Genomic DNA, 72,089 nt, shown 5'->3' with positions numbered 1-72,089 from the left:
TTTTGATCAATCTTGAAAAGTACACATAGTACAAGAGTTGGCTACTGGGACCTAACTGAATTCACAGAGAAACAGTGTTTCAGTTCGTTAAAACGTTGCTCTATCTTGAATAACAAGCTTATTACATGCGAATCCTATTGGGAACCTACTGAATTCACCATGATACTTAGATTCCGTTCCACAAAATGTTGCTCTATATTGAAAAGCAAACTCATACAAGCATGTCCCATTGGGAACTCACTGAATTCGCCTAGAAATTTTGATTCCATTCGTGAAAATTTTTCTATATCCCGAACAGTCCACTTATTACTACTGCGGCCTACTGGGAACTAACCGAATTCACCATTTTACTCAGATTCGACTCACCAAATTTTGATAAATCTTGAAAAGTACACATAGTACAAGAGCAGGCTACTGGGAACTAACTGAATTCACAGAGAAACAGTGTTTCAGTTCGTTAAAACGTTGCTCTATCTTGAATAACAAGCTTATTACATGAGAATCCTATTGGGAACCTACTGAATTCACCATGATACTTAGATTCCGTTCCACAAAATGTTGCTCTATATTGAAAAGCAAACTCATACAAGCATGTCCCATTGGGAACTCACTGAATTCGCCTAGAAATTTTGATTCCATTCGTGAAAATTTTTCTATATCCCGAACAGTCCACTTATTACTACTGCGGCCTACTGGGAACCAACCGAATTCACCATGTCACTCAGATTCGGCTCACCAAATTTTGATAAATCTTGAAAAGTACACATAGTACAAGAGCAGGCGACTGGGAACTAACTGAATTCACAGAGAAACAGTGTTTCAGTTCGTTAAAACGTTGCTCTATCTTGAATAACAAGCTTATTACATGCGAATCCTATTGGGAACCTACTGAATTCACCATGATACTTAGATTCCGTTCCACAAAATGTTGCTCTATATTGAAAAGCAAACTCATACAAGCATGTCTCATTGGGAACTCACTGAATTCGCCTAGAAATTTTAATTCCATTCGTGAAAATTTTTCTATATCCCGAACAGTCCACTTATTACTACTGCGGCCTACTGGGAACCAACCGAATTCACCATGTTACTCAGATTCGGCTCACCAAATTTTGATAAATCTTGAAAAGTACACATAGTACAAGAGCAGGCTACTGGGAACTAACTGAATTCACAGAGAAACAGTGTTTCAGTTCGTTAAAACGTTGCTCTATCTTGAATAACAAGCTTATTACATGCGAATCCTATTGGGAACCTACTGAATTCACCATGATACTTAGATTCCGTTCCACAAAATGTTGCTCTATATTGAAAAGCAAACTCATACAAGCATGTCCCATTGGGAACTCACTGAATTCGCCTAGAAATTTTGATTCCATTCGTGAAAATTTTTCTATATCCCGAACAGTCCACTTATTACTACTGCGGCCTACTGGGAACTAACCGAATTCACCATGTTACTCAGATTCGGCTCAACAAATTTTGATAAATCTTGAAAAGTACACATAGTACAAGAGCAGGCTACTGGGAACTAACTGAATTCACAGAGAAACAGTGTTTCAGTTCGTTAAAACGTTGCTCTATCTTGAATAACAAGCTTATTACATGCGAATCCTATTGGGAACCTACTGAATTCACCATGATACTTAGATTCCGTTCCACAAAATATTGCTCTATATTGAAAAGCAAACTCATACAAGCATGTCCCATTGGGAACTCACTGAATTCGCCTAAAATTTTGATTCCATTCGTGAAAATTTTTCTATATCCCGAACAGTCCACTTATTACTACTGCGGCCTACTGGGAACTAACCGAATTCACCATGTTACTCAGATTCGGCTCAACAAATTTTGATCAATCTTGAAAAGTACACATAGTACAAGAGTTGGCTACTGGGACCTAACTGAATTCACAGAGAAACAGTGTTTCAGTTCGTTAAAACGTTGCTCTATCTTGAATAACAAGCTTATTACATGCGAATCCTATTGGGAACCTACTGAATTCACCATGATATTTAGATTCCGTTCCACAAAATGTTGCTCTATATTGAAAAGCAAACTCATACAAGCATGTCCCATTGGGAACTCACTGAATTCGCCTAGAAATTTTGATTCCATTCGTGAAAATTTTTCTATATCCCGAACAGTCCACTTATTACTACTGCGGCCTACTGGGAACTAACCGAATTCACCATTTTACTCAGATTCGACTCACCAAATTTTGATAAATCTTGAAAAGTACACATAGTACAAGAGCAGGCTACTGGGAACTAACTGAATTCACAGAGAAACAGTGTTTCAGTTCGTTAAAACGTTGCTCTATCTTGAATAACAAGCTTATTACATGAGAATCCTATTGGGAACCTACTGAATTCACCATGATACTTAGATTCCGTTCCACAAAATGTTGCTCTATATTGAAAAGCAAACTCATACAAGCATGTCCCATTGGGAACTCACTGAATTCGCCTAGAAATTTTGATTCCATTCGTGAAAATTTTTCTATATCCCGAACAGTCCACTTATTACTACTGCGGCCTACTGGGAACCAACCGAATTCACGATGTCACTCAGATTCGGCTCACCAAATTTTGATAAATCTTGAAAAGTACACATAGTACAAGAGCAGGCGACTGGGAACTAACTGAATTCACAGAGAAACAGTGTTTCAGTTCGTTAAAACGTTGCTCTATCTTGAATAACAAGCTTATTACATGCGAATCCTATTGGGAACCTACTGAATTCACCATGATACTTAGATTCCGTTCCACAAAATGTTGCTCTATATTGAAAAGCAAACTCATACAAGCATGTCCTATTGGGAACTCACTGAATTCGCCTAGAAATTTTGATTCCATTCGTGAAAATTTTTCTATATCCCGAACAGTCCACTTATTACTACTGCGGCCTACTGGGAACCAACCGAATTCACCATGTTACTCAGATTCGGCTCACCAAATTTTGATAAAACTTGAAAAGTACACATAGTACAAGAGCAGGCTACTGGGAACTAACTGAATTCACAGAGAAACAGTGTTTCAGTTCGTTAAAACGTTGCTCTATCTTGAATAACAAGCTTATTACATGCGAATCCTATTGGGAACCTACTGAATTCACCATGATACTTAGATTCCGTTCCACAAAATATTGCTCTATATTGAAAAGCAAACTCATACAAGCATGTCCCATTGGGAACTCACTGAATTCGCCTAAAATTTTGATTCCATTCGTGAAAATTTTTCTATATCCCGAACAGTCCACTTATTACTACTGCGGCCTACTGGGAACTAACCGAATTCACCATGTTACTCAGATTCGGCTCACCAAATTTTGATAAATCTTGAAAAGTACACATAGTACAAGAGCAGGCTACTGGGAACTAACTGAATTCACAGAGAAACAGTGTTTCAGTTCGTTAAAACGTTGCTCTATCTTGAATAACAAGCTTATTACATGCGAATCCTATTGGGAACCTACTGAATTCACCATGATACTTAGATTCCGTTCCACAAAATGTTGCTCTATATTGAAAAGCAAACTCATACAAGCATGTCCCATTGGGAACTCACTGAATTCGCCTAGAAATTTTGATTCCATTCGTGAAAATTTTTCTATATCCCGAACAGTCCACTTATTACTACTGCGGCCTACTGGGAACTAACCGAATTCACCATGTTACTCAGATTCGGCTCACCAAATTTTGATAAATCTTGAAAAGTACACATAGTACAAGAGCAGGCGACTGGGAACTAACTGAATTCACAGAGAAACAGTGTTTCAGTTCGTTAAAACGTTGCTCTATCTTGAATAACAAGCTTATTACATGCGAATCCTATTGGGAACCTACTGAATTCACCATGATACTTAGATTCCGTTCCACAAAATGTTGCTCTATATTGAAAAGCAAACTCATACAAGCATGTCCCATTGGGAACTCACTGAATTCGCCTAGAAATTTTGATTCCATTCGTGAAAATTTTTCTATATCCCGAACAGTCCACTTATTACTACTGCGGCCTACTGGGAACCAACCGAATTCACCATGTTACTCAGATTCGGCTCACCAAATTTTGATAAATCTTGAAAAGTACACATAGTACAAGAGCAGGCGACTGGGAACTAACTGAATTCACAGAGAAACAGTGTTTCAGTTCGTTAAAACGTTGCTCTATCTTGAATAACAAGCTTATTACATGCGAATCCTATTGGGAACCTACTGAATTCACCATGATACTTAGATTCCGTTCCACAAAATGTTGCTCTATATTGAAAAGCAAACTCATACAAGCATGTCCCATTGGGAACTCACTGAATTCGCCTAGAAATTTTGATTCCATTCGTGAAAATTTTTCTATATCCCGAACAGTCCACTTATTACTACTGCGGCCTACTGGGAACCAACCGAATTCACCATGTTACTCAGATTCGGCTCACCAAATTTTGATCAATCTTGAAAAGTACACATAGTACAAGAGCAGGCTACTGGGACCTAACTGAATTCACAGAGAAACAGTGTTTCAGTTCGTTAAAACGTTGCTCTATCTTGAATAACAAGCTTATTACATGCGAATCCTATTGGGAACCTACTGAATTCACCATGATACTTAGATTCCGTTCCACAAAATGTTGCTCTATATTGAAAAGCAAACTCATACAAGCATGTCCCATTGGGAACTCACTGAATTCGCCTAGAAATTTTGATTCCATTCGTGAAAATTTTTCTATATCCCGAATAGTCCACTTATTACTACTGCGGCCTACTGGGAACCAACCGAATTCACCATGTTACTCAGATTCGGCTCACCAAATTTTGATAAATCTTGAAAAGTACACATAGTACAAGAGCAGGCTACTGGGAACTAACTGAATTCACAGAGAAACAGTGTTTCAGTTCGTTAAAACGTTGCTCTATCTTGAATAACAAGCTTATTACATGCGAATCCTATTGGGAACCTACTGAATTCACCATGATACTTAGATTCCGTTCCACAAAATGTTGCTCTATATTGAAAAGCAAACTCATACAAGCATGTCCTATTGGGAACTCACTGAATTCGCCTAGAAATTTTGATTCCATTCGTGAAAATTTTTCTATATCCCGAACAGTCCACTTATTACTACTGCGGCCTACTGGGAACCAACCGAATTCACCATGTTACTCAGATTCGGCTCACCAAATTTTGATAAAACTTGAAAAGTACACATAGTACAAGAGCAGGCTACTGGGAACTAACTGAATTCACAGAGAAACAGTGTTTCAGTTCGTTAAAACGTTGCTCTATCTTGAATAACAAGCTTATTACATGCGAATCCTATTGGGAACCTACTGAATTCACCATGATACTTAGATTCCGTTCCACAAAATGTTGCTCTATATTGAAAAGCAAACTCATACAAGCATGTCCCATTGGGAACTCACTGAATTCGCCTAGAAATTTTGAATCCATTCGTGAAAATTTTTCTATATCCCGAACAGTCCACTTATTACTACTGCGGCCTACTGGGAACTAACCGAATTCACCATGTTACTCAGATTCGGCTCACCAAATTTTGATCAATCTTGAAAAGTACACATAGTACAAGAGTTGGCTACTGGGACCTAACTGAATTCACAGAGAAACAGTGTTTCAGTTCGTTAAAACGTTGCTCTATCTTGAATAACAAGCTTATTACATGCGAATCCTATTGGGAACCTACTGAATTCACCATGATACTTAGATTCCGTTCCACAAAATGTTGCTCTATATTGAAAAGCAAACTCATACAAGCATGTCCCATTGGGAACTCACTGAATTCGCCTAGAAATTTTGATTCCATTCGTGAAAATTTTTCTATATCCCGAACAGTCCACTTATTACTACTGCGGCCTACTGGGAACTAACCGAATTCACCATTTTACTCAGATTCGACTCACCAAATTTTGATAAATCTTGAAAAGTACACATAGTACAAGAGCAGGCTACTGGGAACTAACTGAATTCACAGAGAAACAGTGTTTCAGTTCGTTAAAACGTTGCTCTATCTTGAATAACAAGCTTATTACATGCGAATCCTATTGGGAACCTACTGAATTCACCATGATACTTAGATTCCGTTCCACAAAATGTTGCTCTATATTGAAAAGCAAACTCATACAAGCATGTCCCATTGGGAACTCACTGAATTCGCCTAGAAATTTTGATTCCATTCGTGAAAATTTTTCTATATCCCGAACAGTCCACTTATTACTACTGCGGCCTACTGGGAACCAACCGAATTCACCATGTCACTCAGATTCGGCTCACCAAATTTTGATAAATCTTGAAAAGTACACATAGTACAAGAGCAGGCGACTGGGAACTAACTGAATTCACAGAGAAACAGTGTTTCAGTTCGTTAAAACGTTGCTCTATCTTGAATAACAAGCTTATTACATGCGAATCCTATTGGGAACCTACTGAATTCACCATGATACTTAGATTCCGTTCCACAAAATGTTGCTCTATATTGAAAAGCAAACTCATACAAGCATGTCTCATTGGGAACTCACTGAATTCGCCTAGAAATTTTAATTCCATTCGTGAAAATTTTTCTATATCCCGAACAGTCCACTTATTACTACTGCGGCCTACTGGGAACCAACCGAATTCACCATGTTACTCAGATTCGGCTCACCAAATTTTGATAAATCTTGAAAAGTACACATAGTACAAGAGCAGGCTACTGGGAACTAACTGAATTCACAGAGAAACAGTGTTTCAGTTCGTTAAAACGTTGCTCTATCTTGAATAACAAGCTTATTACATGCGAATCCTATTGGGAACCTACTGAATTCACCATGATACTTAGATTCCGTTCCACAAAATGTTGCTCTATATTGAAAAGCAAACTCATACAAGCATGTCCCATTGGGAACTCACTGAATTCGCCTAGAAATTTTGATTCCATTCGTGAAAATTTTTCTATATCCCGAACAGTCCACTTATTACTACTGCGGCCTACTGGGAACTAACCGAATTCACCATGTTACTCAGATTCGGCTCAACAAATTTTGATAAATCTTGAAAAGTACACATAGTACAAGAGCAGGCTACTGGGAACTAACTGAATTCACAGAGAAACAGTGTTTCAGTTCGTTAAAACGTTGCTCTATCTTGAATAACAAGCTTATTACATGCGAATCCTATTGGGAACCTACTGAATTCACCATGATACTTAGATTCCGTTCCACAAAATGTTGCTCTATATTGAAAAGCAAACTCATACAAGCATGTCCCATTGGGAACTCACTGAATTCGCCTAGAAATTTTGATTCCATTCGTGAAAATTTTTCTATATCCCGAACAGTCCACTTATTACTACTGCGGCCTACTGGGAACCAACCGAATTCACCATGTCACTCAGATTCGGCTCACCAAATTTTGATAAATCTTGAAAAGTACACATAGTACAAGAGCAGGCGACTGGGAACTAACTGAATTCACAGAGAAACAGTGTTTCAGTTCGTTAAAACGTTGCTCTATCTTGAATAACAAGCTTATTACATGCGAATCCTATTGGGAACCTACTGAATTCACCATGATACTTAGATTCCGTTCCACAAAATGTTGCTCTATATTGAAAAGCAAACTCATACAAGCATGTCCTATTGGGAACTCACTGAATTCGCCTAGAAATTTTGATTCCATTCGTGAAAATTTTTCTATATCCCGAACAGTCCACTTATTACTACTGCGGCCTACTGGGAACCAACCGAATTCACCATGTTACTCAGATTCGGCTCACCAAATTTTGATAAAACTTGAAAAGTACACATAGTACAAGAGCAGGCTACTGGGAACTAACTGAATTCACAGAGAAACAGTGTTTCAGTTCGTTAAAACGTTGCTCTATCTTGAATAACAAGCTTATTACATGCGAATCCTATTGGGAACCTACTGAATTCACCATGATACTTAGATTCCGTTCCACAAAATATTGCTCTATATTGAAAAGCAAACTCATACAAGCATGTCCCATTGGGAACTCACTGAATTCGCCTAAAATTTTGATTCCATTCGTGAAAATTTTTCTATATCCCGAACAGTCCACTTATTACTACTGCGGCCTACTGGGAACTAACCGAATTCACCATGTTACTCAGATTCGGCTCACCAAATTTTGATAAATCTTGAAAAGTACACATAGTACAAGAGCAGGCTACTGGGAACTAACTGAATTCACAGAGAAACAGTGTTTCAGTTCGTTAAAACGTTGCTCTATCTTGAATAACAAGCTTATTACATGCGAATCCTATTGGGAACCTACTGAATTCACCATGATACTTAGATTCCGTTCCACAAAATGTTGCTCTATATTGAAAAGCAAACTCATACAAGCATGTCCCATTGGGAACTCACTGAATTCGCCTAGAAATTTTGATTCCATTCGTGAAAATTTTTCTATATCCCGAACAGTCCACTTATTACTACTGCGGCCTACTGGGAACTAACCGAATTCACCATGTTACTCAGATTCGGCTCACCAAATTTTGATAAATCTTGAAAAGTACACATAGTACAAGAGCAGGCGACTGGGAACTAACTGAATTCACAGAGAAACAGTGTTTCAGTTCGTTAAAACGTTGCTCTATCTTGAATAACAAGCTTATTACATGCGAATCCTATTGGGAACCTACTGAATTCACCATGATACTTAGATTCCGTTCCACAAAATGTTGCTCTATATTGAAAAGCAAACTCATACAAGCATGTCCCATTGGGAACTCACTGAATTCGCCTAGAAATTTTGATTCCATTCGTGAAAATTTTTCTATATCCCGAACAGTCCACTTATTACTACTGCGGCCTACTGGGAACCAACCGAATTCACCATGTTACTCAGATTCGGCTCACCAAATTTTGATAAATCTTGAAAAGTACACATAGTACAAGAGCAGGCGACTGGGAACTAACTGAATTCACAGAGAAACAGTGTTTCAGTTCGTTAAAACGTTGCTCTATCTTGAATAACAAGCTTATTACATGCGAATCCTATTGGGAACCTACTGAATTCACCATGATACTTAGATTCCGTTCCACAAAATGTTGCTCTATATTGAAAAGCAAACTCATACAAGCATGTCCCATTGGGAACTCACTGAATTCGCCTAGAAATTTTGATTCCATTCGTGAAAATTTTTCTATATCCCGAACAGTCCACTTATTACTACTGCGGCCTACTGGGAACCAACCGAATTCACCATGTTACTCAGATTCGGCTCACCAAATTTTGATCAATCTTGAAAAGTACACATAGTACAAGAGCAGGCTACTGGGACCTAACTGAATTCACAGAGAAACAGTGTTTCAGTTCGTTAAAACGTTGCTCTATCTTGAATAACAAGCTTATTACATGCGAATCCTATTGGGAACCTACTGAATTCACCATGATACTTAGATTCCGTTCCACAAAATGTTGCTCTATATTGAAAAGCAAACTCATACAAGCATGTCCCATTGGGAACTCACTGAATTCGCCTAGAAATTTTGATTCCATTCGTGAAAATTTTTCTATATCCCGAATAGTCCACTTATTACTACTGCGGCCTACTGGGAACCAACCGAATTCACCATGTTACTCAGATTCGGCTCACCAAATTTTGATAAATCTTGAAAAGTACACATAGTACAAGAGCAGGCTACTGGGAACTAACTGAATTCACAGAGAAACAGTGTTTCAGTTCGTTAAAACGTTGCTCTATCTTGAATAACAAGCTTATTACATGCGAATCCTATTGGGAACCTACTGAATTCACCATGATACTTAGATTCCGTTCCACAAAATGTTGCTCTATATTGAAAAGCAAACTCATACAAGCATGTCCTATTGGGAACTCACTGAATTCGCCTAGAAATTTTGATTCCATTCGTGAAAATTTTTCTATATCCCGAACAGTCCACTTATTACTACTGCGGCCTACTGGGAACCAACCGAATTCACCATGTTACTCAGATTCGGCTCACCAAATTTTGATAAAACTTGAAAAGTACACATAGTACAAGAGCAGGCTACTGGGAACTAACTGAATTCACAGAGAAACAGTGTTTCAGTTCGTTAAAACGTTGCTCTATCTTGAATAACAAGCTTATTACATGCGAATCCTATTGGGAACCTACTGAATTCACCATGATACTTAGATTCCGTTCCACAAAATGTTGCTCTATATTGAAAAGCAAACTCATACAAGCATGTCCCATTGGGAACTCACTGAATTCGCCTAGAAATTTTGAATCCATTCGTGAAAATTTTTCTATATCCCGAACAGTCCACTTATTACTACTGCGGCCTACTGGGAACTAACCGAATTCACCATGTTACTCAGATTCGGCTCACCAAATTTTGATCAATCTTGAAAAGTACACATAGTACAAGAGTTGGCTACTGGGACCTAACTGAATTCACAGAGAAACAGTGTTTCAGTTCGTTAAAACGTTGCTCTATCTTGAATAACAAGCTTATTACATGCGAATCCTATTGGGAACCTACTGAATTCACCATGATACTTAGATTCCGTTCCACAAAATGTTGCTCTATATTGAAAAGCAAACTCATACAAGCATGTCCCATTGGGAACTCACTGAATTCGCCTAGAAATTTTGATTCCATTCGTGAAAATTTTTCTATATCCCGAACAGTCCACTTATTACTACTGCGGCCTACTGGGAACTAACCGAATTCACCATTTTACTCAGATTCGACTCACCAAATTTTGATAAATCTTGAAAAGTACACATAGTACAAGAGCAGGCTACTGGGAACTAACTGAATTCACAGAGAAACAGTGTTTCAGTTCGTTAAAACGTTGCTCTATCTTGAATAACAAGCTTATTACATGAGAATCCTATTGGGAACCTACTGAATTCACCATGATACTTAGATTCCGTTCCACAAAATGTTGCTCTATATTGAAAAGCAAACTCATACAAGCATGTCCCATTGGGAACTCACTGAATTCGCCTAGAAATTTTGATTCCATTCGTGAAAATTTTTCTATATCCCGAACAGTCCACTTATTACTACTGCGGCCTACTGGGAACCAACCGAATTCACCATGTCACTCAGATTCGGCTCACCAAATTTTGATAAATCTTGAAAAGTACACATAGTACAAGAGCAGGCGACTGGGAACTAACTGAATTCACAGAGAAACAGTGTTTCAGTTCGTTAAAACGTTGCTCTATCTTGAATAACAAGCTTATTACATGCGAATCCTATTGGGAACCTACTGAATTCACCATGATACTTAGATTCCGTTCCACAAAATGTTGCTCTATATTGAAAAGCAAACTCATACAAGCATGTCTCATTGGGAACTCACTGAATTCGCCTAGAAATTTTAATTCCATTCGTGAAAATTTTTCTATATCCCGAACAGTCCACTTATTACTACTGCGGCCTACTGGGAACCAACCGAATTCACCATGTTACTCAGATTCGGCTCACCAAATTTTGATAAATCTTGAAAAGTACACATAGTACAAGAGCAGGCTACTGGGAACTAACTGAATTCACAGAGAAACAGTGTTTCAGTTCGTTAAAACGTTGCTCTATCTTGAATAACAAGCTTATTACATGCGAATCCTATTGGGAACCTACTGAATTCACCATGATACTTAGATTCCGTTCCACAAAATGTTGCTCTATATTGAAAAGCAAACTCATACAAGCATGTCCCATTGGGAACTCACTGAATTCGCCTAGAAATTTTGATTCCATTCGTGAAAATTTTTCTATATCCCAAACAGTCCACTTATTACTACTGCGGCCTACTGGGAACTAACCGAATTCACCATGTTACTCAGATTCGGCTCAACAAATTTTGATAAATCTTGAAAAGTACACATAGTACAAGAGCAGGCTACTGGGAACTAACTGAATTCACAGAGAAACAGTGTTTCAGTTCGTTAAAACGTTGCTCTATCTTGAATAACAAGCTTATTACATGCGAATCCTATTGGGAACCTACTGAATTCACCATGATACTTAGATTCCGTTCCACAAAATATTGCTCTATATTGAAAAGCAAACTCATACAAGCATGTCCCATTGGGAACTCACTGAATTCGCCTAAAATTTTGATTCCATTCGTGAAAATTTTTCTATATCCCGAACAGTCCACTTATTACTACTGCGGCCTACTGGGAACTAACCGAATTCACCATGTTACTCAGATTCGGCTCAACAAATTTTGATCAATCTTGAAAAGTACACATAGTACAAGAGTTGGCTACTGGGACCTAACTGAATTCACAGAGAAACAGTGTTTCAGTTCGTTAAAACGTTGCTCTATCTTGAATAACAAGCTTATTACATGCGAATCCTATTGGGAACCTACTGAATTCACCATGATACTTAGATTCCGTTCCACAAAATGTTGCTCTATATTGAAAAGCAAACTCATACAAGCATGTCCCATTGGGAACTCACTGAATTCGCCTAGAAATTTTGATTCCATTCGTGAAAATTTTTCTATATCCCGAACAGTCCACTTATTACTACTGCGGCCTACTGGGAACTAACCGAATTCACCATTTTACTCAGATTCGACTCACCAAATTTTGATAAATCTTGAAAAGTACACATAGTACAAGAGCAGGCTACTGGGAACTAACTGAATTCACAGAGAAACAGTGTTTCAGTTCGTTAAAACGTTGCTCTATCTTGAATAACAAGCTTATTACATGAGAATCCTATTGGGAACCTACTGAATTCACCATGATACTTAGATTCCGTTCCACAAAATGTTGCTCTATATTGAAAAGCAAACTCATACAAGCATGTCCCATTGGGAACTCACTGAATTCGCCTAGAAATTTTGATTCCATTCGTGAAAATTTTTCTATATCCCGAACAGTCCACTTATTACTACTGCGGCCTACTGGGAACCAACCGAATTCACGATGTCACTCAGATTCGGCTCACCAAATTTTGATAAATCTTGAAAAGTACACATAGTACAAGAGCAGGCGACTGGGAACTAACTGAATTCACAGAGAAACAGTGTTTCAGTTCGTTAAAACGTTGCTCTATCTTGAATAACAAGCTTATTACATGCGAATCCTATTGGGAACCTACTGAATTCACCATGATACTTAGATTCCGTTCCACAAAATGTTGCTCTATATTGAAAAGCAAACTCATACAAGCATGTCTCATTGGGAACTCACTGAATTCGCCTAGAAATTTTAATTCCATTCGTGAAAATTTTTCTATATCCCGAACAGTCCACTTATTACTACTGCGGCCTACTGGGAACCAACCGAATTCACCATGTTACTCAGATTCGGCTCACCAAATTTTGATAAATCTTGAAAAGTACACATAGTACAAGAGCAGGCTACTGGGAACTAACTGAATTCACAGAGAAACAGTGTTTCAGTTCGTTAAAACGTTGCTCTATCTTGAATAACAAGCTTATTACATGCGAATCCTATTGGGAACCTACTGAATTCACCATGATACTTAGATTCCGTTCCACAAAATGTTGCTCTATATTGAAAAGCAAACTCATACAAGCATGTCCCATTGGGAACTCACTGAATTCGCCTAGAAATTTTGATTCCATTCGTGAAAATTTTTCTATATCCCGAACAGTCCACTTATTACTACTGCGGCCTACTGGGAACTAACCGAATTCACCATGTTACTCAGATTCGGCTCAACAAATTTTGATAAATCTTGAAAAGTACACATAGTACAAGAGCAGGCTACTGGGAACTAACTGAATTCACAGAGAAACAGTGTTTCAGTTCGTTAAAACGTTGCTCTATCTTGAATAACAAGCTTATTACATGCGAATCCTATTGGGAACCTACTGAATTCACCATGATACTTAGATTCCGTTCCACAAAATATTGCTCTATATTGAAAAGCAAACTCATACAAGCATGTCCCATTGGGAACTCACTGAATTCGCCTAAAATTTTGATTCCATTCGTGAAAATTTTTCTATATCCCGAACAGTCCACTTATTACTACTGCGGCCTACTGGGAACTAACCGAATTCACCATGTTACTCAGATTCGGCTCACCAAATTTTGATAAATCTTGAAAAGTACACATAGTACAAGAGCAGGCTACTGGGAACTAACTGAATTCACAGAGAAACAGTGTTTCAGTTCGTTAAAACGTTGCTCTATCTTGAATAACAAGCTTATTACATGCGAATCCTATTGGGAACCTACTGAATTCACCATGATACTTAGATTCCGTTCCACAAAATGTTGCTCTATATTGAAAAGCAAACTCATACAAGCATGTCCCATTGGGAACTCACTGAATTCGCCTAGAAATTTTGATTCCATTCGTGAAAATTTTTCTATATCCCGAACAGTCCACTTATTACTACTGCGGCCTACTGGGAACCAACCGAATTCACCATGTTACTCAGATTCGGCTCACCAAATTTTGATAAATCTTGAAAAGTACACATAGTACAAGAGCAGGCGACTGGGAACTAACTGAATTCACAGAGAAACAGTGTTTCAGTTCGTTAAAACGTTGCTCTATCTTGAATAACAAGCTTATTACATGCGAATCCTATTGGGAACCTACTGAATTCACCATGATACTTAGATTCCGTTCCACAAAATGTTGCTCTATATTGAAAAGCAAACTCATACAAGCATGTCCCATTGGGAACTCACTGAATTCGCCTAGAAATTTTGATTCCATTCGTGAAAATTTTTCTATATCCCGAACAGTCCACTTATTACTACTGCGGCCTACTGGGAAAAAACCGAATTCACCATGTTACTCAGATTCGGCTCACCAAATTTTGATCAATCTTGAAAAGTACACATAGTACAAGAGCAGGCTACTGGGACCTAACTGAATTCACAGAGAAACAGTGTTTCAGTTCGTTAAAACGTTGCTCTATCTTGAATAACAAGCTTATTACATGCGAATCCTATTGGGAACCTACTGAATTCACCATGATACTTAGATTCCGTTCCACAAAATGTTGCTCTATATTGAAAAGCAAACTCATACAAGCATGTCCCATTGGGAACTCACTGAATTCGCCTAGAAATTTTGATTCCATTCGTGAAAATTTTTCTATATCCCGAATAGTCCACTTATTACTACTGCGGCCTACTGGGAACCAACCGAATTCACCATGTTACTCAGATTCGGCTCACCAAATTTTGATAAATCTTGAAAAGTACACATAGTACAAGAGCAGGCTACTGGGAACTAACTGAATTCACAGAGAAACAGTGTTTCAGTTCGTTAAAACGTTGCTCTATCTTGAATAACAAGCTTATTACATGCGAATCCTATTGGGAACCTACTGAATTCACCATGATACTTAGATTCCGTTCCACAAAATGTTGCTCTATATTGAAAAGCAAACTCATACAAGCATGTCCCATTGGGAACTCACTGAATTCGCCTAGAAATTTTGATTCCATTCGTGAAAATTTTTCTATATCCCGAACAGTCCACTTATTACTACTGCGGCCTACTGGGAACCAACCGAATTCACCATGTTACTCAGATTCGGCTCACCAAATTTTGATAAATCTTGAAAAGTACACATAGTACAAGAGCAGGCTACTGGGAACTAACTGAATTCACAGAGAAACAGTGTTTCAGTTCGTTAAAACGTTGCTCTATCTTGAATAACAAGCTTATTACATGCGAATCCTATTGGGAACCTACTGAATTCACCATGATACTTAGATTCCGTTCCACAAAATGTTGCTCTATATTGAAAAGCAAACTCATACAAGCATGTCCTATTGGGAACTCAGTGAATTCGCCTAGAAATTTTGATTCCATTCGTGAAAATTTTTCTATATCCCGAACAGTCCACTTATTACTACTGCGGCCTACTGGGAACCAACCGAATTCACCATGTTACTCAGATTCGGCTCACCAAATTTTGATAAATCTTGAAAAGTACACATAGTACAAGAGCAGGCTACTGGGAACTAACTGAATTCACAGAGAAACAGTGTTTCAGTTCGTTAAAACGTTGCTCTATCTTGAATAACAAGCTTATTACATGCGAATCCTATTGGGAACCTACTGAATTCACCATGATACTTAGATTCCGTTCCACAAAATGTTGCTCTATATTGAAAAGCAAACTCATACAAGCATGTCCCATTGGGAACTCACTGAATTCGCCTAGAAATTTTGATTCCATTCGTGAAAATTTTTCTATATCCCGAACAGTCCACTTATTACTACTGCGGCCTACTGGGAACTAACCGAATTCACCATGTTACTCAGATTCGGCTCACCAAATTTTGATCAATCTTGAAAAGTACACATAGTACAAGAGTTGGCTACTGGGACCTAACTGAATTCACAGAGAAACAGTGTTTCAGTTCGTTAAAACGTTGCTCTATCTTGAATAACAAGCTTATTACATGCGAATCCTATTGGGAACCTACTGAATTCACCATGATACTTAGATTCCGTTCCACAAAATGTTGCTCTATATTGAAAAGCAAACTCATACAAGCATGTCCCATTGGGAACTCACTGAATTCGCCTAGAAATTTTGATTCCATTCGTGAAAATTTTTCTATATCCCGAACAGTCCACTTATTACTACTGCGGCCTACTGGGAACTAACTGAATTCACCATGTTACTCAGATTCGGCTCACCAAATTTTGATAAATCTTGAAAAGTACACATAGTACAAGAGCAGGCGACTGGGAACTAACTGAATTCACAGAGAAACAGTGTTTCAGTTCGTTAAAACGTTGCTCTATCTTGAATAACAAGCTTATTACATGCGAATCCTATTGGGAACCTACTGAATTCACCATGATACTTAGATTCCGTTCCACAAAATGTTGCTCTATATTGAAAAGCAAACTCATACAAGCATGTCCCATTGGGAACTCACTGAATTCGCCTAGAAATTTTGATTCCATTCGTGAAAATTTTTCTATATCCCGAACAGTCCACTTATTACTACTGCGGCCTACTGGGAACTAACCGAATTCACCATTTTACTCAGATTCGGCTCACCAAATTTTGATAAATCTTGAAAAGTACACATAGTACAAGAGCAGGCTACTGGGAACTAACTGAATTCACAGAGAAACAGTGTTTCAGTTCGTTAAAACGTTGCTCTATCTTGAATAACAAGCTTATTACATGCGAATCCTATTGGGAACCTACTGAATTCACCATGATACTTAGATTCCGTTCCACAAAATGTTGCTCTATATTGAAAAGCAAACTCATACAAGCATGTCCCATTGGGAACTCACTGAATTCGCCTAGAAATTTTGATTCCATTCGTGAAAATTTTTCTATATCCCGAACAGTCCACTTATTACTACTGCGGCCTACTGGGAACCAACCGAATTCACCATGTCACTCAGATTCGGCTCACCAAATTTTGATAAATCTTGAAAAGTACACATAGTACAAGAGCAGGCGACTGGGAACTAACTGAATTCACAGAGAAACAGTGTTTCAGTTCGTTAAAACGTTGCTCTATCTTGAATAACAAGCTTATTACATGCGAATCCTATTGGGAACCTACTGAATTCACCATGATACTTAGATTCCGTTCCACAAAATGTTGCTCTATATTGAAAAGCAAACTCATACAAGCATGTCCCATTGGGAACTCACTGAATTCGCCTAGAAATTTTGATTCCATTCGTGAAAATTTTTCTATATCCCGATCAGTCCACTTATTACTACTGCGGCCTACTGGGAACCAACCGAATTCACCATGTTACTCAGATTCGGCTCACCAAATTTTGATCAATCTTGAAAAGTACACATAGTACAAGAGCAGGCTACTGGGAACTAACTGAATTCACAGAGAAACAGTGTTTCAGTTCGTTAAAACGTTGCTCTATCTTGAATAACAAGCTTATTACATGCGAATCCTATTGGGAATCTACTGAATTCACCATGATACTTAGATTCCGTTCCACAAAATGTTGCTCTATATTGAAAAGCAAACTCATACAAGCATGTCCCATTGGGAACTCACTGAATTCGCCTAGAAATTTTAATTCCATTCGTGAAAATTTTTCTATATCCCGAACAGTCCACTTATTACTACTGCGGCCTACTGGGAACTAACCGAATTCACCATGTTACTCAGATTCGGCTCACCAAATTTTGATCAATCTTGAAAAGTACACATAGTACAAGAGTTGGCTACTGGGACCTAACTGAATTCACAGAGAAACAGTGTTTCAGTTCGTTAAAACGTTGCTCTATCTTGAATAACAAGCTTATTACATGCGAATCCTATTGGGAACCTACTGAATTCACCATGATACTTAGATTCCGTTCCACAAAATGTTGCTCTATATTGAAAAGCAAACTCATACAAGCATGTCCCATTGGGAACTCACTGAATTCGCCTAGAAATTTTGATTCCATTCGTGAAAAGTTTTCTATATCCCGAACAGTCCACTTATTACTACTGCGGCCTACTGGGAACTAACTGAATTCACCATGTTACTCAGATTCGGCTCACCAAATTTTGATAAATCTTGAAAAGTACACATAGTACAAGAGCAGGCGACTGGGAACTAACTGAATTCACAGAGAAACAGTGTTTCAGTTCGTTAAAACGTTGCTCTATCTTGAATAACAAGCTTATTACATGCGAATCCTATTGGGAACCTACTGAATTCACCATGATACTTAGATTCCGTTCCACAAAATGTTGCTCTATATTGAAAAGCAAACTCATACAAGCATGTCCCATTGGGAACTCACTGAATTCGCCTAGAAATTTTGATTCCATTCGTGAAAATTTTTCTATATCCCGAACAGTCCACTTATTACTACTGCGGCCTACTGGGAACTAACCGAATTCACCATATTACTCAGATTCGGCTCACCAAATTTTGATAAATCTTGAAAAGTACACATAGTACAAGAGCAGGCTACTGGGACCTAACTGAATTCACAGAGAAACAGTGTTTCAGTTCGTTAAAACGTTGCTCTATCTTGAATAACAAGCTTATTACATGCGAATCCTATTGGGAACCTACTGAATTCACCATGATACTTAGATTCCGTTCCACAAAATGTTGCTCTATATTGAAAAGCAAACTCATACAAGCATGTCCCATTGGGAACTCACTGAATTCGCCTAGAAATTTTGATTCCATTCGTGAAAATTTTTCTATATCCCGAACAGTCCACTTATTACTACTGCGGCCTACTGGGAACTAACCGAATTCACCATTTTACTCAGATACGGCTCACCAAATTTTGATAAATCTTGAAAAGTACACATAGTACAAGAGCAGGCTACTGGGAACTAACTGAATTCACAGAGAAACAGTGTTTCAGTTCGTTAAAACGTTGGTCTATCTTGAATAACAAGCTTATTACATGCGAATCCTATTGGGAACCTACTGAATTCACCATGATACTTAGATTCCGTTCCACAAAATGTTGCTCTATATTGAAAAGCAAACTCATACAAGCATGTCCCATTGGGAACTCACTGAATTCGCCTAGAAATTTTGATTCCATTCGTGAAAATTTTTCTATATCCCGAACAGTCCACTTATTACTACTGCGGCCTACTGGGAACCAACCGAATTCACCATGTCACTCAGATTCGGCTCACCAAATTTTGATAAATCTTGAAAAGTACACATAGTACAAGAGCAGGCGACTGGGAACTAACTGAATTCACAGAGAAACAGTGTTTCAGTTCGTTAAAACGTTGCTCTATCTTGAATAACAAGCTTATTACATGCGAATCCTATTGGGAACCTACTGAATTCACCATGATACTTAGATTCCGTTCCACAAAATGTTGCTCTATATTGAAAAGCAAACTCATACAAGCATGTCCCATTGGGAACTCACTGAATTCGCCTAGAAATTTTGATTCCATTCGTGAAAATTTTTCTATATCCCGATCAGTCCACTTATTACTACTGCGGCCTACTGGGAACCAACCGAATTCACCATGTTACTCAGATTCGGCTCACCAAATTTTGATCAATCTTGAAAAGTACACATAGTACAAGAGCAGGCTACTGGGAACTAACTGAATTCACAGAGAAACAGTGTTTCAGTTCGTTAAAACGGTGCTCTATCTTGAATAACAAGCTTATTACATGCGATTCCTATTGGGAACCTACTGAATTCACCATGATACTTAGATTCCGTTCCACAAAATGTTGCTCTATATTGAAAAGCAAACTCATACAAGCATGTCCCATTGGGAACTCACTGAATTCGCCTAGAAATTTTAATTCCATTCGTGAAAATTTTTCTATATCCCGAACAGTCCATTTATTACTACTGCGGCCTACTGGGAACTAACCGAATTCACCATGTTACTCAGATTCGGCTCACCAAATTTTGATAAATCTTGAAAAGTACACATAGTACAAGAGCAGGCTACTGGGAACTAACTGAATTCACAGAGAAACAGTGTTTCAGTTCGTTAAAACGTTGCTCTATCTTGAATAACAAGCTTATTACATGCGAATCCTATTGGGAACCTACTGAATTCACCATGATACTTAGATTCCGTTCCACAAAATGTTGCTCTATATTGAAAAGCAAACTCATACAAGCATGTCCCATTGGGAACTCACTGAATTCGCCTAGAAATTTTGATTCCATTCGTGAAAATTTTTCTATATCCCGAACAGTCCACTTATTACTACTGCGGCCTACTGGGAACTAACCGAATTCACCATGTTACTCAGATTCGGCTCAACAAATTTTGATAAATCTTGAAAAGTACACATAGTACAAGAGCAGGCTACTGGGAACTAACTGAATTCACAGAGAAACAGTGTTTCAGTTCGTTAAAACGTTGCTCTATCTTGAATAACAAGCTTCTTACATGCGAATCCTATTGGGAACCTACTGAATTCACCATGATACTTAGATTCCGTTCCACAAAATATTGCTCTATATTGAAAAGCAAACTCATACAAGCATGTCCCATTGGGAACTCACTGAATTCGCCTAGAAATTTTGATTCCATTCGTGAAAATTTTTCTATATCCCGAACAGTCCACTTATTACTACTGCGGCCTACTGGGAACTAACCGAATTCACCATGTTACTCAGATTCGGCTCACCAAATTTTGATAAATCTTGAAAAGTACACATAGTACAAGAGCAGGCTACTGGGAACTAACTGAATTCACAGAGAAACAGTGTTTCAGTTCGTTAAAACGTTGCTCTATCTTGAATAACAAGCTTATTACATGCGAATCCTATTGGGAACCTACTGAATTCACCATGATACTTAGATTCCGTTCCACAAAATGTTGCTCTATATTGAAAAGCAAACTCATACAAGCATGTCCCATTGGGAACTCACTGAATTCGCCTAGAAATTTTGATTCCATTCGTGAAAATTTTTCTATATCCCGAACAGTCCACTTATTACTACTGCGGCCTACTGGGAACCAACCGAATTCACCATGTTACTCAGATTCGGCTCACCAAATTTTGATAAATCTTGAAAAGTACACATAGTACAAGAGCAGGCTACTGGGAACTAACTGAATTCACAGAGAAACAGTGTTTCAGTTCGTTAAAACGTTGCTCTATCTTGAATAACAAGCTTATTACATGCGAATCCTATTGGGAACCTACTGAATTCACCATGATACTTAGATTCCGTTCCACAAAATGTTGCTCTATATTGAAAAGCAAACTCATACAAGCATGTCCCATTGGGAACTCACTGAATTCGCCTAGAAATTTTGATTCCATTCGTGAAAATTTTTCTATATCCCGAACAGTCCACTTATTACTACTGCGGCCTACTGGGAACTAACCGAATTCACCATGTTACTCAGATTCGGCTCACCAAATTTTGATCAATCTTGAAAAGTACACATAGTACAAGAGCAGGCTACTGGCAACTAACTGAATTCACAGAGAAACAGTGTTTCAGTTCGTTAAAACGTTGCTCTATCTTGAATAACAAGCTTATTACATGCGAATCCTATTGGGAACCTACTGAATTCACCATGATACTTAGATTCCGTTCCACAAAATGTTGCTCTATATTGAAAAGCAAACTCATACAAGCATGTCCCATTGGGAACTCACTGAATTCGCCTAGAAATTTTGATTCCATTCGTGAAAATTTTTCTATATCCCGAACAGTCCACTTATTACTACTGCGGCCTACTGGGAACTAACCGAATTCACCATGTTACTCAGATTCGGCTCACCAAATTTTGATCAATCTTGAAAAGTACACATAGTACAAGAGCAGGCTACTGGCAACTAACTGAATTCACAGAGAAACAGTGTTTCAGTTCGTTAAAACGTTGCTCTATCTTGAATAACAAGCTTATTACATGCGAATCCTACTGGGAACCTACTGAATTCACCATGATACTTAGATTCCGTTCCACAAAATGTTGCTCTATATTGAAAAGCAAACTCATACAAGCATGTCCCATTGGGAACTCACTGAATTCGCCTAGAAATTTTGATTCCATTCGTGAAAATTTTTCTATATCCCGAACAGTCCACTTATTACTACTGCGGCCTACTGGGAACCAACCGAATTCACCATGTTACTCAGATTCGGCTCACCAAATTTTGATAAATCTTGAAAAGTACACATAGTACAAGAGCAGGCTACTGGGAACTAACTGAATTCACAGAGAAACAGTGTTTCAGTTCGTTAAAACGTTGCTCTATCTTGAATAACAAGCTTATTACATGCGAATCCTATTGGGAACCTACTGAATTCACCATGATACTTAGATTCCGTTCCACAAAATGTTGCTCTATATTGAAAAGCAAACTCATACAAGCATGTCCCATTGGGAACTCACTGAATTCGCCAAGAAATTTTGATTCCATTCGTGAAAATTTTTCTATATCCCGAACAGTCCACTTATTACTACTGCGGCCTACTGGGAACCAACCGAATTCACCATGTTACTCAGATTCGGCTCACCAAATTTTGATAAATCTTGAAAAGTACACATAGTACAAGAGCAGGCTACTGGGAACTAACTGAATTCACAGAGAAACAGTGTTTCAGTTCGTTAAAACGTTGCTCTATCTTGAATAACAAGCTTATTACATGCGAATCCTATTGGGAACCTACTGAATTCACCATGATACTTAGATTCCGTTCCACAAAATGTTGCTCTATATTGAAAAGCAAACTCATACAAGCATGTCCCATTGGGAACTCACTGAATTCGCCTAGAAATTTTGATTCCATTCGTGAAAATTTTTCTATATCCCGAACAGTCCACTTATTACTACTGCGGCCTACTGGGAACCAACCGAATTCACATTGTTACTCAGATTCGGCTCACCAAATTTTGATAAATCTTGAAAAGTACACATAGTACAAGAGAAGGCGACTGGGAACTAACTGAATTCACAGAGAAACAGTGTTTCAGTTCGTTAAAACGTTGCTCTATCTTGAATAACAAGCTTATTACATGCGAATCCTATTGGGAACCTACTGCATTCACCATGATACTTAGATTCCGTTCCACAAAATGTTGCTCTATATTGAAAAGCAAACTCATACAAGCATGTCCCATTGGGAACTCACTGAATTCGCCTAGAAATTTTGATTCCATTCGTGAAAATTTTTCTATATCCCGAACAGTCCACTTATTACTACTGCGGCCTACTGGGAACCAACCGAATTCACCATGTTACTCAGATTCGGCTCACCAAATTTTGATAAATCTTGAAAAGTACACATAGTACAAGAGCAGGCTACTGGGAACTAACTGAATTCACAGAGAAACAGTGTTTCAGTTCGTTAAAACGTTGCTCTATCTTGAATAACAAGCTTATTACATGCGAATCCTATTGGGAACCTACTGAATTCACCATGATACTTAGATTCCGTTCCACAAAATGTTGCTCTATATTGAAAAGCAAACTCATACAAGCATGTCCCATTGGGAACTCACTGAATTCGCCTAGAAATTTTGATTCCATTCGTGAAAATTTTTCTATATCCCGAACAGTCCACTTATTACTACTGCGGTCTGCTGGGAACCAACCGAATTCACCATGTTACTCAGATTCGGCTCACCAAATTTTGATCAATCTTGAAAAGTACACATAGTACAAGAGCAGGCTACTGGGACCTAACTGAATTCACAGAGAAACAGTGTTTCAGTTCGTTAAAACGTTGCTCTATCTTGAGTAACAAGCTTATTACATGCGAATCCTATTGGGAACCTACTGAATTCACCATGATACTTAGATTCCGTTCCACAAAATGTTGCTCTATATTGAAAAGCAAACTCATACAAGCATGTCCCATTGGGAACTCACTGAATTCGCCTAGAAATTTTGATTCCATTCGTGAAAAATTTTCTATATCCCAAACTGTCCACTTATTACTACTGCGGCCTACTGGGAACCAACCGAATTCACAATGTTACTCAGATTCGGCTCACCAAATTTTGATAAATCTTGAAAAGTACACATAGTACAAGAGCAGGCGACTGGGAACTAACTGAATTCACAGAGAAACAGTGTTTCAGTTCGTTAAAACGTTGCTCTATCTTGAATAACAAGCTTATTACATGCGAATCCTATTGGGAACCTACTGAATTCACCATGATACTTAGATTCCGTTCCACAAAATGTTGCTCTATATTGAAAAGCAAACTCATACAAGCATGTCCCATTGGGAACTCACTGAATTCGCCTAGAAATTTTGATTCCATTCGTGAAAATTTTTCTATATCCCGAACAGTCCACTTATTACTACTGCGGCCTACTGGGAACTAACCGAATTCACCATGTTACTCAGATTCGGCTCACCAAATTTTGATCAATCTTGAAAAGTACACATAGTACAAGAGCAGGCTACTGGCAACTAACTGAATTCACAGAGAAACAGTGTTTCAGTTCGTTAAAACGTTGCTCTATCTTGAATAACAAGCTTATTACATGCGAATCCTATTGGGAACCTACTGAATTCACCATGATACTTAGATTCCGATCCACAAAATGTTGCTCTATATTGAAAAGCAAACTCATACAAGCATGTCCCATTGGGAACTCACTGAATTCGCCTAGAAATTTTGATTCCATTCGTGAAAATTTTTCTATATCCCGAACAGTCCACTTATTACTACTGCGGCCTACTGGGAACTAACCGAATTCACCATGTTACTCAGATTCGGCTCACCAAATTTTGATAAATCTTGAAAAGTACACATAGTACAAGAGCAGGCGACTGGGAACTAACTGAATTCACAGAGAAACAGTGTTTCAGTTCGTTAAAACGTTGCTCTATCTTGAATAACAAGCTTATTACATGCGAATCCTATTGGGAACCTACTGAATTCACCATGATACTTAGATTCCGTTCCACAAAATGTTGCTCTATATTGAAAAGCAAACTCATACAAGCATGTCCCATTGGGAACTCACTGAATTCGCCTAGAAATTTTGATTCCATTCGTGAAAATTTTTCTATATCCCGAACAGTCCACTTATTACTACTGCGGCCTACTGGGAACCAACCGAATTCACCATGTTACTCAGATTCGGCTCAACAAATTTTGATCAATCTTGAAAAGTACACATAGTACAAGAGCAGGCGACTGGGAACTAACTGAATTCACAGAGAAACAGTGTTTCAGTTCGTTAAAACGTTGCTCTATCTTGAATAACAAGCTTATTACATGCGAATCCTATTAGGAACCTACTGAATTCACCATGATACTTAGATTCCGTTCCACAAAATGTTGCTCTATATTGAAAAGCAAACTCATACAAGCATGTCCCATTGGGAACTCACTGAATTCGCCTAGAAATTTTGATTCCATTCGTGAAAATTTTTCTATATCCCGAACAGTCCACTTATTACTACTGCGGCCTACTGGGAACTAACCGAATTCACCATGTTACTCAGATTCGGCTCACCAAATTTTGATAAATCTTGAAAAGTACACATAGTACAAGAGCAGGCGACTGGGAACTAACTGAATTCACAGAGAAACAGTGTTTCAGTTCGTTAAAACGTTGCTCTATCTTGAATAACAAGCTTATTACATGCGAATCCTATTGGGAACCTACTGAATTCACCATGATACTTAGATTCCGTTCCACAAAATGTTGCTCTATATTGAAAAGCAAACTCATACAAGCATGTCCCATTGGGAACTCACTGAATTCGCCTAGAAATTTTGATTCCATTCGTGAAAATTTTTCTATATCCCGAACAGTCCACTTATTACTACTGCGGACTACTGGGAACCAACCGAATTCACCATGTTACTCAGATTCGGCTCACCAAATTTTGATCAATCTTGAAAAGTACACATAGTACAAGAGCAGGCGACTGGGAACTAACTGAATTCACAGAGAAACAGTGTTTCAGTTCGTTAAAACGTTGCTCTATCTTGAATAACAAGCTTATTACATGCGAATCCTATTGGGAACCTACTGAATTCACCATGATACTTAGATTCCGTTCCACAAAATGTTGCTCTATATTGAAAAGCAAACTCATACAAGCATGTCCCATTGGGAACTCACTGAATTCGCCTAGAAATTTTGATTCCATTCGTGAAAATTTTTCTATATCCCGAACAGTCCACTTATTACTACTGCGGACTACTGGGAACCAACCGAATTCACCATGTTACTCAGATTCGGCTCACCAAATTTTGATCAATCTTGAAAAGTACACATAGTACAAGAGCAGGCGACTGGGAACTAACTGAATTCACAGAGAAACAGTGTTTCAGTTCGTTAAAACGTTGCTCTATCTTGAATAACAAGCTTATTACATGCGAATCCTATTGGGAACCTAGTGAATTCACCATGATACTTAGATTCCGTTCCACAAAATGTTGCTCTATATTGAAAAGCAAACTCATACAAGCATGTCCCATTGGGAACTCACTGAATTCGCCTAGAAATTTTGATTCCATTCGTGAAAATTTTTCTATATCCCGAACAGTCCACTTATTACTACTGCGGCCTACTGGGAACTAACCGAATTCACCATGTTACTCAGATTCGGCTCACCAAATTTTGATCAATCTTGAAAAGTACACATAGTACAAGAGCAGGCGACTGGGAACTAACTGAATTCACAGAGAAACAGTGTTTCAGTTCGTTAAAACGTTGCTCTATCTTGAATAACAAGCTTATTACATGCGAATCCTATTGGGAACCTACTGAATTCACCATGATACTTAGATTCCGTTCCACAAAATGTTGCTCTATATTGAAAAGCAAACTCATACAAGCATGTCCCATTGGGAACTCACTGAATTCGCCTAGAAATTTTGATTCCATTCGTGAAAATTTTTCTATATCCCGAACAGTCCACTTATTACTACTGCGGCCTACTGGGAACTAACCGAATTCACCATGTTACTCAGATTCGGCTCACCAAATTTTGATCAATCTTGAAAAGTACACATAGTACAAGAGCAGGCGACTGGGAACTAACTGAATTCACAGAGAAACAGTGTTTCAGTTCGTTAAAACGTTGCTCTATCTTGAATAACAAGCTTATTACATGCGAATCCTATTGGGAACCTACTGAATTCACCATGATACTTAGATTCCGTTCCACAAAATGTTGCTCTATATTGAAAAGCAAACTCATACAAGCATGTCCCATTGGGAACTCACTGAATTCGCCTAGAAATTTTGATTCCATTCGTGAAAATTTTTCTATATCCCGAACAGTCCACTTATTACTACTGCGGCCTACTGGGAACTAACCGAATTCACCATGTTACTCAGATTCGGCTCACCAAATTTTGATAAATCTTGAAAAGTACACATAGTACAAGAGCAGGCTACTGGGAACTAACTGAATTCACAGAGAAACAGTGTTTCAGTTCGTTAAAACGTTGCTCTATCTTGAATAACAAGCTTATTACATGCGAATCCTATTGGGAACCTACTGAATTCACCATGATACTTAGATTCCGTTCCACAAAATGTTGCTCTATATTGAAAAGCAAACTCATACAAGCATGTCCCTTTGGGAACTCACTGAATTCGCCTAGAAATTTTGATTCCATTCGTGAAAATTTTTCTATATCCCGAACAGTCCACTTATTACTACTGCGGCCTACTGGGAACCAACCGAATTCACCATGTTACTCAGATTCGGCTCACCAAATTTTGATAAATCTTGAAAAGTACACATAGTACAAGAGCAGGCGACTGGGAACTAACTGAATTCACAGAGAAACAGTGTTTCAGTTCGTTAAAACGTTGCTCTATCTTGAATAACAAGCTTATTACATGCGAATCCTATTGGGAACCTACTGAATTCACCATGATACTTAGATTCCGTTCCACAAAATGTTGCTCTATATTGAAAAGCAAACTCATACAAGCATGTCCCATTGGGAACTCACTGAATTCGCCTAGAAATTTTGATTCCATTCGTGAAAATTTTTCTATATCCCGAACAGTCCACTTATTACTACTGCGGCCTACTGGGAACCAACCGAATTCACCATGTTACTCAGATTCGGCTCACCAAATTTTGATAAATCTTGAAAAGTACACATAGTACAAGAGCAGGCGACTGGGAACTAACTGAATTCACAGAGAAACAGTGTTTCAGTTCGTTAAAACGTTGCTCTATCTTGAATAACAAGCTTATTACATGCGAATCCTATTGGGAACCTACTGAATTCACCATGATACTTAGATTCCGTTCCACAAAATGTTGCTCTATATTGAAAAGCAAACTCATACAAGCATGTCCCATTGGGAACTCACTGAATTCGCCTAGAAATTTTGATTCCATTCGTGAAAATTTTTCTATATCCCGAACAGTCCACTTATTACTACTGCGGACTACTGGGAACCAACCGAATTCACCATGTTACTCAGATTCGGCTCACCAAATTTTGATCAATCTTGAAAAGTACACATAGTACAAGAGCAGGCGACTGGGAACTAACTGAATTCACAGAGAAACAGTGTTTCAGTTCGTTAAAACGTTGCTCTATCTTGAATAACAAGCTTATTACATGCGAATCCTATTGGGAACCTACTGAATTCACCATGATACTTAGATTCCGTTCCACAAAATGTTGCTCTATATTGAAAAGCAAACTCATACAAGCATGTCCCATTGGGAACTCACTGAATTCGCCTAGAAATTTTGATTCCATTCGTGAAAATTTTTCTATATCCCGAACAGTCCACTTATTACTACTGCGGACTACTGGGAACCAACCGAATTCACCATGTTACTCAGATTCGGCTCACCAAATTTTGATCAATCTTGAAAAGTACACATAGTACAAGAGCAGGCGACTGGGAACTAACTGAATTCACAGAGAAACAGTGTTTCAGTTCGTTAAAACGTTGCTCTATCTTGAATAACAAGCTTATTACATGCGAATCCTATTGGGAACCTAGTGAATTCACCATGATACTTAGATTCCGTTCCACAAAATGTTGCTCTATATTGAAAAGCAAACTCATACAAGCATGTCCCATTGGGAACTCACTGAATTCGCCTAGAAATTTTGATTCCATTCGTGAAAATTTTTCTATATCCCGAACAGTCCACTTATTACTACTGCGGCCTACTGGGAACTAACCGAATTCACCATGTTACTCAGATTCGGCCCACCAAATTTTGATAAATCTTGAAAAGTACACATAGTACAAGAGCAGGCGACTGGGAACTAACTGAATTCACAGAGAAACAGTGTTTCAGTTCGTTAAAACGTTGCTCTATCTTGAATAACAAGCTTATTACATGCGAATCCTATTGGGAACCTACTGAATTCACCATGATACTTAGATTCCGTTCCACAAAATGTTGCTCTATATTGAAAAGCAAACTCATACAAGCATGTCCCATTGGGAACTCACTGAATTCGCCTAGAAATTTTGATTCCATTCGTGAAAATTTTTCTATATCCCGAACAGTCCACTTATTACTACTGCGGCCTACTGGGAACTAACCGAATTCACCATGTTACTCAGATTCGGCTCACCAAATTTTGATAAATCTTGAAAAGTACACATAGTACAAGAGCAGGCTACTGGGAACTAACTGAATTCACAGAGAAACAGTGTTTCAGTTCGTTAAAACGTTGCTCTATCTTGAATAACAAGCTTATTACATGCGAATCCTATTGGGAACCTACTGAATTCACCATGATACTTAGATTCCGTTCCACAAAATGTTGCTCTATATTGAAAAGCAAACTCATACAAGCATGTCCCATTGGGAACTCACTGAATTCGCCTAGAAATTTTGATTCCATTCGTGAAAATTTTTCTATATCCCGAACAGTCCACTTATTACTACTGCGGCCTACTGGGAACCAACCGAATTCACCATGTTACTCAGATTCGGCTCACCAAATTTTGATAAATCTTGAAAAGTACACATAGTACAAGAGCAGGCGACTGGGAACTAACTGAATTCACAGAGAAACAGTGTTTCAGTTCGTTAAAACGTTGCTCTATCTTGAATAACAAGCTTATTACATGCGAATCCTATTGGGAACCTACTGAATTCACCATGATACTTAGATTCCGTTCCACAAAATGTTGCTCTATATTGAAAAGCAAACTCATACAAGCATGTCCCATTGGGAACTCACTGAATTCGCCTAGAAATTTTGATTCCATTCGTGAAAATTTTTCTATATCCCGAACAGTCCACTTATTACTACTGCGGCCTACTGGGAACCAACCGAATTCACCATGTTACTCAGATTCGGCTCACCAAATTTTGATAAATCTTGAAAAGTACACATAGTACAAGAGCAGGCGACTGGGAACTAACTGAATTCACAGAGAAACAGTGTTTCAGTTCGTTAAAACGTTGCTCTATCTTGAATAACAAGCTTATTACATGCGAATCCTATTGGGAACCTACTGAATTCACCATGATACTTAGATTCCGTTCCACAAAATGTTGCTCTATATTGAAAAGCAAACTCATACAAGCATGTCCCATTGGGAACTCACTGAATTCGCCTAGAAATTTTGATTCCATTCGTGAAAATTTTTCTATATCCCGAACAGTCCACTTATTACTACTGCGGCCTACTGGGAACCAACCGAATTCACCATGTTTCTCAGATTCGGCTCACCAAATTTTGATAAATCTTGAAAAGTACACATAGTACAAGAGCAGGCGACTGGGAACTAACTGAATTCACAGAGAAACAGTGTTTCAGTTCGTTAAAACGTTGCTCTATCTTGAATAACAAGCTTATTACATGCGAATCCTATTGGGAACCTACTGAATTCACCATGATACTTAGATTCCGTTCCACAAAATGTTGCTCTATATTGAAAAGCAAACTCATACAAGCATGTCCCATTGGGAACTCACTGAATTCGCCTAGAAATTTTGATTCCATTCGTGAAAATTTTTCTATATCCCGAACAGTCCACTTATTACTACTGCGGCCTACTGGGAACTAACCGAATTCACCATGTTACTCAGATTCGGCTCACCAAATTTTGATAAATCTTGAAAAGTACACATAGTACAAGAGCAGGCGACTGGGAACTAACTGAATTCACCGAGAAACAGTGTTTCAGTTCGTTAAAACGTTGCTCTATCTTGAATAACAAGCTTATTACATGCGAATCCTATTGGGAACCTACTGAATTCACCATGATACTTAGATTCCGTTCCACAAAATGTTGCTCTATATTGAAAAGCAAACTCATACAAGCATGTCCCATTGGGAACTCACTGAATTCGCCTAGAAATTTTGATTCCATTCGTGAAAATTTTTCTATATCCCGAACAGTCCACTTATTACTACTGCGGCCTACTGGGAACCAACCGAATTCACCATGTTACTCAGATTCGGCTCACCAAATTTTGATAAATCTTGAAAAGTACACATAGTACAAGAGCAGGCGACTGGGAACTAACTGAATTCACAGAGAAACAGTGTTTCAGTTCGTTAAAACGTTGCTCTATCTTGAATAACAAGCTTATTACATGCGAATCCTATTGGGAACCTACTGAATTCACCATGATACTTAGATTCCGTTCCACAAAATGTTGCTCTATATTGAAAAGCAAACTCATACAAGCATGTCCCATTGGGAACTCACTGAATTCGCCTAGAAATTTTGATTCCATTCGTGAAAATTTTTCTATATCCCGAACAGTCCACTTATTACTACTGCGGCCTACTGGGAACCAACCGAATTCACCATGTTACTCAGATTCGGCTCACCAAATTTTGATAAATCTTGAAAAGTACACATAGTACAAGAGCAGGCGACTGGGAACTAACTGAATTCACAGAGAAACAGTGTTTCAGTTCGTTAAAACGTTGCTCTATCTTGAATAACAAGCTTATTACATGCGAATCCTATTGGGAACCTACTGAATTCACCATGATACTTAGATTCCGTTCCACAAAATGTTGCTCTATATTGAAAAGCAAACTCATACAAGCATGTCCCATTGGGAACTCACTGAATTCGCCTAGAAATTTTGATTCCATTCGTGAAAATTTTTCTATATCCCGAACAGTCCACTTATTACTACTGCGGCCTACTGGGAACTAACCGAATTCACCATGTTACTCAGATTCGGCTCACCAAATTTTGATAAATCTTGAAAAGTACACATAGTACAAGAGCAGGCGACTGGGAACTAACTGAATTCACCGAGAAACAGTGTTTCAGTTCGTTAAAACGTTGCTCTATCTTGAATAACAAGCTTATTACATGCGAATCCTATTGGGAACCTACTGAATTCACCATGATACTTAGATTCCGTTCCACAAAATGTTGCTCTATATTGAAAAGCAAACTCATACAAGCATGTCCCATTGGGAACTCACTGAATTCGCCTAGAAATTTTGATTCCATTCGTGAAAATTTTTCTATATCCCGAACAGTCCACTTATTACTACTGCGGCCTACTGGGAACCAACCGAATTCACCATGTTACTCAGATTCGGCTCACCAAATTTTGATAAATCTTGAAAAGTACACATAGTACAAGAGCAGGCGACTGGGAACTAACTGAATTCACAGAGAAACAGTGTTTCAGTTCGTTAAAACGTTGCTCTATCTTGAATAACAAGCTTCTTACATGCGAATCCTATTGGGAACCTACTGAATTCACCATGATACTTAGATTCCGTTCCACAAAATGTTGCTCTATATTGAAAAGCAAACTCATACAAGCATGTCCCATTGGGAACTCACTGAATTCGCCTAGAAATTTTGATTCCATTCGTGAAAATTTTTCTATATCCCGAACAGTCCACTTATTACTACTGCGGCCTACTGGGAACTAACCGAATTCACCATGTTACTCAGATTCGGCTCACCAAATTTTGATAAATCTTGAAAAGTACACATAGTACAAGAGCAGGCTACTGGGAACTAACTGAATTCACAGAGAAACAGTGTTTCAGTTCGTTAAAACGTTGCTCAGTCTTGAATAACAAGCTTATTACATGCGAATCCTTTTGGGAACCTACTGAATTCACCATGATACTTAGATTCCGTTCCACAAAATGTTGCTCTATATTGAAAAGCAAACTCATACAAGCATGTCCCATTGGGAACTCACTGAATTCGCCTAGAAATTTTGATTCCATTCGTGAAAATTTTTCTATATCCCGAACAGTCCACTTATTACTCCTGCGGCCTACTGGGAACCAACCGAATTCACCATGTTACTCAGATTCGGCTCACCAAATTTTGATAAATCTTGAAAAGTACACATAGTACAAGAGCAGGCTACTGGGAACTAACTGAATTCACAGAGAAACAGTGTTTCAGTTCGTTAAAACGTTGCTCTATCTTGAATAACAAGCTTCTTACATGCGAATCCTATTGGGAACCTACTGAATTCACCATGATACTTAGATTCCGTTCCACAAAATGTTGCTCTATATTGAAAAGCAAACTCATACAAGCATGTCCCATTGGGAACTCACTGAATTCGCCTAGAAATTTTGATTCCATTCGTGAAAATTTTTCTATATCCCGAACAGTCCACTTATTACTACTGCGGCCTACTGGGAACTAACCGAATTCACCATGTTACTCAGATTCGGCTCACCAAATTTTGATCAATCTTGAAAAGTACACATAGTACAAGAGCAGGCGACTGGGAACTAACTGAATTCACAGAGAAACAGTGTTTCAGTTCGTTAAAACGTTGCTCTATCTTGAATAACAAGCTTATTACATGCGAATCCTATTGGGAACCTACTGAATTCACCATGATACTTAGATTCCGTTCCACAAAATGTTGCTCTATATTGAAAAGCAAACTCATACAAGCATGTCCCATTGGGAACTCACTGAATTCGCCTAGAAATTTTGATTCCATTCGTGAAAATTTTTCTATATCCCGAACAGTCCACTTATTACTACTGCGGCCTACTGGGAGCTAACCGAATTCACCATGTTACTCAGATTCGGCTCACCAAATTTTGATAAATCTTGAAAAGTACACATAGTACAAGAGCAGGCTACTGGGAACTAACTGAATTCACAGAGAAACAGTGTTTCAGTTCGTTAGAACGTTGCTCTATCTTGAATAACAAGCTTCTTACATGCGAATCCTATTGGGAACCTACTGAATTCACCATGATACTTAGATTCCGTTCCACAAAATGTTGCTCTATATTGAAAAGCAAACTCATACAAGCATGTCCCATTGGGAACTCACTGAATTCGCCTAGAAATTTTGATTCCATTCGTGAAAATTTTTCTATATCCCGAACAGTCCACTTATTACTACTGCGGCCTACTGGGAACTAACCGAATTCACCATGTTACTCAGATTCGGCTCACCAAATTTTGATAAATCTTGAAAAGTACACATCGTACAAGAGCAGGCGACTGGGAACTAACTGAATTCACAGAGAAACAGTGTTTCAGTTCGTTAAAACGTTGCTCTATCTTGAATAACAAGCTTATTACATGCGAATCCTATTGGGAACCTACTGAATTCACCATGATACTTAGATTCCGTTCCACAAAATGTTGCTCTATATTGAAAAGCAAACTCATACAAGCATGTCCCATTGGGAACTCACTGAATTCGCCTAGAAATTTTGATTCCATTCGTGAAAATTTTTCTATATCCCGAACAGTCCACTTATTACTACTGCGGCCTACTGGGAACCAACCGAATTCACCATGTTACTCAGATTCGGCTCACCAAATTTTGATAAATCTTGAAAAGTACACATAGTACAAGAGCAGGCGACTGGGAACTAACTGAATTCACAGAGAAACAGTGTTTCAGATCGTTAAAACGTTGCTCTATCTTGAATAACAAGCTTATTACATGCGAATCCTATTGGGAACCTACTGAATTCACCATGATACTTAGATTCCGTTCCACAAAATGTTGCTCTATATTGAAAAGCAAACTCATACAAGCATGTCCCATTGGGAACTCACTGAATTCGCCTAGAAATTTTGATTCCATTCGTGAAAATTTTTCTATATCCCGAACAGTCCACTTATTACTACTTCGGCCTACTGGGAACTAACCGAATTCACCATGTTACTCAGATTCGGCTCACCAAATTTTGATAAATCTTGAAAAGTACACATAGTACAAAGCAGGCGACTGGGAACTAACTGAATTCACAGAGAAACAGTGTTTCAGTTCTTTAAAACGTTTCTCTATCTTGAATAACAAGCTTCTTACATGCGAATCCTATTGGGAACCTACTGAATTCACCATGATACTTAGATTCCGTTCCACAAAATGTTGCTCTATATTGAAAAGCAAACTCATACAAGCATGTCCCATTGGGAACTCACTGAATTCGCCTAGAAATTTTGATTCCATTCGTGAAAATTTTTCTATATCCCGAACAGTCCACTTATTACTACTGCGGCCTACTGGGAACCAACCGAATTCACCATGTTACTCAGATTCGGCTCACCAAATTTTGATAAATCTTGAAAAGTACACATAGTACAAGAGCAGGCGACTGGGAACTAACTGAATTCACAGAGAAACAGTGTTTCAGTTCGTTAAAACGTTGCTCTATCTTGAATAACAAGCTTATTACATGCGAATCCTATTGGGAACCTACTGAATTCACCATGATACTTAGATTCCGTTCCACAAAATGTTGCTCTATATTGAAAAGCAAACTCATACAAGCATGTCCCATTGGGAACTCACTGAATTCGCCTAGAAATTTTGATTCCATTCGTGAAAATTTTTCTATATCCCGAACAGTCCACTTATTACTACTGCGGCCTACTGGGAACTAACCGAATTCACCATGTTACTCAGATTCGGCTCACCAAATTTTGATAAATCTTGAAAAGTACACATAGTACAAGAGCAGGCGACTGGGAACTAACTGAATTCACAGAGAAACAGTGTTTCAGTTCGTTAGAACGTTGCTCTATCTTGAATAACAAGCTTATTACATGCGAATCCTATTGGGAACCTACTGAATTCACCATGATACTTAGATTCCGTTCCACAAAATGTTGCTCTATATTGAAAAGCAAACTCATACAAGCATGTCCCATTGGGAAGTCACTGAATTCGCCTAGAAATTTTGATTCCATTCGTGAAAATTTTTCTATATCCCGAACAGTCCACTTATTAGTACTGCGGCCTACTGGGAGCTAACCGAATTCACCATGTTACTCAGATTCGGCTCACCAAATTTTGATAAATCTTGAAAAGTACACATAGTACAAGAGCAGGCGACTGGGAACTAACTGAATTCACAGAGAAACAGTGTTTCAGTTCGTTAAAACGTTGCTCTATCTTGAATAACAAGCTTATTACATGCGAATCCTATTGGGAACCTACTGAATTCACCATGATACTTAGATTCCGTTCCACAAAATGTTGCTCTATATTGAAAAGCAAACTCATACAAGCATGTCCCATTGGGAACTCACTGAATTCGCCTAGAAATTTTGATTCCATTCGTGAAAATTTTTCTATATCCCGAACAGTCCACTTATTACTACTGCGGCCGACTGGGAACTAACCGAATTCACCATGTTACTCAGATTCGGCTCACCAAATTTTGATAAATCTTGAAAAGTACACATAGTACAAGAGCAGGCTACTGGGAACTAACTGAATTCACAGAGAAACAGTGTTTCAGTTCGTTAGAACGTTGCTCTATCTTGAATAACAAGCTTCTTACATGCGAATCCTATTGGGAACCTACTGAATTCACCATGATACTTAGATTCCGTTCCACAAAATGTTGCTCTATATTGAAAAGCAAACTCATACAAGCATGTCCCATTGGGAACTCACTGAATTCGCCTAGAAATTTTGATTCCATTCGTGAAAATTTTTCTATATCCCGAACAGTCCACTTATTACTACTGCGGCCTACTGGGAACTAACCGAATTCACCATGTTACTCAGATTCGGCTCACCAAATTTTGATAAATCTTGAAAAGTACACATAGTACAAGAGCAGGCGACTGGGAACTAACTGAATTCACAGAGAAACAGTGTTTCAGTTCGTTAAAACGTTGCTCTATCTTGAATAACAAGCTTATTACATGCGAATCCTATTGGGAACCTACTGAATTCACCATGATACTTAGATTCCGTTCCACAAAATGTTGCTCTATATTGAAAAGCAAACTCATACAAGCATGTCCCATTGGGAACTCACTGAATTCGCCTAGAAATTTTGATTCCATTCGTGAAAATTTTTCTATATCCCGAAGAGTCCACTTATTACTACTGCGGCCTACTGGGAACCAACCGAATTCACCATGTTACTCAGATTCGGCTCACCAAATTTTGATAAATCTTGAAAAGTACACATAGTACAAGAGCAGGCGACTGGGAACTAACTGAATTCACAGAGAAACAGTGTTTCAGTTCGTTAAAACGTTGCTCTATCTTGAATAACAAGCTTATTACATGCGAATCCTATTGGGAACCTACTGAATTCACCATGATACTTAGATTCCGTTCCACAAAATGTTGCTCTATATTGAAAAGCAAACTCATACAAGCATGTCCCATTGGGAACTCACTGAATTCGCCTAGAAATTTTGATTCCATTCGTGAAAATTTTTCTATATCCCGAACAGTCCACTTATTACTACTGCGGCCTACTGGGAACTAACCGAATTCACCATGTTACTCAGATTCGGCTCACCAAATTTTGATAAATCTTGAAAAGTACACATAGTACAAGAGCAGGCGACTGGGAACTAACTGAATTCACAGAGAAACAGTGTTTCAGTTCGTTAGAACGTTGCTCTATCTTGAATAACAAGCTTATTACATGCGAATCCTATTGGGAACCTACTGATATCACCATGATACTTAGATTCCGTTCCACAAAATGTTGTTCTATATTGAAAAGCAAACTCATACAAGCATGTCCCATTGGGAACTCACTGAATTCGCCTAGAAATTTTGATTCCATTCGTGAAAATTTTTCTATATCCCGAACAGTCCACTTATTACTACTGCGGCCTACTGGGAACTAACCGAATTCACCATGTTACTCAGATTCGGCTCACCAAATTTTGATAAATCTTGAAAAGTACACATAGTACAAGAGCAGGCGACTGGGAACTAACTGAATTCACAGAGAAACAGTGTTTCAGTTCGTTAAAACGTTGCTCTATCTTGAATAACAAGCTTATTACATGCGAATCCTATTGGGAACCTACTGAATTCACCATGATACTTAGATTCCGTTCCACAAAATGTTGCTCTATATTGAAAAGCAAACTCATACAAGCATGTCCCATTGGGAACTCACTGAAGTCGCCTAGAAATTTTGATTCCATTCGTGAAAATTTTTCTATATCCCGAACAGTCCACTTATTACTACTGCGGCCTACTGGGAACTAACCGAATTCACCATGTTACTAAGATTCGGCTCACCAAATTTTGATAAATCTTGAAAAGTACACATAGTACAAGAGCAGGCGACTGGGAACTAACTGAATTCACAGAGAAACAGTGTTTCAGTTCGTTAAAACGTTGCTCTATCTTGAATAACAAGCTTATTACATGCGAATCCTATTGGGAACCTACTGAATTCAACATGATACTTAAATTCCGTTCCACAAAATGTTGCTCTATATTGAAAAGCAAACTCATACAAGCATGTCCCATTGGGAACTCACTGAATTCGCCTAGAAATTTTGATTCCATTCGTGAAAATTTTTCTATATCCCGAACAGTCCACTTATTACTACTGCGGCCTACAGGGAACTAACCGAATTCACCATGTTACTCAGATTCGGCTCATCAAATTTTGATTAATCTTGAAAAGTACACATAGTACAAGAGCAGGCTACTGGGAACTAACTGAATTCACAGAGAAACAGTGTTTCAGTTCGTTAAAACGTTGCTCTATCTTGAATAACAAGCTTATTACATGCGAATCCTATTGGGAACCTACTGAATTCACCATGATACTTAGACTCCGTTCCACAAAATGTTGCTCTATATTGAAAAGCAAACTCATACAAGCATGTCCCATTGGGAACTCACTGAATTCGCCTAGAAATTTTGATTCCATTCGTGAAAATTTTTCTATATCCCGAACAGTCCACTTATTACTACTGCGGCCTACTGGGAACTAACCGAATTCACCATGTTACTCAGATTCGGCTCACCAAATTTTGATAAATCTTGAAAAGTACACATAGTACAAGAGCAGGCGACTGGGAACTAACTGAATTCACAGAGAAACAGTGTTTCAGTTCGTTAAAACGTTGCTCTATCTTGAATAACAAGCTTATTACATGCGAATCCTATTGGGAACCTACTGAATTCACCATGATACTTAGATTCCGTTCCACAAAATGTTGCTCTATATTGAAAAGCAAACTCATACAAGCATGTCCCATTGGGAACTCACTGAATTCGCCTAGAAATTTTGATTCCATTCGTGAAAATTTTTCTATATCCCGAACAGTCCACTTATTACTACTGCGGCCTACTGGGAACCAACCGAATTCACCATGTTACTCAGATTCGGCTCACCAAATTTTGATAAATCTTGAAAAGTACACATCGTACAAGAGCAGGCTACTGGGAACTAACTGAATTCACAGAGAAACAGTGTTTCAGTTCGTTAAAACGTTGCTCTATCTTGAATAACAAGCTTATTACATGCGAATCCTATTGGGAACCTACTGAATTCACCATGATACTTAGATTCCGTTCCACAAAATGTTGCTCTATATTGAAAAGCAAACTCATACAAGCATGTCCCATTGGGAACTCACTGAATTCGCCTAGAAATTTTGATTCCATTCGTGAAAATTTTTCTATATCCCGAACAGTCCACTTATTACTACTGCGGCCTACTGGGAACCAACCGAATTCACCATGTTACTCAGATTCGGCTCACCAAATTTTGATAAATCTTGAAAAGTACACATAGTACAAGAGCAGGCTACTGGGAACTAACTGAATTCACAGAGAAACAGTGTTTCAGTTCGTTAAAACGTTGCTCTATCTTGAATAACCAGCTTATTACATGCCAATCCTATTGGGAACCTACTGAATTCACCATGATACTTAGATTCCGTTCCACAAAATGTTGCTCTATATTGAAAAGCAAACTCATACAAGCATGTCCCATTGGGAACTCACTGAATTCGCCTAGAAATTTTGATTCCATTCGTGAAAATTTTTCTATATCCCGAACAGTCCACTTATTACTACTGCGGCCTACTGGGAACTAACCGAATTCACCATGTTACTCAGATTCGGCTCACCAAATTTTGATAAATCTTGAAAAGTACACATAGTACAAGAGCAGGCTACTGGGAACTAACTGAATTCACAGAGAAACAGTGTTTCAGTTCGTTAAAACGTTGCTCTATCTTGAATAACAAGCTTATTACATGCGAATCCTATTGGGAACCTACTGAATTCACCATGATACTTAGATTCCGTTCCACAAAATGTTGCTCTATATTGAAAAGCAAACTCATACAAGCATGTCCCATTGGGAACTCACTGAATTCGCCTAGAAATTTTGATTCCATTCGTGAAAATTTTTCTATATCCCGAACAGTCCACTTATTACTACTGCGGCCTACTGGGAACTAAACGAATTCACCATGTTACTCAGATTCGACTCACTAAATTTTGATAAATCTTGAAAAGTACACATAGTACAAGAGCAGGCTACTGGGAACTAACTGAATTCACAGAGAAACAGTGTTTCAGTTCGTTAAAACGTTGCTCTATCTTGAATAACAAGCTTATTACATGCGAATCCTATTGGGAACCTACTGAATTCACCACGATACTTAGATTCCGTTCCACAAAATGTTGCTCTATATTGAAAAGCAAACTCATACAAGCATGTCCCATTGGGAACTCACTGAATTCGCCTAGAAATTTTGATTCCATTCGTGAAAATTTTTCTATATCCCGAACAGTCCACTTATTACTACTGCGGCCTACTGGGAACCAACCGAATTCACCTTGTTACTCAGATTCGGCTCACCAAATTTTTATAAATCTTGAAAAGTACACATAGTACAAGAGCAGGCTACTGGGAACTAACTGAATTCACAGAGAAACAGTGTTTCAGTTCGTTAAAACGTTGCTCTATCTTGAATAACAAGCTTATTACATGCGAATCCTATTGGGAACCTAATGAATTCACCATGATACTTAGATTCCGTTCCACAAAATGTTGCTCTATATTGAAAAGCAAACTCATACAAGCATGTCCCATTGGGAACTCACTGAATTCGCCTAGAAATTTTGATTCCATTCGTGAAAATTTTTCTATATCCCGAACAGTCCACTTATTACTACTGCGGCCTACTGGGAACCAACCGAATTCACCATGTTACTCAGATTCGACTCACTAAATTTTGATAAATCTTGAAAAGTACACATAGTACAAGAGCAGGCTACTGGGAACTAACTGAATTCACAGAGAAACAGTGTTTCAGTTCGTTAAAACGTTGCTCTATCTTGAATAACAAGCTTATTACATGCGAATCCTATTGGGAACCTACTGAATTCACCACGATACTTAGATTCCGTTCCACAAAATGTTGCTCTATATTGAAAAGCAAACTCATACAAGCATGTCCCATTGGGAACTCACTGAATTCGCCTAGAAATTTTGATTCCATTCGTGAAAATTTTTCTATATCCCGAACAGTCCACTTATTACTACTGCGGCCTACTGGGAACCAACCGAATTCACCATGTTACTCAGATTCGGCTCACCAAATTTTGATAAATCTTGAAAAGTACACATAGTACAAGAGCAGGCTACTGGGAACTAACTGAATTCACAGAGAAACAGTGTTTCAGTTCGTTAAAACGTTGCTCTATCTTGAATAACAAGCTTATTACATGCGAATCCTATTGGGAACCTAATGAATTCACCATGATACTTAGATTCCGTTCCACAAAATGTTGCTCTATATTGAAAAGCAAATTCATACAAGCATGTCCCATTGGGAACTCACTGAATTCGCCTAGAAATTTTGATTCCATTCGTGAAAATTTTTCTATATCCCGAACAGTCCACTTATTACTACTGCGGCCTACTGGGAACTAACCGAATTCACCATGTTACTCAGATTTGGCTCACCAAATTTTGATAAATCTTGAAAAGTACACATAGTACAAGAGCAGGCTACTGGGAACTAACTGAATTCACAGAGAAACAGTGTTTCAGTTCGTTAAAACGTTGCTCTATCTTGAATAACAAGCTTATTACATGCGAATCCTATTGGGAACCTACTGAATTCACCATGATACTTAGATTCCGTTCCACAAAATGTTGCTCTATATTGAAAAGCAAACTCATACAAGCATGTCCCATTGGGAACTCACTGAATTCGCCTAGAAATTTTGATTCCATTCGTGAAAATTTTTATATATCCCGAACAGTCCACTTATTACTACTGCGGCCTACTGGGAACTAACCGAATTCACCATGTTACTCAGATTCGGCTCACCAAATTTTGATAAATCTTGAAAAGTACACATAGTACAAGAGCAGGCTACTGGGAACTAACTGAATTCACAGAGAAACAGTGTTTCAGTTCGTTAAAACGTTGCTCTATCTTGAATAACAAGCTTATTACATGCGAATCCTATTGGGAACCTACTGAATTCACCATGATACTTAGATTCCGTTCCACAAAATGTTGCTCTATATTGAAAAGCAAACTCATACAAGCATGTCCCATTGGGAACTCACTGAATTCGCCTAGAAATTTTGATTCCATTCGTGAAAATTTTTCTATATCCCGAACAGTCCACTTATTACTACTGCGGCCTACTGGGAACCAACCGAATTCACCATGTTACTCAGATTCGGCTCACCAAATTTTGATAAATCTTGAAAAGTACACATAGTACAAGAGCAGGCTACTGGGAACTAACTGAATTCACAGAGAAACAGTGTTTCAGTTCGTTAAAACGTTGCTCTATCTTGAATAACAAGCTTATTACATGCCAATCCTATTGGGAACCTACTGAATTCACCATGATACTTTGATTCCGTTCCACAAAATGTTGCTCTATTTTGAAAAGCAAACTCATACAAGCATGTCCCATTGGGAACTCACTGAATTCGCCTAGAAATTTTGATTCCATTCGTGAAAATTTTTCTATATCCCGAACAGTCCACTTATTACTACTGCGGCCTACTGGGAACTAACCGAATTCACCATGTTACTCAGATTCGGCTCACCAAATTTTGATAAATCTTGAAAAGTACACATAGTACAAGAGCAGGCTACTGGGAACTAACTGAATTCACAGAGAAACAGTGTTTCAGTTCGTTAAAACGTTGCTCTATCTTGAATAACAAGCTTATTACATGCGAATCCTATTGAGAACCTACTGAATTCACCATGATACTTAGATTCCGTTCCACAAAATGTTGCTCTATATTGAAAAGCAAACTCATACAAGCATGTCCCATTGGGAACTCACTGAATTCGCCTAGAAATTTTGATTCCATTCGTGAAAATTTTTCTATATCCCGAACAGTCCACTTATTACTACTGCGGCCTACTGGGAACTAACCGAATTCACTATGTTACTCAGATTCGGCTCACCAAATTTTGATAAATCTTGAAAAGTACACATAGTACAAGAGCAGGCTACTGGGAACTAACTGAATTCACAGAGAAACAGTGTTTCAGTTCGTTAAAACGTTGCTCTATCTTGAATAACAAGCTTATTACATGCGAATCCTTTTGGGAACCTACTGAATTCACCATGATACTTAGATTCCGTTCCGACAAAATGTTGCTTTATATTGAAAAGCAAACTCATACAAGCATGTCCCATTGGGAACTCACTGAATTCGCCTAGAAATTTTGATTCCATTCGTGAAAATTTTTCTATATCCCGAACAGTCCACTTATTACTACTGCGGCCTACTGGGAACTAACCGAATTCACCATGTTACTCAGATTCGGCTCACCAAATTTTGATAAATCTTGAAAAGTACACATAGTACGAGAGCAGGCTACTGGGAACTAACTGAATTCACAGAGAAACAGTGTTTCAGTTCGTTAAAACGTTGCTCTATCTTGAATAACAAGCTTATTACATGCGAATCCTATTGGGAACCTACTGAATTCACCACGATACTTAGATTCCGTTCCACAAAATGTTGCTCTATATTGAAAAGCAAACTCATACAAGCATGTCCCATTGGGAACTCACTGAATTCGCCTAGAAATTTTGATTCCATTCGTGAAAATTTTTCTATATCCCGAACAGTCCACTTATTACTACTGCGGCCTACTGGGAACCAACCGAATTCACCATGTTACTCAGATTCGACTCACTAAATTTTGATAAATCTTGAAAAGTACACATAGTACAAGAGCAGGCTACTGGGAACTAACTGAATTCACAGAGAAACAGTGTTTCAGTTCGTTAAAACGTTGCTCTATCTTGAATAACAAGCTTATTACATGCGAATCCTATTGGGAACCTACTGAATTCACCATGATACTTAGATTCCGTTCCACAAAATGTTGCTCTATATTGAAAAGCAAACTCATACAAGCATGTCCCATTGGGAACTCACTGAATTCGCCTAGAAATTTTGATTCCATTCGTGAAAATTTTTCTATATCCCGAACAGTCCACTTATTACTACTGCGGCCTACTGGGAACTAACCGAATTCACCATGTTACTCAGATTCGGCTCACCAAATTTTGATAAATCTTGAAAAGTACACATAGTACAAGAGCAGGCTACTGGGAACTAACTGAATTCACAGAGAAACAGTGTTTCAGTTCGTTAAAACGTTGCTCTATCTTGAATAACAAGCTTATTACATGCGAATCCTATTGGGAACCTACTGAATTCACCATGATACTTAGATTCCGTTCCACAAAATGTTGCTCTATATTGAAAAGCAAACTCATACAAGCATGTCCCATTGGGAACTCACTGAATTCGCCTAGAAATTTTGATTCCATTCGTGAAAATTTTTCTATATCCCGAACAGTCCACTTATTACTACTGCGGCCTACTGGGAACTAACCGAATTCACCATGTTACTCAGATTCGACTCACCAAATTTTGATAAATCTTGAAAAGTACACATAGTACAAGAGCAGGCTACTGGGAACTAACTGAATTCACAGAGAAACAGTGTTTCAGTTCGTTAAAACGTTGCTCTATCTTGAATAACAAGCTTATTACATGCGAATCCTATTGGGAACCTACTGAATTCACCATGATACTTAGATTCCGTTCCACAAAATGTTGCTCTATATTGAAAAGCAAACTCATACAAGCATGTCCCATTGGGAACTCACTGAATTCGCCTAGAAATTTTGATTCCATTCGTGAAAATTTTTCTATATCCCGAACAGTCCACTTATTACTACTGCGGCCTACTGGGAACTAACCGAATTCACCATGTTACTCAGATTCGGCTCACCAAATTTTGATAAATCTTGAAAAGTACACATAGTACAATAGCAGGCGACTGGGAACTAACTGAATTCACAGAGAAACAGTGTTTCAGTTCGTTAAAACGTTGCTCTATCTTGAATAACAAGCTTATTACATGCGAATCCTATTGGGAACCTACTGAATTCACCATGATACTTAGATTCCGTTCCACAAAATGTTGCTCTATATTGAAAAGCAAACTCATACAAGCATGTCCCATTGGGAACTCACTGAATTCGCCTAGAAATTTTGATTCCATTCGTGAAAATTTTTCTATATCCCGAACAGTCCACTTATTACTACTGCGGCCTACTGGGAACTAACCGAATTCACCATGTTACTCAGATTCGGCTCACCAAATTTTGATAAATCTTGAAAAGTACACATAGTACAAGAGCAGGCTACTGGGAACTAACTGAATTCACAGAGAAACAGTGTTTCAGTTCGTTAAAACGTTGCTCTATCTTGAATAACAAGCTTATTACATGCGAATCCTATTGGGAACCTACTGAATTCACCATGATACTTAGATTCCGTTCCACAAAATGTTGCTCTATATTGAAAAGCAAACTCATACAAGCATGTCCCATTGGGAACTCACTGAATTCGCCTAGAAATTTTGATTCCATTCGTGAAAATTTTTCTATATCCCGAACAGTCCACTTATTACTACTACTGCGGCCTACTGGGAACTAACCGAATTCACCATGTTACTCAGATTCGACTCACCAAATTTTGATAAATCTTGAAAAGTACATATAGTACAAGAGCAGGCTACTGGGAACTAACTGAATTCACAGAGAAACAGTGTTTCAGTTCGTTAAAACGTTGCTCTATCTTGAATAACAAGCTTATTACATGCGAATCCTATTGGGAACCTACTGAATTCACCATGATACTTAGATTCCGTTCCACAAAATGTTGCTCTATATTGAAAAGCAAACTCATACAAGCATGTCCCATTGGGAACTCACTGAATTCGCCTAGAAATTTTGATTCCATTCGTGAAAATTTTTCTATATCCCGAACAGTCCACTTATTACTACTGCGGCCTACTGGGAACTAACCGAATTCACCATGTTACTCAGATTCGGCTCACCAAATTTTGATAAATCTTGAAAAGTACACATAGTACAATAGCAGGCGACTGGGAACTAACTGAATTCACAGAGAAACAGTGTTTCAGTTCGTTAAAACGTTGCTCTATCTTGAATAACAAGCTTATTACATGCGAATCCTATTGGGAACCTACTGAATTCACCATGATACTTAGATTCCGTTCCACAAAATGTTGCTCTATATTGAAAAGCAAACTCATACAAGCATGTCCCATTGGGAACTCACTGAATTCGCCTAGAAATTTTGATTCCATTCGTGAAAATTTTTCTATATCCCGAACAGTCCACTTATTACTACTGCGGCCTACTGGGAACTAACCGAATTCACCATGTTACTCAGATTCGGCTCACCAAATTTTGATAAATCTTGAAAAGTACACATAGTACAAGAGCAGGCTACTGGGAACTAACTGAATTCACAGAGAAACAGTGTTTCAGTTCGTTAAAACGTTGCTCTATCTTGAATAACAAGCTTATTACATGCGAATCCTATTGGGAACCTACTGAATTCACCATGATACTTAGATTCCGTTCCACAAAATGTTGCTCTATATTGAAAAGCAAACTCATACAAGCATGTCCCATTGGGAACTCACTGAATTCGCCTAGAAATTTTGAATCCATTCGTGAAAATTTTTCTATATCCCGAACAGTCCACTTATTACTACTGCGGCCTACTGGGAACTAACCGAATTCACCATGTTACTCAGATTCGGCTCACCAAATTTTGATAAATCTTGAAAAGTACACATAGTACAAGAGCAGGCTACTGGGAACTAACTGATTTCACAGAGAAACAGTGTTTCAGTTCGTTAAAACGTTGCTCTATCTTGAATAACAAGCTTATTACATGCGAATCCTATTGGGAACCTACTGAATTCACCATGATACTTAGATTCCGTTCCACAAAATGTTGCTCTATATTGAAAAGCAAACTCATACAAGCATGTCCCATTGGGAACTCACTGAATTCGCCTAGAAATTTTGATTCCATTCGTGAAAATTTTTCTATATCCCGAACAGTCCACTTATTACTACTGCGGCCTACTGGGAACCAACCGAATTCACCATGTTACTCAGATTCGGCTCACCAAATTTTGATAAATCTTGAAAAGTACACATAGTACAAGAGCAGGCGACTGGGAACTAACTGAATTCACAGAGAAACAGTGTTTCAGTTCGTTAAAACGTTGCTCTATCTTGAATAACAAGCTTATTACATGCGAATCCTATTGGGAACCTACTGAATTCACCATGATACTTAGATTCCGTTCCACAAAATGTTGCTCTATATTGAAAAGCAAACTCATACAAGCATGTCCCATTGGGAACTCACTGAATTCGCCTAGAAATTTTGATTCCATTCGTGAAAATTTTTCTATATCCCGAACAGTCCACTTATTACTACTGCGACCTACTGGGAACTAACCGAATTCACCATGTTACTCAGATTCGGCTCACCAAATTTTGATAAATCTTGAAAAGTACACATAGTACAAGAGCAGGCGACTGGGAACTAACTGAATTCACAGAGAAACAGTGTTTCAGTTCGTTAAAACGTTGCTCTATCTTGAATAACAAGCTTATTACATGCGAATCCTATTGGGAACCTACTGAATTCACCATGATACTTAGATTCTGTTCCACAAAATGTTGCTCTATATTGAAAAGCAAACTCATACAAGCATGTCCCATTGGGAACTCACTGAATTCGCCTAGAAATTTTGATTCCATTCGTGAAAATTTTTCTATATCCCGAACAGTCCACTTATTACTACTGCGGCCTACTGGGAACTAACCGAATTCACCATGTTACTCAGATTCGGCTCACCAAATTTTGATAAATCTTGAAAAGTACACATAGTACAAGAGCAGGCTACTGGGAACTAACTGAATTCACAGAGAAACAGTGTTTCAGTTCGTTAAAACGTTGCTCTATCTTGAATAACAAGCTTCTTACATGCGAATCCTATTGGGAACCTACTGAATTCACCATGATACTTAGATTCCGTTCCACAAAATGTTGCTCTATATTGAAAAGCAAACTCATACAAGCATGTCCCATTGGGAACTCACTGAATTCGCCTAGAAATTATGATTCCATTCGTGAAAATTTTTCTATATCCCGAACAGTCCACTTACTACTACTGCGGCCTACTGGGAAACAACCGAATTCACCATGTTACTCAGATTCGACTCACCAAATTTTGATAAATCTTGAAAAGTACACATAGTACAAGAGCAGGCTACTGGGAACTAACTGAATTCACAGAGAAACAGTGTTTCAGTTCGTTAAAACGTTGCTCTATCTTGAATAACAAGCTTATTACATGCGAATCCTATTGGGAACCTACTGAATTCACCATGATACTTAGATTCCGTTCCACAAAATGTTGCTCTATATTGAAAAGCAAACTCATACAAGCATGTCCCATTGGGAACTCACTGAATTCGCCTAGAAATTTTGATTCCATTCGTGAAAATTTTTCTATATCCCGAAAGTCCACTTATTACTACTGCGGCCTACTGGGAACTAACCGAATTCACCATGTTACTCAGATTCGGCTCACCAAATTTTGATAAATCTTGAAAAGTACACATAGTACAAGAGCAGGCTACTGGGAACTAACTGAATTCACAGAGAAACAGTGTTTCAGTTCGTTAAAACGTTGCTCTATCTTGAATAACAAGCTTATTACATGCGAATCCTATTGGGAACCTACTGAATTCACCATGATACTTAGATTCCGTTCCACAAAATGTTGCTCTATATTGAAAAGCAAACTCATACAAGCATGTCCCATTGGGAACTCACTGAATTCGCCTAGAAATTTTGATTCCATTCGTGAAAATTTTTCTATATCCCGAACAGTCCACTTATTACTACTGCGGCCTACTGGGAACTAACCGAATTCACCATGTTACTCAGATTCGACTCACCAAATTTTGATAAATCTTGAAAAGTACACATAGTACAAGAGCAGGCTACTGGGAACTAACTGAATTCACAGAGAAACAGTGTTTCAGTTCGTTAAAACGTTGCTCTATCTTGAATAACAAGCTTATTACATGCGAATCCTATTGGGAACCTACTGAATTCACCATGATACTTAGATTCCGTTCCACAAAATGTTGCTCTATATTGAAAAGCAAACTCATACAAGCATGTCCCATTGGGAACTCACTGAATTCGCCTAGAAATTTTGATTCCATTCGTGAAAATTTTTCTATATCCCGAACAGTCCACTTATTACTACTGCGGCCTACTGGGAACTAACCGAATTCACCATGTTACTCAGATTCGGCTCACCAAATTTTGATAAATCTTGAAAAGTACACATAGTACAATAGCAGGCGACTGGGAACTAACTGAATTCACAGAGAAACAGTGTTTCAGTTCGTTAAAACGTTGCTCTATCTTGAATAACAAGCTTATTACATGCGAATCCTATTGGGAACCTACTGAATTCACCATGATACTTAGATTCCGTTCCACAAAATGTTGCTCTATATTGAAAAGCAAACTCATACAAGCATGTCCCATTGGGAACTCACTGAATTCGCCTAGAAATTTTGATTCCATTCGTGAAAATTTTTCTATATCCCGAACAGTCCACTTATTACTACTGCGGCCTACTGGGAACTAACCGAATTCACCATGTTACTCAGATTCGGCTCACCAAATTTTGATAAATCTTGAAAAGTACACATAGTACAAGAGCAGGCTACTGGGAACTAACTGAATTCACAGAGAAACAGTGTTTCAGTTCGTTAAAACGTTGCTCTATCTTGAATAACAAGCTTATTACATGCGAATCCTATTGGGAACCTACTGAATTCACCATGATACTTAGATTCCGTTCCACAAAATGTTGCTCTATATTGAAAAGCAAACTCATACAAGCATGTCCCATTGGGAACTCACTGAATTCGCCTAGAAATTTTGATTCCATTCGTGAAAATTTTTCTATATCCCGAACAGTCCACTTATTACTACTACTGCGGCCTACTGGGAACTAACCGAATTCACCATGTTACTCAGATTCGACTCACCAAATTTTGATAAATCTTGAAAAGTACACATAGTACAAGAGCAGGCTACTGGGAACTAACTGAATTCACAGAGAAACAGTGTTTCAGTTCGTTAAAACGTTGCTCTATCTTGAATAACAAGCTTATTACATGCGAATCCTATTGGGAACCTACTGAATTCACCATGATACTTAGATTCCGTTCCACAAAATGTTGCTCTATATTGAAAAGCAAACTCATACAAGCATGTCCCATTGGGAACTCACTGAATTCGCCTAGAAATTTTGATTCCATTCGTGAAAATTTTTCTATATCCCGAACAGTCCACTTATTACTACTGCGGCCTACTGGGAACTAACCGAATTCACCATGTTACTCAGATTCGGCTCACCAAATTTTGATAAATCTTGAAAAGTACACATAGTACAATAGCAGGCGACTGGGAACTAACTGAATTCACAGAGAAACAGTGTTTCAGTTCGTTAAAACGTTGCTCTATCTTGAATAACAAGCTTATTACATGCGAATCCTATTGGGAACCTACTGAATTCACCATGATACTTAGATTCCGTTCCACAAAATGTTGCTCTATATTGAAAAGCAAACTCATACAAGCATGTCCCATTGGGAACTCACTGAATTCGCCTAGAAATTTTGATTCCATTCGTGAAAATTTTTCTATATCCCGAACTGTCCACTTATTACTACTGCGGCCTACTGGGAACTAACCGAATTCACCATGTTACTCAGATTCGGCTCACCAAATTTTGATAAATCTTGAAAAGTACACATAGTACAAGAGCAGGCTACTGGGAACTAACTGAATTCACAGAGAAACAGTGTTTCAGTTCGTTAAAACGTTGCTCTATCTTGAATAACAAGCTTATTACATGCGAATCCTATTGGGAACCTACTGAATTCACCATGATACTTAGATTCCGTTCCACAAAATGTTGCTCTATATTGAAAAGCAAACTCATACAAGCATGTCCCATTGGGAACTCACTGAATTCGCCTAGAAATTTTGAATCCATTCGTGAAAATTTTTCTATATCCCGAACAGTCCACTTATTACTACTGCGGCCTACTGGGAACTAACCGAATTCACCATGTTACTCAGATTCGGCTCACCAAATTTTGATAAATCTTGAAAAGTACACATAGTACAAGAGCAGGCTACTGGGAACTAACTGATTTCACAGAGAAACAGTGTTTCAGTTCGTTAAAACGTTGCTCTATCTTGAATAACAAGCTTATTACATGCGAATCCTATTGGGAACCTACTGAATTCACCATGATACTTAGATTCCGTTCCACAAAATGTTGCTCTATATTGAAAAGCAAACTCATACAAGCATGTCCCATTGGGAACTCACTGAATTCGCCTAGAAATTTTGATTCCATTCGTGAAAATTTTTCTATATCCCGAACAGTCCACTTATTACTACTACTGCGGCCTACTGGGAACTAACCGAATTCACCATGTTACTCAGATTCGACTCACCAAATTTTGATAAATCTTGAAAAGTACACATAGTACAAGAGCAGGCTACTGGGAACTAACTGAATTCACAGAGAAACAGTGTTTCAGTTCGTTAAAACGTTGCTCTATCTTGAATAACAAGCTTATTACATGCGAATCCTATTGGGAACCTACTGAATTCACCATGATACTTAGATTCCGTTCCACAAAATGTTGCTCTATATTGAAAAGCAAACTCATACAAGCATGTCCCATTGGGAACTCACTGAATTCGCCTAGAAATTTTGATTCCATTCGTGAAAATTTTTCTATATCCCGAACAGTCCACTTATTACTACTGCGGCCTACTGGGAACTAACCGAATTCACCATGTTACTCAGATTCGGCTCACCAAATTTTGATAAATCTTGAAAAGTACACATAGTACAATAGCAGGCGACTGGGAACTAACTGAATTCACAGAGAAACAGTGTTTCAGTTCGTTAAAACGTTGCTCTATCTTGAATAACAAGCTTATTACATGCGAATCCTATTGGGAACCTACTGAATTCACCATGATACTTAGATTCCGTTCCACAAAATGTTGCTCTATATTGAAAAGCAAACTCATACAAGCATGTCCCATTGGGAACTCACTGAATTCGCCTAGAAATTTTGATTCCATTCGTGAAAATTTTTCTATATCCCGAACAGTCCACTTATTACTACTGCGGCCTACTGGGAACTAACCGAATTCACCATGTTACTCAGATTCGGCTCACCAAATTTTGATAAATCTTGAAAAGTACACATAGTACAAGAGCAGGCTACTGGGAACTAACTGATTTCACAGAGAAACAGTGTTTCAGTTCGTTAAAACGTTGCTCTATCTTGAATAACAAGCTTATTACATGCGAATCCTATTGGGAACCTACTGAATTCACCATGATACTTAGATTCCGTTCCACAAAATGTTGCTCTATATTGAAAAGCAAACTCATACAAGCATGTCCCATTGGGAACTCACTGAATTCGCCTAGAAATTTTGAATCCATTCGTGAAAATTTTTCTATATCCCGAACAGTCCACTTATTACTACTGCGGCCTACTGGGAACTAACCGAATTCACCATGTTACTCAGATTCGGCTCACCAAATTTTGATAAATCTTGAAAAGTACACATAGTACAAGAGCAGGCTACTGGGAACTAACTGATTTCACAGAGAAACAGTGTTTCAGTTCGTTAAAACGTTGCTCTATCTTGAATAACAAGCTTATTACATGCGAATCCTATTGGGAACCTACTGAATTCACCATGATACTTAGATTCCGTTCCACAAAATGTTGCTCTATATTGAAAAGCAAACTCATACAAGCATGTCCCATTGGGAACTCACTGAATTCGCCTAGAAATTTTGATTCCATTCGTGAAAATTTTTCTATATCCCGAACAGTCCACTTATTACTACTGCGGCCTACTGGGAACTAACCGAATTCACCATGTTACTCAGATTCGGCTCACCAAATTTTGATAAATCTTGAAAAGTACACATAGTACAAGAGCAGGCGACTGGGAACTAACTGAATTCACAGAGAAACAGTGTTTCAGTTCGTTAAAACGTTGCTCTATCTTGAATAACAAGCTTATTACATGCGAATCCTATTGGGAACCTACTGAATTCACCATGATACTTAGATTCCGTTCCACAAAATGTTGCTCTATATTGAAAAGCAAACTCATACAAGCATGTCCCTTTGGGAACTCACTGAATTCGCCTAGAAATTTTGATTCCATTCGTGAAAATTTTTCTATATCCCGAACAGTCCACTTATTACTACTGCGGCCTACTGGGAACTAACCGAATTCACCATGTTACTCAGATTCGGCTCACCAAATTTTGATAAATCTTGAAAAGTACACATAGTACAAGAGCAGGCGACTGGGAACTAACTGATTTCACAGAGAAACAGTGTTTCAGTTCGTTAAAACGTTGCTCTATCTTGAATAACAAGCTTATTACATGCGAATCCTATTGGGAACCTACTGAATTCACCATGATACTTAGATTCCGTTCCACAAAATGTTGCTCTATATTGAAAAGCAAACTCATACAAGCATGTCCCATTGGGAACTCACTGAATTCGCCTAGAAATTTTGATTCCATTCGTGAAAATTTTTCTATATCCCGAACAGTCCACTTATTACTACTGCGGCCTACTGGGAACCAACCGAATTCACCATGTTACTCAGATTCGGCTCACCAAATTTTGATAAATCTTGAAAAGTACACATAGTACAAGAGCAGGCTACTGGGAACTAACTGAATTCACAGAGAAACAGTGTTTCAGTTCGTTAAAACGTTGCTCTATCTTGAATAACAAGCTTATTACATGCGAATCCTATTGGGAACCTACTGAATTCACCATGATACTTAGATTCCGTTCCACAAAATGTTGCTCTATATTGAAAAGCAAACTCATACAAGCATGTCCCATTGGGAACTCACTGAATTCGCCTAGAAATTTTGATTCCATTCGTGAAAATTTTTCTATATCCCGAACAGTCCACTTATTACTACTGCGGCCTACTGGGAACTAACCGAATTCACCATGTTACTCAGATTCGGCTCACCAAATTTTGATAAATCTTGAAAAGTACACATAGTACAAGAGCAGGCTACTGGGAACTAACTGAATTCACAGAGAAACAGTGTTTCAGTTCGTTAAAACGTTGCTCTATCTTGAATAACAAGCTTATTACATGCGAATCCTATTGGGAACCTACTGAATTCACCATGATACTTAGATTCCGTTCCACAAGATGTTGCTCTATATTGAAAAGCAAACTCATACAAGCATGTCCCATTGGGAACTCACTGAATTCGCCTAGAAATTTTGATTCCATTCGTGAAAATTTTTCTATATCCCGAACAGTCCACTTATTACTACTGCGGCCTACTGGGAACTAACCGAATTCACCATGTTACTCAGATTCGGCTCACCAAATTTTGATCAATCTTGAAAAGTACACATAGTACAAAAGCAGGCTACTGGGACCTAACTGAATTCACAGAGAAACAGTGTTTCAGTTCGTTAAAACGTTGCTCTATCTTGAATAACAAGCTTATTACATGCGAATCCTATTGGGAACCTACTGAATTCACCATGATACTTAGATTCCGTTCCACAAAATGTTGCTCTATATTGAAAAGCAAACTCATACAAGCATGTCCCATTGGGAACTCACTGAATTCGCCTAGAAATTTTGATTCCATTCGTGAAAATTTTTCTATATCCCGAACAGTCCACTTATTACTACTGCGGCCTACTGGGAACTAACCGAATTCACCATGTTACTCAGATTCGGCTCACCAAATTTTGATAAATCTTTAAAAGTACACATAGTACAAGAGCAGGCTACTGGGAACTAACTGATTTCACAGAGAAACAGTGTTTCAGTTCGTTAAAACGTTGCTCTATCTTGAATAACAAGCTTATTACATGCGAATCCTATTGGGAACCTACTGAATTCACCATGATACTTAGATTCCGTTCCACAAAATGTTGCTCTATATTGAAAAGCAAACTCATACAAGCATGTCCCATTGGGAACTCACTGAATTCGCCTAGAAATTTTGATTCCATTCATGAAAATTTTTCTATATCCCGAACAGTCCACTTATTACTACTGCGGCCTACTGGGAACTAACCGAATTCACCATGTTACTCAGATTCGACTCACCAAATTTTGATAAATCTTGAAAAGTACACATAGTACAAGAGCAGGCTACTGGGAACTAACTGAATTCACAGAGAAACAGTGTTTCAGTTCGTTAAAACGTTGCTCTATCTTGAATAACAAGCTTATTACATGCGAATCCTATTGGGAACCTACTGAATTCACCATGATACTTAGATTCCGTTCCACAAAATGTTGCTCTATATTGAAAAGCAAACTCATACAAGCATGTCCCATTGGGAACTCACTGAATTCGCCTAGAAATTTTGATTCCATTCGTGAAAATTTTTCTATATCCCGAACAGTCCACTTATTACTACTGCGGCCTACTGGGAACTAACCGAATTAACCATGTTACTCAGATTCGGCTCACCAAATTTTGATAAATCTTGAAAAGTACACATAGTACAAGAGCAGGCTACTGGGAACTAACTGATTTCACAGAGAAACAGTGTTTCAGTTCGTTAAAACGTTGCTCTATCTTGAATAACAAGCTTATTACATGCGAATCCTATTGGGAACCTACTGAATTCACCATGATACTTAGATTCCGTTCCACAAAATGTTGCTCTATATTGAAAAGCAAACTCATACAAGCATGTCCCATTGGGAACTCACTGAATTCGCCTAGAAATTTTGATTCCATTCGTGAAAATTTTTCTATATCCCGAACAGTCCACTTATTACTACTGCGGCCTACTGGGAACTAACCGAATTCACCATGTTACTCAGATTCGGCTCACCAAATTTTGATAAATCTTGAAAAGTACACATAGTACAAGAGCAGGCTACTGGGAACTAACTGAATTCACAGAGAAACAGTGTTTCAGTTCGTTAAAACGTTGCTCTATCTTGAATAACAAGCTTATTACATGCGAATCCTATTGGGAACCTACTGAATTCACCATGATACTTAGATTCCGTTCCACAAGATGTTGCTCTATATTGAAAAGCAAACTCATACAAGCATGTCCCATTGGGAACTCACTGAATTCGCCTAGAAATTTTGATTCCATTCGTGAAAATTTTTCTATATCCCGAACAGTCCACTTATTACTACTGCGGCCTACTGGGAACCACCCGAATTCACCATGTTACTCAGATTCGGCTCACCAAATTTTGATAAATCTTGAAAAGTACACATAGTACAAGAGCAGGCTACTGGGAACTAACTGAATTCACAGAGAAACAGTGTTTCAGTTCGTTAAAACGTTGCTCTATCTTGAATAACAAGCTTATTACATGCGAATCCTATTGGGAACCTACTGAATTCACCATGATACTTAGATTCCGTTCCACAAAATGTTGCTCTATATTGAAAAGCAAACTCATACAAGCATGTCCCATTGGGAACTCACTGAATTCGCCTAGAAATTTTGATTCCATTCGTGAAAATTTTTCTATATCCCGAACAGTCCACTTATTACTACTGTGGCCTACTGGGAACTAACCGAATTCACCATGTTACTCAGATTCGGCTCACCAAATTTTGATAAATCTTGAAAAGTACACATAGTACAAGAGCAGGCTACTGGGAACTAACTGAATTCACAGAGAAACAGTGTTTCAGTTCGTTAAAACGTTGCTCTATCTTGAATAACAAGCTTATTACATGCGAATCCTATTGGGAACCTACTGAATTCACCATGATACTTAGATTCCGTTCCACAAAATGTTGCTCTATATTGAAAAGCAAACTCATACAAGCATGTCCCATTGGGAACTCACTGAATTCGCCTAGAAATTTTGATTCCATTCGTGAAAATTTTTCTATATCCCGAAGAGTCCACTTATTACTACTGCGGCCTACTGGGAACTAACCGAATTCACCATGTTACTCAGATTCGGCTCACCAAATTTTGATCAATCTTGAAAAGTACACATAGTACAAGAGCAGGCTACTGGGACCTAACTGAATTCACAGAGAAACAGTGTTTCAGTTCGTTAAAACGTTGCTCTATCTTGAATAACAAGCTTATTACATGTGAATCCTATTGGGAACCTACTGAATTCACCATGATACTTAGATTCCGTTCCACAAAATGTTGCTCTATTTTGAAAAGCAAACTCATACAAGCATGTCCCATTGGGAACTCACTGAATTCGCCTAGAAATTTTGATTCCATTCGTGAAATTTTTCTATATCCCGAACAGTCCACTTATTACTACTGCGGCCTACTGGGAACTAACCGAATTCACCATGTTACTCAGATTCAGCTCACCAATTTTGATCAATCTTGAAAAGTACACATAGTACAAGAGCAGGCGACTGGGAACTAACTGAATTCACAGAGAAACAGTGTTTCAGTTCGTTAAAACGTTGCTCTATCTTGAATAACAAGCTTATTACATGCGAATCCTATTGGGAACCTACTGAATTCACCATGATACTTAGATTCCGTTCCACAAAATGTTGCTCTATATTGAAAAGCAAACTCATACAAGCATGTCCCATTGGGAACTCACTGAATTCGCCTAGAAATTTTGATTCCATTCGTGAAAATTTTTCTATATCCCGAACAGTCCACTTATTACTACTGCGGCCTACTGGGAACTAACCGAATTCACCATGTTACTCAGATTCGGCTCACCAAATTTTGATCAATCTTGAAAAGTACACATAGTACAAGAGCAGGCTACTGGGAACTAACTGAATTCACAGAGAAACAGTGTTTCAGTTCGTTAAAACGTTGCTCTATCTTGAATAACAAGCTTATTACATGCGAATCCTATTGGGAACCTACTGAATTCACCATGATACTTAGATTCCGTTCCACAAAATGTTGCTCTATATTGAAAAGCAAACTCATACAAGCATGTCCCATTGGGAACTCACTGAATTCGCCTAGAAATTTTGATTCCATTCGTGAAAATTTTTCTATATCCCGAACAGTCCACTTATTACTACTGCGGCCTACTGGGAACTAACCGAATTCACCATTTTACTCAGATTCAGCTCACCAAATTTTGATAAATCTTGAAAAGTACACATAGTACAAGAGCAGGCTACTGGGAACTAACTGAATTCACAGAGAAACAGTGTTTCAGTTCGTTAAAACGTTGCTCTATCTTGAATAACAAGCTTATTACATGCGAATCCTATTGGGAACCTACTGAATTCACCATGATACTTAGATTCCGTTCCACAAAATGTTGCTCTATATTGAAAAGCAAACTCATACAAGCATGTCCCATTGGGAACTCACTGAATTCGCCTAGAAATTTTGATTCCATTCGTGAAAATTTTTCTATATCCCGAACAGTCCACTTATTACTACTGTGGCCTACTGGGAACCACCCGAATTCACCATGTTACTCAGATTCGGCTCACCAAATTTTGATAAATCTTGAAAAGTACACATAGTACAAGAGCAGGCGACTGGGAACTAACTGAATTCACAGAGAAACAGTGTTTCAGTTCGTTAAAACGTTGCTCTATCTTGAATAACAAGCTTATTACATGCGAATCCTATTGGGAACCTACTGAATTCACCATGATACTTAGATTCCGTTCCACAAAATGTTGCTCTATATTGAAAAGCAAACTCATACAAGCATGTCCCATTGGGAACTCACTGAATTCGCCTAGAAATTTTGATTCCATTCGTGAAAATTTTTCTATATCCCGAACAGTCCACTTATTACTACTGCGGCCTACTGGGAACTAACCGAATTCACCATGTTACTCAGATTCGGCTCACCAAATTTTGATCAATCTTGAAAAGTACACATAGTACAAGAGCAGGCTACTGGGACCTAACTGAATTCACAGAGAAACAGTGTTTCAGTTCATTAAAACGTTGCTCTATCTTGAATAACAAGCTTATTACATGCGAATCCTATTGGGAACCTACTGAATTCACCATGATACTTAGATTCCGTTCCACAAAATGTTGCTCTATATTGAAAAGCAAACTCATACAAGCATGTCCCATTGGGAACTCACTGAATTCGCCTAGAAATTTTGATTCCATTCGTGAAATTTTTCTATATCCCGAACAGTCCACTTATTACTACTGCGGCCTACTGGGAACTAACCGAATTCACCATGTTACTCAGATTCAGCTCACCAATTTTGATAAATCTTGAAAAGTACACATAGTACAAGAGCAGGCGACTGGGACCTAACTGAATTCACAGAGAAACAGTGTTTCAGTTCGTTAAAACGTTGCTCTATCTTGAATAACAAGCTTATTACATGCGAATCCTATTGGGAACCTACTGAATTCACCATGATACTTAGATTCCGTTCCACAAAGTGTTGCTCTATATTGAAAAGCAAACTCATACAAGCATGTCCCATTGGGAACTCACTGAATTCGCCTAGAAATTTTGATTCCATTCGTGAAATTTTTCTATATCCCGAACAGTCCACTTATTACTACTGCGGCCTACTGGGAACTAACCGAATTCACCATGTTACTCAGATTCAGCTCACCAATTTTGATAAATCTTGAAAGGTACACATAGTACAAGAGCAGGCGACTGGGAACTAACTGAATTCACAGAGAAACAGTGTTTCAGTTCGTTAAAACGTTGCTCTATCTTGAATAACAAGCTTATTACATGCGAATCCTATTGGGAACCTACTGAATTCACCATGATACTTAGATTCCGTTCCACAAAATGTTGCTCTATATTGAAAAGCAAACTCATACAAGCATGTCCCATTGGGAACTCACTGAATTCGCCTAGAAATTTTGATTCCATTCGTGAAAATTTTTCTATATCCCGAACAGTCCACTTATTACTACTGCGGCCTACTGGGAACTAACCGAATTCACCATTTTACTCAGATTCAGCTCACCAAATTTTGATAAATCTTGAAAAGTACACATAGTACAAGAGCAGGCTACTGGGAACTAACTGAATTCACAGAGAAACAGTGTTTCAGTTCGTTAAAACGTTGCTCTATCTTGAATAACAAGCTTATTACATGCGAATCCTATTGGGAACCTACTGAATTCACCATGATACTTAGATTCCGTTCCACAAAATGTTGCTCTATATTGAAAAGCAAACTCATACAAGCATGTCCCATTGGGAACTCACTGAATTCGCCTAGAAATTTTGATTCCATTCATGAAAATTTTTCTATATCCCGAACAGTCCACTTATTACTACTGCGGCCTACTGGGAACTAACCGAATTCACCATGTTACTCAGATTCGACTCACCAAATTTTGATAAATCTTGAAAAGTACACATAGTACAAGAGCAGGCTACTGGGAACTAACTGAATTCACAGAGAAACAGTGTTTCAGTTCGTTAAAACGTTGCTCTATCTTGAATAACAAGCTTATTACATGCGAATCCTATTGGGAACCTACTGAATTCACCATGATACTTAGATTCCGTTCCACAAAATGTTGCTCTATATTGAAAAGCAAACTCATACAAGCATGTCCCATTGGGAACTCACTGAATTCGCCTAGAAATTTTGATTCCATTCGTGAAAATTTTTCTATATCCCGAACAGTCCACTTATTACTACTGCGGCCTACTGGGAACTAACCGAATTAACCATGTTACTCAGATTCGGCTCACCAAATTTTGATAAATCTTGAAAAGTACACATAGTACAAGAGCAGGCTACTGGGAACTAACTGATTTCACAGAGAAACAGTGTTTCAGTTCGTTAAAACGTTGCTCTATCTTGAATAACAAGCTTATTACATGCGAATCCTATTGGGAACCTACTGAATTCACCATGATACTTAGATTCCGTTCCACAAAATGTTGCTCTATATTGAAAAGCAAACTCATACAAGCATGTCCCATTGGGAACTCACTGAATTCGCCTAGAAATTTTGATTCCATTCGTGAAAATTTTTCTATATCCCGAACAGTCCACTTATTACTACTGCGGCCTACTGGGAACCACCCGAATTCACCATGTTACTCAGATTCGGCTCACCAAATTTTGATAAATCTTGAAAAGTACACATAGTACAAGAGCAGGCTACTGGGAACTAACTGAATTCACAGAGAAACAGTGTTTCAGTTCGTTAAAACGTTGCTCTATCTTGAATAACAAGCTTATTACATGCGAATCCTATTGGGAACCTACTGAATTCACCATGATACTTAGATTCCGTTCCACAAAATGTTGCTCTATATTGAAAAGCAAACTCATACAAGCATGTCCCATTGGGAACTCACTGAATTCGCCTAGAAATTTTGATTCCATTCGTGAAAATTTTTCTATATCCCGAACAGTCCACTTATTACTACTGTGGCCTACTGGGAACTAACCGAATTCACCATGTTACTCAGATTCGGCTCACCAAATTTTGATAAATCTTGAAAAGTACACATAGTACAAGAGCAGGCTACTGGGAACTAACTGAATTCACAGAGAAACAGTGTTTCAGTTCGTTAAAACGTTGCTCTATCTTGAATAACAAGCTTATTACATGCGAATCCTATTGGGAACCTACTGAATTCACCATGATACTTAGATTCCGTTCCACAAAATGTTGCTCTATATTGAAAAGCAAACTCATACAAGCATGTCCCATTGGGAACTCACTGAATTCGCCTAGAAATTTTGATTCCATTCGTGAAAATTTTTCTATATCCCGAAGAGTCCACTTATTACTACTGCGGCCTACTGGGAACTAACCGAATTCACCATGTTACTCAGATTCGGCTCACCAAATTTTGATCAATCTTGAAAAGTACACATAGTACAAGAGCAGGCTACTGGGACCTAACTGAATTCACAGAGAAACAGTGTTTCAGTTCGTTAAAACGTTGCTCTATCTTGAATAACAAGCTTATTACATGTGAATCCTATTGGGAACCTACTGAATTCACCATGATACTTAGATTCCGTTCCACAAAATGTTGCTCTATTTTGAAAAGCAAACTCATACAAGCATGTCCCATTGGGAACTCACTGAATTCGCCTAGAAATTTTGATTCCATTCGTGAAATTTTTCTATATCCCGAACAGTCCACTTATTACTACTGCGGCCTACTGGGAACTAACCGAATTCACCATGTTACTCAGATTCAGCTCACCAATTTTGATCAATCTTGAAAAGTACACATAGTACAAGAGCAGGCGACTGGGAACTAACTGAATTCACAGAGAAACAGTGTTTCAGTTCGTTAAAACGTTGCTCTATCTTGAATAACAAGCTTATTACATGCGAATCCTATTGGGAACCTACTGAATTCACCATGATACTTAGATTCCGTTCCACAAAATGTTGCTCTATATTGAAAAGCAAACTCATACAAGCATGTCCCATTGGGAACTCACTGAATTCGCCTAGAAATTTTGATTCCATTCGTGAAAATTTTTCTATATCCCGAACAGTCCACTTATTACTACTGCGGCCTACTGGGAACTAACCGAATTCACCATGTTACTCAGATTCGGCTCACCAAATTTTGATCAATCTTGAAAAGTACACATAGTACAAGAGCAGGCTACTGGGAACTAACTGAATTCACAGAGAAACAGTGTTTCAGTTCGTTAAAACGTTGCTCTATCTTGAATAACAAGCTTATTACATGCGAATCCTATTGGGAACCTACTGAATTCACCATGATACTTAGATTCCGTTCCACAAAATGTTGCTCTATATTGAAAAGCAAACTCATACAAGCATGTCCCATTGGGAACTCACTGAATTCGCCTAGAAATTTTGATTCCATTCGTGAAAATTTTTCTATATCCCGAACAGTCCACTTATTACTACTGCGGCCTACTGGGAACTAACCGAATTCACCATTTTACTCAGATTCAGCTCACCAAATTTTGATAAATCTTGAAAAGTACACATAGTACAAGAGCAGGCTACTGGGAACTAACTGAATTCACAGAGAAACAGTGTTTCAGTTCGTTAAAACGTTGCTCTATCTTGAATAACAAGCTTATTACATGCGAATCCTATTGGGAACCTACTGAATTCACCATGATACTTAGATTCCGTTCCACAAAATGTTGCTCTATATTGAAAAGCAAACTCATACAAGCATGTCCCATTGGGAACTCACTGAATTCGCCTAGAAATTTTGATTCCATTCGTGAAAATTTTTCTATATCCCGAACAGTCCACTTATTACTACTGTGGCCTACTGGGAACCACCCGAATTCACCATGTTACTCAGATTCGGCTCACCAAATTTTGATAAATCTTGAAAAGTACACATAGTACAAGAGCAGGCGACTGGGAACTAACTGAATTCACAGAGAAACAGTGTTTCAGTTCGTTAAAACGTTGCTCTATCTTGAATAACAAGCTTATTACATGCGAATCCTATTGGGAACCTACTGAATTCACCATGATACTTAGATTCCGTTCCACAAAATGTTGCTCTATATTGAAAAGCAAACTCATACAAGCATGTCCCATTGGGAACTCACTGAATTCGCCTAGAAATTTTGATTCCATTCGTGAAAATTTTTCTATATCCCGAACAGTCCACTTATTACTACTGCGGCCTACTGGGAACTAACCGAATTCACCATGTTACTCAGATTCGGCTCACCAAATTTTGATCAATCTTGAAAAGTACACATAGTACAAGAGCAGGCTACTGGGACCTAACTGAATTCACAGAGAAACAGTGTTTCAGTTCATTAAAACGTTGCTCTATCTTGAATAACAAGCTTATTACATGCGAATCCTATTGGGAACCTACTGAATTCACCATGATACTTAGATTCCGTTCCACAAAATGTTGCTCTATATTGAAAAGCAAACTCATACAAGCATGTCCCATTGGGAACTCACTGAATTCGCCTAGAAATTTTGATTCCATTCGTGAAATTTTTCTATATCCCGAACAGTCCACTTATTACTACTGCGGCCTACTGGGAACTAACCGAATTCACCATGTTACTCAGATTCAGCTCACCAATTTTGATAAATCTTGAAAAGTACACATAGTACAAGAGCAGGCGACTGGGACCTAACTGAATTCACAGAGAAACAGTGTTTCAGTTCGTTAAAACGTTGCTCTATCTTGAATAACAAGCTTATTACATGCGAATCCTATTGGGAACCTACTGAATTCACCATGATACTTAGATTCCGTTCCACAAAGTGTTGCTCTATATTGAAAAGCAAACTCATACAAGCATGTCCCATTGGGAACTCACTGAATTCGCCTAGAAATTTTGATTCCATTCGTGAAATTTTTCTATATCCCGAACAGTCCACTTATTACTACTGCGGCCTACTGGGAACTAACCGAATTCACCATGTTACTCAGATTCAGCTCACCAATTTTGATAAATCTTGAAAGGTACACATAGTACAAGAGCAGGCGACTGGGAACTAACTGAATTCACAGAGAAACAGTGTTTCAGTTCGTTAAAACGTTGCTCTATCTTGAATAACAAGCTTATTACATGCGAATCCTATTGGGAACCTACTGAATTCACCATGATACTTAGATTCCGTTCCACAAAATGTTGCTCTATATTGAAAAGCAAACTCATACAAGCATGTCCCATTGGGAACTCACTGAATTCGCCTAGAAATTTTGATTCCATTCGTGAAAATTTTTCTATATCCCGAACAGTCCACTTATTACTACTGCGGCCTACTGGGAACTAACCGAATTCACCATTTTACTCAGATTCAGCTCACCAAATTTTGATAAATCTTGAAAAGTACACATAGTACAAGAGCAGGCTACTGGGAACTAACTGAATTCACAGAGAAACAGTGTTTCAGTTCGTTAAAACGTTGCTCTATCTTGAATAACAAGCTTATTACATGCGAATCCTATTGGGAACCTACTGAATTCACCATGATACTTAGATTCCGTTCCACAAAATGTTGCTCTATATTGAAAAGCAAACTCATACAAGCATGTCCCATTGGGAACTCACTGAATTCGCCTAGAAATTTTGATTCCATTCGTGAAAATTTTTCTATATCCCGAACAGTCCACTTATTACTACTGCGGCCTACTGGGAACTAACCGAATTCACCATGTTACTCAGATTCGGCTCACCAAATTTTGATTAATCTTGAAAAGTACACATAGTACAAGAGCAGGCGACTGGGAACTAACTGAATTCACAGAGAAACAGTGTTTCAGTTCGTTAAAACGTTGCTCTATCTTGAATAACAAGCTTATTACATGCGAATCCTATTGGGAACCTACTGAATTCACCATGATACTTAGATTCCGTTCCACAAAATGTTGCTCTATATTGAAAAGCAAACTCATACAAGCATGTCCCATTGGGAACTCACTGAATTCGCCTAGAAATTTTGATTCCATTCGTGAAAATTTTTCTATATCCCGAACAGTCCACTTATTACTACTGCGGCCTACTGGGAACTAACCGAATTCACCATGTTACTCAGATTCGGCTCACCAAATTTTGATAAATCTTGAAAAGTACACATAGTACAAGAGCAGGCTACTGGGAACTAACTGAATTCACAGAGAAACAGTGTTTCAGTTCGTTAAAACGTTGCTCTATCTTGAATAACAAGCTTATTACATGCGAATCCTATTGGGAACCTACTGAATTCACCATGATACTTAGATTCCGTTCCACAAAATGTTGCTCTATATTGAAAAGCAAACTCATACAAGCATGTCCCATTGGGAACTCACTGAATTCGCCTAGAAATTTTGATTCCATTCGTGAAATTTTTCTATATCCCGAACAGTCCACTTATTACTACTGCGGCCTACTGGGAACTAACCGAATTCACCATGTTACTCAGATTCAGCTCACCAATTTTGATAAATCTTGAAAAGTACACATAGTACAAGAGCAGGCGACTGGGAACTAACTGAATTCACAGAGAAACAGTGTTTCAGTTCGTTAAAACGTTGCTCTATCTTGAATAACAAGCTTATTACATGCGAATCCTATTGGGAACCTACTGAATTCACCATGATACTTAGATTCCGTTCCACAAAATGTTGCTCTATATTGAAAAGCAAACTCATACAAGCATGTCCCATTGGGAACTCACTGAATTCGCCTAGAAATTTTGATTCCATTCGTGAAAATTTTTCTATATCCCGAACAGTCCACTTATTACTACTGCGGCCTACTGGGAACTAACCGAATTCACCATGTTACTCAGATTCGGCTCACCAAATTTTGATCAATCTTGAAAAGTACACATAGTACAAGAGCAGGCTACTGGGACCTAACTGAATTCACAGAGAAACAGTGTTTCAGTTCGTTAAAACGTTGCTCTATCTTGAATAACAAGCTTATTACATGCGAATCCTATTGGGAACCTACTGAATTCACCATGATACTTAGATTCCGTTCCACAAAATGTTGCTCTATATTGAAAAGCAAACTCATACAAGCATGTCCCATTGGGAACTCACTGAATTCGCCTAGAAATTTTGATTCCATTCGTGAAATATTTCTATATCCCGAACAGTCCACTTATTACTACTGCGGCCTACTGGGAACTAACCGAATTCACCATGTTACTCAGATTCAGCTCACCAATTTTGATAAATCTTGAAAAGTACACATAGTACAAGAGCAGGCGACTGGGAACTAACTGAATTCACAGAGAAACAGTGTTTCAGTTCGTTAAAACGTTGCTCTATCTTGAATAACAAGCTTATTACATGCGAATCCTATTGGGAACCTACTGAATTCACCATGATACTTAGATTCCGTTCCACAAAATGTTGCTCTATATTGAAAAGCAAACTCATACAAGCATGTCCCATTGGGAACTCACTGAATTCGCCTAGAAATTTTGATTCCATTCGTGAAAATTTTTCTATATCCCGAACAGTCCACTTATTACTACTGCGGCCTACTGGGAACTAACCGAATTCACCATGTTACTCAGATTCGGCTCACCAAATTTTGATCAATCTTGAAAAGTACACATAGTACAAGAGCAGGCGACTGGGAACTAACTGAATTCACAGAGAAACAGTGTTTCAGTTCGTTAAAACGTTGCTCTATCTTGAATAACAAGCTTATTACATGCGAATCCTATTGGGAACCTACTGAATTCACCATGATACTTAGATTCCGTTCCACAAAATGTTGCTCTATATTGAAAAGCAAACTCATACAAGCATGTCCCATTGGGAACTCACTGAATTCGCCTAGAAATTTTGATTCCATTCGTGAAAATTTTTCTATATCCCGAACAGTCCACTTATTACTACTGCGGCCTACTGGGAACTAACCGAATTCACCATGTTACTCAGATTCGGCTCACCAAATTTTGATAAATCTTGAAAAGTACACATAGTACAAGAGCAGGCGACTGGGAACTAACTGAATTCACAGAGAAACAGTGTTTCAGTTCGTTAAAACGTTGCTCTATCTTGAATAACAAGCTTATTACATGCGAATCCTATTGGGAACCTACTGAATTCACCATGATACTTAGATTCCGTTCCACAAAATGTTGCTCTATATTGAAAAGCAAACTCATACAAGCATGTCCCATTGGGAACTCACTGAATTCGCCTAGAAATTTTGATTCCATTCGTGAAAATTTTTCTATATCCCGAACAGTCCACTTATTACTACTGCGGCCTACTGGGAACTAACCGAATTCACCATGTTACTCAGATTCGGCTCACCAAATTTTGATAAATCTTGAAAAGTACACATAGTACAAGAGCAGGCGACTGGGAACTAACTGAGTTCACAGAGAAACAGTGTTTCAGTTCGTTAAAACGTTGCTCTATCTTGAATAACAAGCTTATTACATGCGAATCCTATTGGGAACCTACTGAATTCACCATGATACTTAGATTCCGTTCCACAAAATGTTGCTCTATATTGAAAAGCAAACTCATACAAGCATGTCCCATTGGGAACTCACTGAATTCGCCTAGAAATTTTGATTCCATTCGTGAAAATTTTTCTATATCCCGAACAGTCCACTTATTACTACTGCGGCCTACTGGGAACTAACCGAATTCACCATGTTACTCAGATTCGACTCACCAAATTTTGATCAATCTTGAAAAGTACACATAGTACAAGAGCATGCTACTGGGACCTAACTGAATTCACAGAGAAACAGTGTTTCAGTTCGTTAAAACGTTGCTCTATCTTGAATAACAAGCTTATTACATGCGAATCCTATTGGGAACCTATTGAATTCACCATGATACTTAGATTCCGTTCCACAAAATGTTGCTCTATATTGAAAAGCAAACTCATACAAGCATGTCCCATTGGGAACTCACTGAATTCGCCTAGAAATTTTGATTCCATTCGTGAAAATTTTTCTATATCCCGAACAGTCCACTTATTACTACTGCGGCCTACTGGGAACTAACCGAATTCACCATTTTACTCAGATTCAGCTCACCAAATTTTGATAAATCTTGAAAAGTACACATAGTACAAGAGCAGGCGACTGGGAACTAACTGAATTCACAGAGAAACAGTGTTTCAGTTCGTTAAAACGTTGCTCTATCTTGAATAACAAGCTTATTACATGCGAATCCTATTGGGAACCTACTGAATTCACCATGATACTTAGATTCCGTTCCACAAAATGTTGCTCTATATTGAAAAGCAAACTCATACAAGCATGTCCCATTGGGAACTCACTGAATTCGCCTAGAAATTTTGATTCCATTCGTGAAAATTTTTCTATATCCCGAACAGTCCACTTATTACTACTGCGGCCTACTGGGAACTAACCGAATTCACCATGTTACTCAGATTCGGCTCACCAAATTTTGATAAATCTTGAAAAGTACACATAGTACAAGAGCAGGCGACTGGGAACTAACTGAATTCACAGAGAAACAGTGTTTCAGTTCGTTAAAACGTTGCTCTATCTTGAATAACAAGCTTATTACATGCGAATCCTATTGGGAACCTACTGAATTCACCATGATACTTAGATTCCGTTCCACAAAATGTTGCTCTATATTGAAAAGCAAACTCATACAAGCATGTCCCATTGGGAACTCACTGAATTCGCCTAGAAATTTTGATTCCATTCGTGAAAATTTTTCTATATCCCGAACAGTCCACTTATTACTACTGCGGCCTACTGGGAACTAACCGAATTCACCATGTTACTCAGATTCGGCTCACCAAATTTTGATAAATCTTGAAAAGTACACATAGTACAAGAGCAGGCGACTGGGAACTAACTGAGTTCACAGAGAAACAGTGTTTCAGTTCGTTAAAACGTTGCTCTATCTTGAATAACAAGCTTATTACATGCGAATCCTATTGGGAACCTACTGAATTCACCATGATACTTAGATTCCGTTCCACAAAATGTTGCTCTATATTGAAAAGCAAACTCATACAAGCATGTCCCATTGGGAACTCACTGAATTCGCCTAGAAATTTTGATTCCATTCGTGAAAATTTTTCTATATCCCGAACAGTCCACTTATTACTACTGCGGCCTACTGGGAACTAACCGAATTCACCATGTTACTCAGATTCGACTCACCAAATTTTGATCAATCTTGAAAAGTACACATAGTACAAGAGCATGCTACTGGGACCTAACTGAATTCACAGAGAAACAGTGTTTCAGTTCGTTAAAACGTTGCTCTATCTTGAATAACAAGCTTATTACATGCGAATCCTATTGGGAACCTATTGAATTCACCATGATACTTAGATTCCGTTCCACAAAATGTTGCTCTATATTGAAAAGCAAACTCATACAAGCATGTCCCATTGGGAACTCACTGAATTCGCCTAGAAATTTTGATTCCATTCGTGAAAATTTTTCTATATCCCGAACAGTCCACTTATTACTACTGCGGCCTACTGGGAACTAACCGAATTCACCATTTTACTCAGATTCAGCTCACCAAATTTTGATAAATCTTGAAAAGTACACATAGTACAAGAGCAGGCGACTGGGAACTAACTGAATTCACAGAGAAACAGTGTTTCAGTTCGTTAAAACGTTGCTCTATCTTGAATAACAAGCTTATTACATGCGAATCCTATTGGGAACCTACTGAATTCACCATGATACTTAGATTCCGTTCCACAAAATGTTGCTCTATATTGAAAAGCAAACTCATACAAGCATGTCCCATTGGGAACTCACTGAATTCGCCTAGAAATTTTGATTCCATTCGTGAAAATTTTTCTATATCCCGAACAGTCCACTTATTACTACTGCGGCCTACTGGGAACTAACCGAATTCACCATGTTACTCAGATTCGGCTCACCAAATTTTGATAAATCTTGAAAAGTACACATAGTACAAGAGCAGGCGACTGGGAACTAACTGAATTCACAGAGAAACAGTGTTTCAGTTCGTTAAAACGTTGCTCTATCTTGAATAACAAGCTTCTTACATGCGAATCCTATTGGGAACCTACTGAATTCACCATGATACTTAGATTCCGTTCCACAAAATGTTGCTCTATATTGAAAAGCAAACTCATACAAGCATGTCCCATTGGGAACTCACTGAATTCGCCTAGAAATTTTGATTCCATTCGTGAAAATTTTTCTATATCCCGAACAGTCCACTTATTACTACTGCGGCCTACTGGGAACTAACCGAATTCACCATGTTACTCAGATTCGGCTCACCAAATTTTGATAAATCTTGAAAAGTACACATAGTACAAGAGCAGGCGACTGGGAACTAACTGAATTCACAGAGAAACAGTGTTTCAGTTCGTTAAAACGTTGCTCTATCTTGAATAACAAGCTTATTACATGCGAATCCTATTGGGAACCTACTGAATTCACCATGATACTTAGATTCCGTTCCACAAAATGTTGCTCTATATTGAAAAGCAAACTCATACAAGCATGTCCCATTGGGAACTCACTGAATTCGCCTAGAAATTTTGATTCCATTCGTGAAAATTTTTCTATATCCCGAACAGTCCACTTATTACTACTGCGGCCTA

Source organism: Rattus norvegicus, chromosome 5 (assembly GCF_036323735.1).
Source record: "Rattus norvegicus strain BN/NHsdMcwi chromosome 5, GRCr8, whole genome shotgun sequence".
Taxonomy (NCBI): domain Eukaryota; kingdom Metazoa; phylum Chordata; class Mammalia; order Rodentia; family Muridae; genus Rattus; species Rattus norvegicus.
This window is presented reverse-complemented; position numbering follows the sequence as displayed.